Source organism: Camelus ferus, chromosome 29 (assembly GCF_009834535.1).
Source record: "Camelus ferus isolate YT-003-E chromosome 29, BCGSAC_Cfer_1.0, whole genome shotgun sequence".
Lineage (NCBI taxonomy): Eukaryota > Metazoa > Chordata > Mammalia > Artiodactyla > Camelidae > Camelus > Camelus ferus.
This window is the reverse complement of record NC_045724.1, coordinates 7,738,381-7,810,469: the sequence shown is the minus strand read 5'-3', so window position 1 is coordinate 7,810,469 and position 72,089 is coordinate 7,738,381. Positions and strand designations below refer to the sequence as shown.

Genomic DNA, 72,089 nt, shown 5'->3' with positions numbered 1-72,089 from the left:
ATCCCAAATTCCTAATTTATCCCTCCACCCCTCTCCCCTTTAGTAACCTTTGGTTTGCTTTCTATGTCTGTGAGTCTACTTCTGTTTTGTAAGTAAGTTCATTTGTCTTTTAGATTCATTTTTTTCAGATTCCACATATAAAGGATATTGTATGATACTTGTCTTTCTCCGTCTGACTTACTTCACTTAGTCTGATAACCTCTAGGTCCATCCATGTTGCTGCAAATGGCATCATTTCATTCTTTTCTATGGCTGAGTAGTATATATACATACATATGCCACAGATTCTTTATCCAGTCATCTGTCAATGGGCATTTAGGTTGCTTCCATGTCTTGGCCATTGTAATTAATGCTGCTCTGAACATTGGAGTGCATGTATTTTTTCAAATTAGAGTCTTCTCCAGATCAATGCCCAGGAGTGGGATTGCTGGATTATATGGCAACTCTATTTTCAGTTTTTTAAGGAACCCCCATACTGTTCTCCATAGTGGCTGCACCAGTTTACATTCCCACCAACAGTGTAGGAGGGCCCCCTTTTCTCCACAGCCTCTCCAGCATCTGTTATTTGTAGTCAAATGCCTACTCTTGAACCTTATGTCACCAGACTATCCAGCCTCTTGTCTTCATTGTTGGGGTTCACCAGCAACCCCCAGGTCACATTCTCATATTTGTCTGATGTTTAGTTCTTGGATCACTGTCACTCTCTTCAACTCTGTTTCTGTATTAATAATAATAATACCCGCATGGATGAAGCTTCCACATTCTGCTCTGAGTTCCTTGACGTCCCTTTCTCTGGTGATCTTGCTTCTCTGCTTCTCCTCAGTCACTCAGTCTCCTGGTTGTTCCCTAGACCTTATTGTTATCAGTAATAATAATCTTTCCACTATTTCCATTCCATCATCCCACTCTTTGATCACTATCTCCGTCTTTCCAGCCGAATCCCTTTGGTACCTTGACTCCTAGTCTTCAATCACATGGAGACCCCAGTTTGTTGATAGAACTTTACACATTCCTCGCCCACCTCAGTCATTCCTCCCCTCCTTACCAGCTTATTTTCCAGGGGCAATTATTGCAGTTTCTCCCTTATACATCTCTGCAACTCCCTCCCTTAGTGCCTCATTCTCAGTTGGCCAAACCCATTACCCTACTCTCCATCTAGTCCATGTCTGTACCCATGCAGATGAATACAGCTGTAAAAAATCTCACAGCTGTTCTCACTGGTCTTTCTTTAAATTCATGAACATGAGCTCCAAGGCAGCCCTTAATTTTTCCCAGAAATCATACTTCAGTTCTCTAGTTTTATTCTTATGCTCGCTTAAAACCTCCTCAAACTTCTAACACCTCCCCCTCTATCCTCACACTCAGCTTATGAGCCTCCTTCACTGAGCAAATAAAGTAATTAGAAGATAATTTCCAAGACTCCCACCAACCTATCCATCCACCTCCCACCCTTATGTTCTGCCTTCCTGTCTGTTACTACAGATGAGCGTTCCAAAGCCAGTCTTCCATTCGTGCACTGGATCCCACCTCCTCTCACCCACTCAGATAGATTGCTCCAGGAATTCTCTCCCATTTCATCATTTTTTCTTTCCACAGCATCAGCATAAAGACATGCTATTATTTCCCCCACTAAAAACAATTCTATTCCATTTTTCCCACCAACTACTGACCAATTGTGCTAAGTTCTTAAATTTTCAGGTCCTCCAGAAGCTGCAATAAAAACTAGAAAGGTCTTGCAGTGCAGTGAAATTCACTCTCAAGTAATTTATTTATTTAAAAAAAAAAAAAAACCTCCAGAATTTCAACTAGTCTCCACAAAGAGAAAAACATGTAAGGAAAATTACTGCAAAGTGGGTTTTACTCTATTTATGAGTTTACGGGAAAATCCTACCCTACGAATAAACCAAAAGATAATTTCCATGGCCACACACCCGGAACAGAGCTCCTGAACTTTTCATAGGGGTCCATTTCTAGGCGTGATATCCAAGTTTCAAGGGGTTTTTCTCTACTCATTTCGCAGTTGAAATCTTATGAAATGTAGGTTACATCTAAACAAATTAGCGGTCTAGGTCTTTCAATGGCGTATATAATGAAGACATAACAGAATGAGAAGTGCATCAAACAAAGAACAAAGAACAAAGGTAGGACTTGATTAATTCAACCGGCACAACACCTGGCCCATGATAAACATGGGAGGAAACTCTGCACAATCTGTAGAATTCACTGCAGCAGACTCAGCTCACTGTCCTCTGGTAACAAGCCCTACTGTTCACTGAGTCATTCAGCCAACATTCACTGCAGGTCCACCGTGGAGTTCACACAATCCGAGAAAACTGTCACATCCATTCTCCATCTTTTGCTCTTTCTTCTATTCACAGACATGTGCCCATTCCCTTCACTTATTTTCTACTTCCATCAACCACCCTCATGATTGTCCTTCTCCGCCGGCTCTCACTGATTCGTCCTTGCCTTCAGCACTTACCGAGCGACTACCGCACACCAGGCCCTTCATTTATAAATGAACAGACAACCAGGTCCTCACCTCCGAGGCCATCCAGAATGATCCTCCTAGAAGACAAAGGTAGTCACCTCCTGCTCTGACAATGGCGGCCCATTGCCCACTGGATGGCCTTGAACATGGTGCCCTCTGACATCACTGAATCGATCATCACAGCTCATACCCGCTATGCCCTTTGTCAGGTCCATGCTTTTGCGCACGCTGTTCTCTCTATGGGCTACCTGCCTCCTTCTGCAGCTCCCGCACCCGCTGGTTCCTTTAGGAACCTGTCTGGAATACGTCTCCATCCCTTCCCACTTGCCGCTGTTGGCCAGCTCTCCTCTCTGATGTTATGTCCAGTTCCTCTTACTCCCTGCGTTGGCTCCTCTCAACAATCATCACATTGCAGTTGAAATGAGTTCTTTGTGTTTTACCCACCTACCCCCAAAACATTACTGATGGATGATTAAGTGCCAAATACTTGGCCAGGTGCTAACTATTGAGCAAAATACATGAGATTCTTGCTTTCAGGGATCTGACGTGATTGTGCGGGGAGTGTGATGACACACAGGTATAAACGTACATATGCGCACATTCATCCAACTTGGGGAAATTACCATGACATGTTGAGAGTCATGCTCTGTTAGAATCCAGGGATAAATAAGAGGAAGTTGTCCAAAAATTCTTACCTGAGGTGGTAGCAAATGCCTGGCACAGAGTAGGTGCTCAATAAATGCTTCCTTACCTGTCAAGCTGAACAAGTAAGCTTGCACTGGAATTCTGAAAGTGTTCACGGGATTGATGATGGTGTCAATAACATGGTGGAGGAGGGAAGACAGTAGGGAAAGAAGTTGCGTGTGTGTGTGTGTGTGTGTGAGAGAGAGAGAGAGAGAGAGAGAGAGAGAGGTTCTCAGATACCCTCAAGCTAGGATGTGTCTTTTGTTTCCCTTTCTGGAGGAAAGGTGAGATCTTTTTGGACCACCAGGGGGCAATGTCTGACCAAATGTGACTGCAACTCTTCTGATCCAGGCAATCATTTCGTTCAGGGACTCTCTCTTGTCTGCCCCATTTGTGAAGAAATAGAGGAACCGGACATAAGCTATTCATTCCTTTCCTGTTATTAATAAAAGACATACTCCTTGAAGATGACAAATACTGTAATTGGATTAAAATGTATCAAGACGGAAGAAAAAAAGAGGCGTTTCATATTCATAATTCTCTGATTATCCTTGCCTGATGGACCAGATCTCTACTTCCTAATCATTTATAATTTTCATCACTCAGTGATGGGGCACAGCAGGTATTAATATCGAGTGAGAAGGAATCTTCCGGTTTCTACTCAGCGTTTATGCTGTTCAAGCACTTCCCACTGGTGCTTCCTTCATACTGAATAGTCTTGTTTAGCCTCATCATGACTCATTGAGTCAGATGAGAGGCAATTATCATTTTTGCTTGGCAGATAAGAAAACACAGAGGAGCGTGCTGCTGCTTGGGGCAGAATTGAAAACGGCCACCCAAGTTTGACAGGAGGCCCAGACATCACTCAATGCCCTGCGGGCTGGAATGAACAGGCCCTGGAGAGTGCCACTTCCTGGCAAAAGGCAGTGGCCAGGTGCTTTCAAGAGTGTGTGATCTGAGACACCTAGATATGTTATTCCTGCCCGAGCACATTGGAATGTGTAGAAAGAGCTTAGAGCCGTTGCCTGGCCCCATGAAGGTTGTTCCCAGAGGCGTCAGCAGTATCTTTACTAGGAATCGTTAATGGGACAGACCAGATACTGCTCCAGGAAATAAAAAGCCATACAAACTGGGAAAAAATAATCCATGCTTTCCTACCTGGTTGTTCAATTAATGGGCATTCATTAAACATGAATCACTGTGGGGAGAGCAATATATAAAATATTGTCCTTACCCGAAAGGAACTTTAATTACGAGCGCATGGCATGTATGCATAAAAACGTCTGTTAATAACAATATAAAACAGACTCTACTTCCGTGTGGCAGAGTTCAGCGGAGATTGTCAATAGATATTTGCTGATTGTCTATTAAGTCCCAAACATGAGTGAGATGCAAGAGTGTATATAAAAGGTGCTCACCTTTGTAGATTTTACACTCTAGTTGTAAAGAATATGATTTATTCTGTTTTGTAATTTATTCAGTGAAGATTAATGGACAACCTATGGCATGTGAAGCATCACACTAAACGAGGCAGATGTGACTAACCCACAATCCCACCTGCAGGGAGCTCAGACTGGTAAGGGAGGCAGTGTGAAAAAATGGTTTACTTTCAATGTGTGTATGTGTTTGTATAGTAATATACATATACTATATATATTACTGTGAGTACTTTGAGGATTGAACTATTTGTGGATAGATGTCTACAAATACCCATCTATAGGTATGTATCTGTAGATAGATAACTTAGATAAACATAATGCTTAAGATGATGATGGGAACTAGAAGAAACATCTCAAAAAAAGGGGACATTTGAGGAGAATCTTGAAGGTGTTTTCCAAGTAGACTCATGAGTGAGGTGTCTTCCAGATAAAAGGAACCGAGTGCACAAAGGCACAGAGGCAGGAAATGGTGTGGTGGCTCACTGATGGGCTAAAGTCAGAGTACAAGCTGAGCAAGGATGGGGGCAGAAACCAGATGCAAAAGGGAAGGAGATTTCACCTTTACACGACGGAAAACCTTGACAGCATCAAAAGAGGAGATGAGGGCAATTGCATTTGTGTATTAGAAAGATGATTTTAATTGGTTAGGAGCAGAACAAGATTGGAGGCAAGGAAATAATTAGAAGTCTATTTCAGTAGTTGAGACAAAAGCTAATAAGAAGAATGGAATAAAGAATTACGTAGGGTGTAGAACCAAGACAACATGGCAGCCAATTGATATTAAGGATAAAATATGAGAAGGGTCAGTGATGATGTATTTCTCTTGGGTGTTCTTAATCTCTATAAGGTCATGGTTGGGTATCCTCAACTCACACCCTTGGCTGGCATCAATAAGAGAGAAACTCTAAGATGATGAATGGGAGGAATGGAAGATAAAGAGCCCAGATCTAAATATGCTGAGTTCCAGGTTCATGTGAACCATCTAGTGAAGATAACCCATCACGAACTTATGGTTACCATGGGGTAAAGGAGGGTGGGAAGGGGTCAACTGGGAATTCAAAAATTGTACCTCTTGGAGAGTGATGGAAATGTTAGCTATCTTGATTGTGGTAGTGGTTTCTGTGGTTCCATTCATCTATCAAAATTCATCAAATTGCGCATTTGTAATATGTGTAGTTCACTGTACAGGAACCATATCATAATAAAGGTGTTAAAAAAAAATAGCTGAAAGCTAGGTGGTTGGATTAATTTAGATCTGGAATAATAGGTAGAGTTTGTGGAGGGGAGACAGGGAGTGGGGAAAGAGTTGGGAATGAAAGAATTTCCAAGCAAGAAAATATCCTTAATGAAATCACAGAGGTAGAAACAAGCACAGTGTATGAGATCGCCCTGAACAAAGCCAAGGGTAAGGAAAAAAGGTGACGTTCCACAGACAGAATGGACCCAACGTCATGGTGAAAGTGTGCTCCGAGGAAGAAATCCTGGTGATAAGACGAAACGTATGATTCAGAGACTAGAAAATCTGGATCAGAGTGGCAAATGGGAGGTTAGGACATTTTTCAGGGCATGAAGAATTTAAGACAATATCATTTCCTTTAACAAAGTAAAATGCAGAACCTCCAAAATTTAGTATCCCAAGTAGAGCTTCCTGGTGAAAAGAGGAAGTTGACGTAATATTTAGTATATGGTACTGTGTTAAGCAGATTACATGTATCAATATATTTAATCTTCCCAGCAGAAACCCTATTGAGTGGAAATCTTTATTATTGTCATTTCATGGATGAGGAACCTGAGACATGAAAGTGTTCAATAACTTGACAAAGGTCATATGGCTAGCAAGCGGTAGAGCAGGAATCTCCAGCCACATCTTCAGTCACTTCATTGCATTGCCTCCCAAGAACTGTAGCTGCACTGGCTGGGTACCTTCCTTTTGAGCCCATCCGCTCCCACCACTCTGCTCATTCAGGGGAGGTGAGCTCAGTCCCCTGTAGTGCTGACATAAGCCAATATCTGTAAAACTCTTTGCTAAATCATAAAGGAGAACAAAGTAGAAACACAGGAAGAGTGCTCAGAAAAGCACTTTCTGGTGCATTATCCCATTTGACCCTCATAAAAACCCTGTCCTGTCATCAATATTGCATTCCCATTTTACACATAAGGAAGCTGGATCTCAGATTTCCTGGGACCACACAGCTACCAAGAGGCCCCACTAGCTTGGCAATCAGATCTCGTGGATCAAATACCTATATTTTGTTCAGCAAAAGCCTCAACATGCAACGGTTCTTCTGGGACTTCAGGGGAAGTAGGTTGGCATAAGGAGAGCTTGTTCCCATTGCTGGATGGAGAATCAGTGAGCTGGAACCCACTCTGAATCAAAATCAGCCCTGCTGTACCCAAGCTGAAGGCAGGAGGCTGTAACCAAGAAAGCAGCCTACTTACAATAGCCAAGACATGGAAGCAACCTAAATGCCCATCAACAGATGACTGGAAAAGAAGTTGTGGTATATATAGACAATGGAATATTACTCAGCCATTAAAAAATAATTAAATAATGCCATTTGCAGCAACATAGATGGACCTAGAGATTATCATATGAAGGAAGTCAGACAGAGAAAGACAAATATCATATGATATCACCTATGTGTGGAATCTAAAAAAAAAGACAAATGAACTTATTTACAAAACAGAAACAGACTCACAGACATAGAAAGCCAATTTATGGTTACCAGGGAGGGAAATGGGTGGGGAGGGATAAAATGGGAGTTCGGGATTTGCAGATACAAACTGTTATATATAAAAGAGATAAACAAAGTCCTACTGTATAGCACAGGGAACTATGTTCAATATCTTGTAGTAACTATAATGAAAAAGAACATACATATGTGTGTGTGTATAACTGAATCACTATGCTGTACACCAGAGACTAATACATTGTAAATTGACTATACTTCAATTTAAAAAAAATGAAGTTGGTGGCCTGTTGGAGGCATTTATTCCTGTCTATCAAAAGCTCCCCACCACCTCAAGAAAGTAAATTCACTCCTGTCCCAGTTTCCCTCCCTGTAAATAGGATGCCCTACCTTCCTCCAAAGAGAAAGTGTGCTGAGATCAACTGGGCTTTGTCTACAAGAGGTTTGAACTTGCTGGTAGAAAATTCTACACATGGAAAGAGGGTATCACTCATGGGTAGAGTGCACGTTTAGCATGTATAAGGTCCTGGGTTCAATCCCCAGTACCTCCATTAAAGAATGAACAAATAAGAACCTATAATTACCTCCCTTCTCCACCCTCCCAAAAACAAAGAATTTTTTAAAGGGGGAAGAAAAGAAAATACGTGCTGCCTTCATCCCACTTCCTTAGAAGTGGTTCCTGGAGATCGTGTTCAGGAAGGGGGTTTGCAGCGCGGCCCCTCCACCCTCGCTCACCTAGTGGTGAGAATGATCCTGCTAAGAGGGGCCAAGGGGCTAAATATAAATTGAAACCACACCTGCTGAAAGCTGCCAGGCTGCCAGGAGCTGGGGGGAAAACCTGGTATTTTTAGTCGTCACCATTCGTGTGAAATAATGTGACAAACCTCAGGCAAGGCCAAAGGGGACCCACCCTGACCAAGGAAAACCACGGGTGTGCACACGTGTGTACAAAATACAGCCATGCAGACGGGAATCTGCAGATATCAGTTCCTTTTTGGAAAAAATAGTTTATCTTTCGATGCTCCAGGAAAACAAATTCTAACAGCCTCTTTGGGGATATTGATGAGCTAAGAACAAGTCAACAGCCACACACACATGGGCAGGTGGGAAGTCATGATGGGTTTGCAGGCGTTTTCTATTCAGCCGGCGAGATGGTCGGTTCCAGAAGCCAAAGAGCTGTCCTGTGATTGTCTACCCCGTGTCTGCTCTTCCCGCTGCCCTGCCGCGTCGTCACACACGTTGTCCACACAGGGCTCTGCACGCAGAGCTCACGCGATGCAGAAGCTCACATGCTAGCATTCGCAGCTGGGAGATTTCTGGAGCATTCTACAGGGAAAAGCCAATAACAACAGTCACTGAATTCTAAAACATGGGATATACATTCAAGATCTTGTACCAGCTCACGGTGAAAAAGAATATGAAAACGAATATATGTACATTCATGTATGACTGAAAAACTGTGCTGCACACCAGAAATAGACACAACATCGTAAACCGACTATAACTCAATAAAAATTAAAATTAAAATTAAAATTAAAATTAAAAAAAATAAAACATGGGATGATAACTAAAATAATGCCCAAGCTGGCTGGGCACATTTAGATGGTTACAGCCCAAGCTGTAACTATCTTAGTGTCCCTTTATCCCTTTTCTAAAATTATAGCAGAATAAACAGATGACCTACCACTCTATGCGTGTATGTGTGTGTGTGTGCGTGTGTGTGTGTGTGTATTCTGCAAAGCCAGGAGTTGCATATACACCTAAAAATCAACTCTGTCACCACTTAGCACAAATCATGTACTATAGTTTAATTATTATGCTAAATAATGTCTACTGTGGGGGACCAAAAGCTTTGGTCTGTTTTTCTTTTTTAAAGACACAGTTTCTTCCTTCCAAAAAGTCACAGTAGACTGAGGGCGACTGCCAGTTCAGACTAATATCCTCCATCTCCACAGAGTTGAGTGAGCATCGCTCTGGGTGAGACACTAGGCTGGGTTCTCTGGGGCACGAGAGTGTCAGAGGCAAGGCCTCTGATGTCAGAGACAGGCTTAGAGTCCCCTGAGTGGCCGCATTGAGTTTTAAATGCCTGGAACACCACATCTTTCCAAGTTCTATTTCTTGCCTATTAAATGTGGAAGCCAAGGCAGTGGATGACAGAACTATGAAATGAATAAACGTAAAAGGCAATTTTTCCTAATGCCTGTACCCATAGTCCTTGATAGTCATCATAAAACAGCAGTGTGGTATAAACCAAGCACCCAGAGCATCATAAAATGTAATGGAGAATTTGTGCAGATCCTCTACTTTTCAATGAAGAAATAACTTTCCTTGGATTCTTCTCATTAGGAAATATTGGCAAGAGGGAAAAAAAAGGGAAGAGGGAAAAGGAGGAAGGATGATGAAAGAAAAAAGAAAAGAAACAAACAAAAAGAAGTCTTTCGGGTTTTTGAAAATTGCATCAATTCTTTAAAAAAAAATTCTATGGACTCTCAGCAGAAATGAATTCACTGGACTTTTTTGGAGAATCAGTGGTTTCGTTTCAAGAATCACAAGCTCCTTCCTCACCTTAGAAGAGCCCCCAGGTGCCAAACCATTATTTTTCTTCTCAGCCTTTCAGTGTTTGCCACAGAAGCTGCCTCCCACCCCAGCCGTTGCCTGTCAGTTACCTGTGTCATAGAATTAGTGTCAGGTTTCCACTTGGAAACCTGGCTAAATTTAGAGGCTGTAGGAGACATTAATCCAGTTTGAAACTTAACAACTAAAAATAGGATAAGAAACTAGATTCTTATCTGGGGAGGAAATCGGGAGACATCGGTGAAAGGGCACACGTTTTCAAGGGTACAGATTAGGTCTGAAGAGCTAATATCAAACATGGACTATAAGAAAGGAAGAAAGAAAGAGGAAGGAAGGGGGGGAAGGAGGGGGAGAGGGAGGGGGAAGGAGGGGGAGAGGGAGGGGGAAGGAGGGGGAGAGGGAGGGGGAAGGAGGGGGAGAGGGAGGGGGAAGGAGGTGGAGGGGGGAAGGAGGGAGAGAGGGGAGGAAGGAGAGGGGGGAAGAAAGGAAGAAAAAGAATCTAGATTCCTGGTTGAAGGGGGTTGTAGAGAATTCTCTAGCACCAGAGACAAAACAGAGGCTGGGAAACAGGGAACTTCCCTAGCACGTTGCATTTAGAATTTGAAGAATGAAGAAGCACTCCTGGGCCTAAAGAACAATCTGGAAATGAGCACAGCAAACTCTTCAGACAGCTTCTGTTAAAGTGCAACTGTCGCAGGGCCGGTCCTGGCTCAGGCAGCAGACGGGCATCCATCGGCACTTAGCTCTGCCCCCAGAAGCCCTGACACTTTGCACACCCCCGGGTGTAGACAAGCTCAGTTTTCCTAAAAGGAAAATCTCCAGGTCACGTTAAGCCTGCAGATGAAGGAGCAGCAGGAAGGAAGGAAAAGGCAGAAAGACTCAGGCATAGGACTGAGATCACTGGGGAAGATGCTGAAGACCTCGGGGAGATCGGATTTTATTCCCAGTGTTCAAGTCACTAGAGCGCTCCTGAAATATGCAAGAACCCCAGAGGGAAAATGCCAGGAATGGAAGCACCTTTATTGGCAAAATTGAATTTCTTAGCTATTCTGATTCTTCTTATAGAATTCTCTCCTTCAGAGCAGCAAGCTTTGCCAATCGGCACCTGAAGCACAGGAAGACATCAGAGCCTTGACAAACAGCCCAAGGTCACACTTAGTCTCTCCACTAGCAGTCAGAGAGTCAGTCCTAAAAGTCAATCAACAGGGTTTTTTTTTAATTTCTTTGAAGATATGATCTCAAATGCTTAGAGGTCCACATGGCAGAAGGGAAGAGATCCCAGTGTGTGCTTGGGGGCTGATAAGCATTTCCAAAATAATTTCAGTAGCCAGTTGTCTTCTTACTGGATTCTATATTTCATGTCACTTGGCAGGAGGCAGCTCTCTGCTGCCCCTTCCTTCCCCTTTCCATTACTCAGTTCCTGTTAGTATCGAATCTATCCCTTTAGTCATTTAGGAGTCTCATATGTTTGTTCAATCACTCTTTCATTTTACAGAAACTTGAGCTCAAATCGCTATGAAAGTGTGGAACGAATGCCACCTGATGTTAATTTCTCTGTAGCTTCATGAGAGAATATCGCAAGTCATAATCATGAGAGGGAACCACAGCCCTTCATTTGGTCAGTTAACTAGCAGATGCTGGGACACTGGAGAGAAAACGTTCAAGGAGGGGAGAAGCATTTACATTCTTAGCCCATGTTCTACCGCCTACGTGCTGCGTGACTTCCTCTGCTCCTAATCACGGGTGCTCATTCTTCTTCTATCACTGAAATCTCTCTTCAGAGTCCCCTCCACAATCTAGTATCTCTCGGACAGCAGTGAATTAGACATTATCTAAGGACATTCAGACATTGGCCCAGAACAACCCAGAGCTTCCCTGAGGAAGGGAACTGGGCTTCAAGCATCATCTTTGCCTTGCCTTTCATCACACTGGATGACACAAATTCTACAAGTCCTGACAAGAAGTCTTGTCCTCATCCTTGTAATCATCTTGGCCATTTTCCCAGACTGTTGGGCAAGAGTATTCTGTCACAGAGTTCAGCATGGTAGCTTTGTTTAAGATATGTTCTGAGTTCCTCATGAAGTTTCCAGGCAGAAGGATGATCAGGCATGTGAGGATGTAGGGTGACAGAAGAGCTGCTAGAAATGAGTGGATTTATAAGAGATCCTCTGTTACTTGCTTTCTTTCCTTTGCCACCATTACTAAGATAATGTTCCAGCCAGCTTTTCTTCTGTAACATTCTGTCTCTTTCCAGTAACTCATTGGCCACAAAAAATCATACAGATGGAAGAGATGTCAATAGTGCATCTGTCTAACATGCTCCCACTCCTGTGCTCAGCACTGTAATCTAATTCTTTTTAAGGAAGGAAGCATCAAAGAGAAAGAGAGAAAGAAGAAATGGAAACTTTTTAATAAAATGTCCAGAGTTGGAGATATTCAAATCTAAAGGTGTATAACCCCTAAGGGTTAGAAAGATCATGGGGTATCACCTCAAAGAAATCTCTCCTGTACCTGTGTCTCCTCTAGCATTTCCTGCCGGGGAGCTGGGGTGGGGGAATATTCTATGTGGGATTGCTACTGGAGGAAAACTCAACACCCACAGAGGCTGCCCATTCCATTCATGCTAACACAGTCCAGCATCTCAAAAGGGCACGACCCTGAGAACCAATCTGGACCAGCCCACTACCATTATAATGCCGTCTTCAGCATGCAGTCTGAGTTCCTGAAGCACATCTCTTCGCCATGTTCTAAGTCAAATACAAGTGACCCTGGTTTGGTCTTAAATAATTACAGTGTATTCCTGGGTGAACAACACTGATCTCTTCCTTGATCCTTCTCAATCAAGCTATGCATGATGCTCTCCTTGTATTTCTACTCGTAAATCAATCCCTAGTTCCTTGAAGTATTAGTAGCCACCTCATGGGCTTTGTATAAGAACTAAATTAAACATAAAGTCACTAAAGTAGTGCCCAACACATAAAAAGACCTTGATCAACGTTGGTTATTATGAACCATTCTTATTCACGTGCATTTCTCTTTTTATTCCACTCACATGAGCCTCTTCTGAAGATGGGGCATCTGAGTGCAAAATCTGGACCTGGCACTCTAGATGCCCTGGCGCCCAGATTCTGCGAGAAGGACTGGTCTTTTCTCCTCCATGAGGTTTCCCACACAAAAGAGTCCTGCTCTCCCCGACTGGAGGTCACATTGCACACATGGGGTTCACTAACATCCCATTATCACTGTAACTGCTTTGACATTCTTGTCCTCATCACTGCTCCTACAGCTTAATATATACTTTGAATTACTTTCCTTGAAAGTAAATGAAAACCATCTTCACATAGGTTTTTTTTTTTTAACTGGTTCAAGTCCCTCACTGGTATTTGCTACTCCTTCGGTTTAGCATGACCTCCAAGTTGTGAAGCACTGGTTATATTTCTTTTTTAGGTTAGAAACGTGCTAGTTGGGGTAAATACACATGAAGGCATAGGCAGAATTATTTCATTCAATCACATCAGTCAGTGGCGGTTAATTGATTGTGCACTGAGTTTGGAAAACATGGCTGACACTTAACAAATATTGATTAATTCCTGCCCTGGGCAAGTTACCGGCACAGGTTTTCTTATGTGGAAAAAAATGTAATTTTATAAGAAAAGGTGGTTTTTAATTGAAGATAATTCTGCATAATGTGTATAAGATGCATAATAACAGATATTTGCTATAAAGAAACCACCTGAGATATTTCTCCATCAATCACCAGCAACGGCAAATATCCTGACAGCCCTTGTCCTGAGCTCACAGCAAGTATCGGTAACTGATCACAGCTCAGCCAAGATGAAGCCTTGGAATCCTCCTCAACACATTATCCTTCTTAGGTAATCTGTATCAGCCTATCAGAACTCATTTAGTCATTCATTTATTCAACAAAGATTTATTGAGCACCTACTGGGTGCCAGGCATTGTAATTGGTACCAGGCTATAACAGCAAACAATTACAGGATATGGTCCCTGCCCTCCTGCAAGTGTAGTGTGATGAGGATGGCATTTAGTATGAAAGATATTTCCATCCTTGCCTTAGACCATCCGTATGCTATGCTTCTCCCTTAACAGACAGAAGATGAATGAGGGGAAATGGACTCAGCTACTCTTACTATCTGTTAATAAACTTAAACTTCTGGGAACACAGACTGGTGAAAGAAGAGTATTCTAGATTATACACTAGAAAGAGAGTGTATTCGTCAAGATCTCTTTGGCTACAATTTGACAGAAAATCCAATATAAATTCATTTTAAATGGCAAAGAAGGTCATTGCCTCACTGTGTCAGAGACCGAATTGTTCCCCAGTATCCCATAGCCATATAACCCCTGTGATTACTTGAGCATTTGGCCACCCAGAATAAAAACTAATTTCCCAGCCTCCCTCACACTAAATTTTAACCAGCAAGATATAAGCCAAAGTGTATTTGGCAACGTCTAACAATCTTCCCCAAGAGACAGTACATCTGGTATATATACTTTGCCTTCTTCCTCATGCCTTCCTCCTTCTACTCTTCTGGAAAATGGATGCCATTTTCTGAGACCCAGAGGATCAGGTCCATATCCTAGAAATAGTGAAGTGATTATCTGGAAGAATCCTGGGTTTCTGTGGACTTCATAGAATGTGATTCCCCACTCCAGCCCTGACCTGTGTTCTTACAGACTTTTCCATGAAAAAGAATTAGGCATCTAACCTGTTTAAGTCATTGTGACTTTAGGTCTGCATGACTCACAGCAAAACATGACCTTAATAGAAAACTCATATAGTGAGAAGTCTTACGGTAGGGTGGGTTTCAGGAATGGTGTGATCTAGCAGCTCTGGCTCCATTCCTCTGTGATACCCTTGGCCTCTGCTCTCCTCCATGATGGAGACTCATCTCTGACTGCTAATGATATATATGTCATGGTCCTGGACCTCACATCTGCACATGACAGGAATCTAAAGGGGGAGGGGAAAAGTAGTTTCCAGAAGTTTTCCCAAGAGAGAGAAAAAGAATGTACCAAGAAGTCCCCAACAAACCTCTCCTCTTGTACTGGGGCCTGAACTGAATCCTGAAACAGTCACTAACAAGTAGATAAATATTTCTATACTCTTAGACCAAATAGAGCCACCCCTAGAACAGGGGATGGGCTGAGATTTGTCTAGGCCAGGTACGTGAGCTGGTGGTAGAGAGCTGAACAAACTGAAAACTGTGTTAGGAAGAAAAGTAATGTTCTGGTTACTTACAAGCAGAGCAAACCACCCAAAACTTGTGGCCTACAAACAATCTTCATAACAATCTTATTTCACTTACAAGTCTGCCATTTGGGCAGTCCTCAGCAGGGACAATTCTTCTCTGTCCACATGGCATCTGCTGGGGAAGCGGGCTGCCTGAAGATGACTAGGAGCTCGTCAGCATCTCTGTCTGTCTTTATGGGGTCGCTGCATGGCCCCCCTGGCCCGGCAGCTTCCGAGTCACTGGATTTCTTACATCACAGCTCAGGGCTCTGAAGACACGTGTCCCAAGATAGTCAGGGAGGTGCTGTGTAGACTTTTCTAACTTTGCCTCACTTTGCTCACATCCTATTTGTACAGGAAGTCACAAGGGTCCTCCAGCCTCAAGGGGTTCCATGGCAAGATTCTGGAAGGGTATACGAGGCTGAAATGATTGCTGCAGCTTATTTGGGAAAGTGCAACCTACCATTAAGTGAATGAGCCACCGATGACACGGTGACACCGATGACATCCACCACCTGGCGACAAGACATATCTTTAGACGTCTACCTGCTTGCTGTGCGAGGCAGTCAGTGCTTTAAGACTTAGGCAAGCGCTGCGGCAGACGGCCGGGGTACGCCAAGAAGGCAGGACTGCTGGTGGCCCGTGAAGACGGCAAATGGTATGTAAACAGAGAAATGTGGACTTGGGGGTTCTGGTCATCGAACAGGTAAATAAATCCTGAGACACGCCAAGTGCACAGCTGAGAGAATTCCAGAATAAGGGACCAGGTAAGGACATCCAGAGGAACAGGAACCTGCGCAACCAGTCGTTAATGTCTTCCATTATTAAAGATTTATAATAATATTTCCCTGGAGCGCGCCTTTAAAAACTGTTGGAAAAATAATATAAATAAGTAAAGTGAATGACAGGCAGGCAGAGAGGCAGGCAGGCAGAGGCACAGTCAGATGAGTGAAAGAGAGAGAGGTGAAACGCACGCATGGCGGGGGCCCCTGTTGGGAGCTGCCAGCTGGCAGGCTTGACCCAAATGCCTGATGACATCCACTGCTGCGGCGTGATGCCATTCCTGCCGACTTCCTGAAAGTGAAAGGACTGATCTGAAACCACCAGGTGCCCTCAGCCTGTATCACAGGGAAAACCATCCTGTTTCTCAGCAAGCTAGGTGGGGAGGTTGAGGCCAGAGGTGCCCTGCCCCTGCCCAGGGGCTCTGGTCACGCCGAGACACTCAACGTCTCATCACACCTACAACCTGGTTTAGATTTAGACGCTGGCCTTGCAGAGCACGGTCTGTTTATAGCAGTGGGTCCCAGCCTCGGCTGCACACTTGGATCCACTAGAGGACTTTTATAAAATTACAGACACCAACGTCTCCCCCTCAGACTCCATTTAATTGAGCTTGGGTGTGGTCTGCACAAGGGGATTATTTTTATTCTCCCCGAAGTGATTCAAAATCATTTCTCTACAGCCCGAGCTTCCCAGCAGGACTCTTAGAGAACAAAGTCTTGAAGGCTTAGGACCTCAGCGCTCATCTTCATCAGTGGAGTCTCCACCTTGTCGTCGTGTTTAACTATTTGTCTGCAGGTTAATCAGCAAGAACTCTCTGCTGGGAGGGGAAAAGCTGGCCATTATATTTGTATTTTGCTAACCTACCAACTATGTAGAAGTGACTGATGAGTTTTTTAAATTTCCGATCCAGATGTGAGAGATTCTCAGGGGAAAACTCTTCTGTGGTCTGGCACTCCTAATAGGAAGAGACAACTTTGTTATTAGATGTTGAGGAATTTGAGCCTAAAAAAATCCAGTCTGGGAGTTTGTACATCAGATTTACTTTTCTCCAAATCGGTCCCTGCCTGTGACAAAACAGCAGAAATATTCTCACTTTTGACATAAGATTTCCAGTGAGTCCACAGTACATTTTCTGATTGTGCATTGAGGCACTGGCAGGAATTAAGCAATTTTAGAAACAGAAGCTCACGGGAATATTCCTCCCACGGCTTACACTCTAGTTCATCAGTACGATTACATCATGAGTTAAGAAATGCTTTCTGGGGACATGCCAGCCACCAGTCAATCGTGACTTTTCCACAGCTACTTCAGGGATGTCCAGATCAGCACTGAGGGACTCTGAGACAATGTTTCAGAGCTGTGGGTCACAGCTTCTACCTGGGTGATTTGGAGACTTGTAGAAACAGGGGGGTAAATCTCAGTTGAGGAATGAGGCAGGAATCAGGCAGGAATTCAGAAAACAGTGATCACCATGATCCTGGAGCTTGGCTGGACCTAGTTCCTAACTGGATGTTATCAATTCTTGACACACCCGGGCCAGGTATCTATCAGCTGGCACCAGACGTTTCCTACTGCAGGCTGACTGCTGGCAGTGCTGCAATCCTGCGGCAAAAAGTGTGTGGAGAACCAGACTCAAGCATCGCCCGGGGGCTGCCCATCTCTTGCAGGTCCTGACCCTGACCATTGGACCCCACAGTTCCGCCTTCCCCATCACAGGTAGGCGTCGGACTTCACAGATTCTTCCGCTTGAAAATGCCTTCCTCTTCCAGGGGCCATCCTGCCTCCTCCGTGACCTCGATGGGTGTTGAGGAGCTACCACTCCTCATGGCAAGAGCTATGCCTACCCTCTGCTCTCCCTACCTGTCTCGGGTTCATGCCTCTGCATGTGCCCCAAAGTAGATAATATTCTGTCCCTCGCCTGAGCTCCTGGTCTTGCATTTTGTCTTTGCTTTTGGTTTTGGTTTTTGCTGTATTGTCATGATTGCTTGCCCACTTCTCCTTCATTTCAAATCACTTTGTGCCTGGATCACAGGAGCTATGAAATCTTGGGGGATTTTCTTTCTCTGCAGTGTGCACGCCCCAGGCAGGAACGGCCCCCCAGCTCACATGTCCCCAGGAGGAAGCCATGAGCCCCAGTGCGACAGCCTGACTGTCAGATTCATTGGTGCAGAACAGGCACACAGTGAGCCGAAGGCACGTGGAGCCAGGCCAGGTAAGTAGATTTAAAAGGAAAAACTCCCGGTGTGGGGGAGAGGGATGGACTAACCCCTGACTCACACCCCCTCCTGGCTGCACATCCTGCACAGAATCACACAGCCCGCTTCATTATTCAAACCCACCGTGAGCACTCGACTGCGGTAACACCTGCGGGCCTCGCACCTGCCTCCGGGTCTGCAGCATTGCAGCAGGACAAGAGGTTGGAACGTAACGACCTCTTGCGGTGGTGAGATTATCAATAGGGTCTGGCAGAGTGGGTGATGTGTGCACAACTAGTTAGTGAGCCCCTGATTGTTGGTTTATATAAAATAAGATTAACGAAACAACCTATTCAAAAAGCCATACCCATGCCGGCTCTGTTATTAAGCCAGGTTAAAGTACAACACAACACAAAGCAAAAGGTGTGGTCCTAAGGTCAGGAATCAAATCGTGCCCTTAAAGTGTGAGTTCATCGGGGAACCCCTCCTCTCCTCCATGCTCTGCTCTGTAAAACGGAGGATGCGCACAACGCCCAGCTAGGAAGTCAGTGGTGACGTGGGTGTTGGGAGGTGGAGAAAACTGGGGCTTCAGAGTCAGGTGGCCTTGCATTTAAAAGCTGGGACTCCCACCGACTCCAGAATGGCAGTCTGTCTCCAACGGATACAACCTTCTTCCAAACCAGCCTTAGCCCATCTCCGATGCTCCACACAGGCATCTCTTAAAATATTCCCCAAAGCCCTGGCTACCCAGACACCTGGCAACAAAGAGGGAGAATGGTGAGCTGAGGAGCTTCCCTGGACGACACGGGCTCGAAGCTACACCTGTCAAAACACAACTTCAGAGCAAGGGCAAGTGTATCAGCCTCCAGCCAGAACCTAGTAGCACACACAGCACGTGGCTTCTTCTCCCTGAGTTCCAGGGAGTTGGGCTGAATGTGACTCTGATCCCCCTTCACTCCCCGAAGGCTCCACGTTTCCCAAGTGAGCCTCAGCCAGCTGAGGGTAGCTGGCATTCTAATCAGAGCCATGTGTATCTTTGCTTTAATGCTGGAAGTTCAAGAGTGATCGAGTCATTAAGGGTGGCAATTTGAGCTGCTGGCTATTGTTGGAGATACCAGCTCTGGAGGGACAGTCTGGTGATGCTCAGGGGGTAACTGGGCCTTCTGAATTAGTAATTAACAATTGTTAATGTCACAGTCCGGAACTTGGATTTAGCCATTGATAATGCATTGGAAGTCAGGGTCTCTGGATGGAGGTTCCCACTTAGCCATTTATTGATCTGTTGGGCAAATCATTGAAACTCTCTCAGCTCCAATCTCCTCATCTGTAAACTGTAGTTTTTTTGGCTTTTTAGGGTTTTTTAAAAATGATTTTCACCTGTTTCTTTTGGATTTTTTTTTGGAGGTGCGGCACAACAGGTAATTAGGGTTTTGTTCTGTTTTGTTTTGTTTTTTTAATGGATGTACCAGGGATTGAACCCAGGACCTCCTGCATGTTAAGCTCGTGCTCTACCACTGAGCTATACCCTTCCCCCATCCCCACCCCCCACCAAAGATGTAGATTTATCATTATTAAGTTTGCCAATCACACATAGTTAAAATGACAGCAATTGGAGCATTCTGGTTCCAATATTAAGATAATCTAGGGGCCAACATGCTGTAGAGCAGAGCATAGGAGCTTTTGAGTCACAAGACAAGGATAAGGCTCTTAACCATTCTGAGCATCTGTTTCCTCTTCCATAAAATGGGCAGGTCAAGGGGTGCTGAGTCAGGCAGTCCTGGGCTCATAGCTCAGTGACGTGGCCTTGGGCAAATCACTCCGCCTCATGGAATCTCAGTTTTCGTCACTGTTTAGTGGGACTAATATTACCTATTTTTGCATGTAATTGCAGTTTTTAAATAGAATAACAAATGCATGTAAAGAATCTTCCAGAGAGATGCCTAGCATATAAGAGGCACTTAATAAAAAGAATAAAATGGAAACTATTATGACAATTATATGTGCATATGCCTTATAATTGTGTGGACGGTTACACACACATTAGTTCTTATTAATTTCTTCCCCTTCCCCATAATGTCTAAGGATGCACAGTGTAGTCCCTAAATATTACCTTAGAAAAGTAAATAAATTCAGTTATGGTCAGAACACAATAATTCAAATAATCATATTTGGAAGGTCAAGAGCTTGGACTGGACTAGGAGTCAGGCTGCCTGAGCTAAGTCCCACCTGTGTGACCTCAGACAAGTCACTTCACCTCCCTGTGCTTCAGTTTTGTCATCTCTAAAACGGGATGATAACTGCAGCTATCTCACATGGTCGTTGCGAGAATTTAAAAACCTTAATAAATTAAAACATGAGAAGTCTTTAGAAAGTGCCTAACTCACAGTAACTGTTCAGTTGATGTTGAGTATTTTTTTGCTGTGTGCTGATGGCTATGCACATAATACTGTGTTAACTCATAGGTCCCTCTGCCATGTGTAATTCTTTCCCTGAACGACTTATAATCTAAGGAAAAAACAGACCCTATTCAACCATCCTCTGGGCTTCCCTAGTGGTGCATTGTGCAATTCTGAAAAAAGCTGTCTTTCTTGACAGCTTCTTGTTATTTGCTAGAAATTTTTCAAAATAAATAAGTAATAATTCTTCATGTGAGTGATGCCCCCCAGATTTGTGCAGTACACAACCTTAACAACTATATATGGGGACCCTGTATAGCTAGACATTAAAAATATGTGTGTTCGCACTCATGCATGGATGCCCAAGCACGCATTTTATTAGCAGCAGAATAAAGGGCCAAGTGAAAGAGGATGGGTGTGCATGAAGGAAGACTTTGTGGAGACAGTCACATTTAAACTGGGCCTTGAGAGATGAGTAGAAATTTGCCAGGTCGAATTGAGGGCTAGAAGCACAGAATGAAAAGGGAAATCTAAGCAGAGGAAATAAAATAAGAGAAGTTTGAAAACATAAGTACGTCTGTAGGCCAGAGAGAGGAGCCTGATGTGTGAACAGAAGAGGGTGGTAGGTTGGACCTGGTAAGGTGGGGGAGGGGTGGGAAAGTGCTAAGAAATTTGTGATTAGGGCATTATCGCTCAAAATGTAGATGCTGCTCCCAACAGACTCCTTGGATGTATGTGTTGAAATGCAGGTTCCTGGGCCTCACCCCAGAATCCCTGAAGCAAGCTGTCTGGAGGAATTCTGGGACTCTACATATTTAATATGCACCTCGAACAATCTTTATATTCAATAAAAGTTTGAGAACCACTGTTGCAGGGAGCCATCCCAAAGTTCTGAAATGGAGGACCACCCCGGAATAAGTTAATTCAGCCTGGCACTTCCCTCCCAGTGGATGGAAGGGAAATTTTACATGATAGGAGGTGACCCAGTGGGCTCAGGGGGTCCTCTTCTGTGTCATGGAAACAATGCATTGACCCTGGAAGCCCAAGAGTTAGAAGAAATTGGCCAACTCTGGGAGTTAGGAGAGTGAAAGGAAGCGGGAAACACCACCTGTTTATCAGCGTTTGTTTGTACACCCCACCAAAGAATATACATCACATTTAAAAAGAACAGCATAGATATAAAAAATCTCCAGGGAATATTGTTGATTGAAAAACGCAAGTGACTGAACAGAACTTATTGTCTGATATTCCTTTTTGTAAAGCAAATTCACATACATACACACAAAGCCATCTCCCTGTGCATATACATGTACATAAATGCATGGAGAATGTTCTTGGATGGTCCCTCAGTGCACTGATAATAACAGTGGCCTCTGGGAACAAGTGAGGTTAAGAAGAGTGGGCAAGGGAAACTCAGGGTCATCACACCACATCACTTTTATAAGGAGAATGTAGTCACGTATTCCCACGAAAAGTGATTTTGGGAAGAGATCACAGATTGAAATGTTTTGAAGACAAACTTGTCCCTCTTCCCAATTTTGTTCCCAAGGCGACACTGACCAAGCACCCCCATGTGTGTCTCCACCGAGCCAGACCAGAGATGGAGACCAGGCAGGACTAAGCCTGCCTCCCAGTAAACCAGGGTGGGCTGAAACAACTAACCTGAATAAACACAGGAAATAGAGGGCTCTTAAGAGGACCATCTCATTCTGCACAAGATTGTCTCTGTAACCAGTGTGAAATAGTCCTCATTTACTAAGGTTCAGTTGTTGCTGGGCAACCAGGCAGGAAGGATTTTCACTGCACCAAAACTTTATAGCTTTGAAAAAAAAAAAAAAGGAGTGTGTGACCACGCCACCAAGGTAATAAAGAATGAAAAGCCCAAGTGTGCATTTTTTCCCTCATATGTTTTATATTCTCTCTAGCATCATGGACCGGGAAGGATATCCTGCTAGGAATCATTCATGAAGTAGGTCTTCCGCTGGGATTTGCACCAAGGGCTGTAGCAGCATAAATAGCAAGGTAACACTTAATTTTCCGTGCACAGCCACCGTTAATTCATGCGCTACTCCTTACAAATGCCTGGAGTCAACCCAGGAAAACCTGTTGAAGTCACACTCAAGAAATTGCCTGGAAGCCAAACTTTATTGTTAAATCGAATTAAGTGTTTTGTGTGTCACTTTTTGAAAAGTAAACTGCATGACACATTTACCAGACCAAAAACTGCAGAAATACTTAAGGTTTTGCTCTTTGGTGACTGAGGCTAGTATTGTGTCTCGATGCTATAGCAGTAGGTTTTCCATTGAGGGCTTATAGAACATGACATTTAAGGTAGCTATGGGTTATTATAAAATGGATCCTCTGATGCTGTCCAGCCAGTTTTTCTGTTATCCCCAAGGCAGAGAGGTTACGTCCAATAAGTTCATAGCGGTGGCTCATTACTTTGTAGATCTATTCTCCCGAGTGACTGAGCATGTCACTCATTGCTCTTGGAATTGCCAGCATTGCTGTTCTCCTCTGCACGTTACTTACAATAGAACAGAACAAAATAATCCTTTAAACTAGAAGGTATCTTGTGTTTTCCATTTTAAGTGCCCTTAGTCCATAGTTAGTATGGGTTCTCTAAATAAATATTAAGCCACCCAGTACCTGTGAAATACAATATGATGCATAGAAATATGCAAACCATTAACCAGACAGTGCACTACTAATTTAAAAAGGAACAATGGAAATTGAATTACTCAGGGTTTGGGGTTCACATGTAGAAGAGTTGAGTTCTTTCAAAGCAAGATCCACTTGAGCTGAAGAGATTGTGGACTTACAGTCACTAAAAGTTTTGGACCTACAGTTGAATAATATATGAAAAAATTCTGGGTCAATTCAGCCACTGGATCAAGAGTCCATGGACATTGTGATCTTCCTTTCAAAAGGCAGTTCTTTAGTAAATTAGCTATAAGGACAGAGAATGTGGTCAGAGAGATGGGAGACAGCCATTTCTTCTACTCTTACTTTAAAGCTCTTTTCTCTAGGGAATATGTTGATAAACAACATTGATTAATTTGTATAGTAACTGTCATAGAGCATCCACTCTGTAAGTGCTGAAGACACAACTGTGTATTACATACAACTCCTACCTTCTAACGAGACAAAAAGAGATAAGTTAACAGTTGAGCGCTAAGGTCGGAGGAGGCACTGCTTACTACAGTAGGGTCCTCAGAGGAAAGAACCCTAAAATCCCATCTTTGAGGCTCTGGGAAGCATCTCAGAGGAAATGCCATCTAAGCAGATGACTGAAGAGCAATTGATCAGTGAGAAAGGATTTAGGCTGCAAGTAACAGCAAAATCTAACTTGGGGTTATTTTAGCATATAGCAGCAAGACTGGAGGTAAGCAGCACCTTAGAATTCTACCTCAATCCATGCTTTTCACCAAATAACCCCACCTGACCACAGCTTGATGTGCTGGGTCTGAGAAACAGTCTCCTATTAAGTGGCTGGTGCAGAACTCCATCTGAAGAGGCACATCTATGGGGTTAGAGCTGGCCAACCCAATGAGTCCCACTATATTGGGGGGTTTTAATATGGCCCATACAAAGGGAATTTGCAGACCATAGAATGGTAAAGTTCTAGGGGGAAAAGCAGAGATGTAAAGTTTTTGAATGGTCTAGAAGAACCCGTTCATGCATTCTTTTCTTAAATGGGTCATGATTCCATTGGATTTATTACACTTGGTGATGAACATGTTTTATTGTTGTGTCAATATTTCTAAAAACCTAGTAATAAATCCTTGACAACCATTTAAAATGAGGATGAAAAATATCAGCTGCCTTTTTTTTTTTTGAATGTCCAAAACTTCAGTTAAGGGATATGGAGGCAAAATCTTGAAGACTGGAACTCAAATGGAAAAACTATGACCCAAGAGACCTAAGAGGAATCTGCCGCGATGGATGATGCTGATAAACAGAAACTCCATCAACAGCACACTAACGATAAAAACCACAGCAACCTTTATTCAGTGCAAGGTCACATTTAGCGAAGTTTCAGGAGGTGAAGAGGGGCAGAAAGGCGTCCGAAATTCCAAAGCACAATAATTCAATTACTACAGGATTTCCAGTTATCCATCAGCTGGCTTGTTTCATCCCGTATTTCTCCATGAATGATTGTCCTCACTCAAAGTTTCCAAGGCTTTAGCTATCAGCTTACCACCTTAATAATAATCCCTGTGTGCTGTCACCAGGATAATTATTTACTTATTATTGCCTCCAAAATCAACTCATTTTTTTCTTATTTTTAGATTTATACTAAGAACTTATATCCTTAAAATAATGATGTGATGTGTTAATTATACTTTTTCTAATACATAATAAAACAACAGAACTTTAAAAATTAAAGGTCCCCTATTGTGCCAATTAAACACATTCTATGCACCTACCCGTGAAACTACCAAGAAATATTGTTCTGACTTAATTGCCAGTGAGCTAAACCTGTGATTTTCCAAAAACTGGTGGACATAACTGTCTTTACTCAGGAAGGAGTAGGGGGCTACTTCATCAACCTGAAGAATTTAAATCTGTCTCCAAGCTCAGAGAGTATGTTTGGTTAAAGGAAATGCCCCACCCCCAGCCCCAGTGACCAGGATGGTCACTTTTTCTCTCTCAACAAAGAGATAAAACTATAATGTACACTAGCTTTGAATAATGCATTCCATTTGCTACTTTGCCTGGGCAAACTATCTGTTATAAAACAGTTGGACCTCTTGTATAACTAACTTCAACTGAACTTCAGTGACACCAAAATAAGAATGGGAAAAGCTCCTAAACATGTCTTTAGCAATATTTAAGTTTGAGTCAATCAGTTAAAAAAGAAAAATAATTGGCCTATAGCCAAAAGTCCGGCAGTAGCTTTAGGCTTTTCCAACTCAAAAGTGGGGATGGGAGGGGAGAAAGGGCAGGCAGAGAGAGAAGAAAGACAGTAAAAAATGAGAAATGGGAGATATGCTAGATTTTCTGCCTATGAAAAATTATTAGCAGTTATTGAATTTAGATAATTATTTATTTACATAGATACTTCATTTCAATTTGCTATTGCAGCCTTTAAATAGCTTGCCCCCAAAAATTTTAGGCAGCTTATGATATATACGTTTATCATATATATGATAGAAATAAGTAAATACATCTTGAAAATGGGGAAATAAAAATAGAAAAAATAAAGACAAATTTTTAAAAACTTTTTATTGAAGTATATTTGATTTACAATGTTTCAGGTGTACAGCAAAGTGATTCAGTTATACATATGCATATGTATTTTTTCTTTTCATTCCTTTCCATTATATGTTACTACAAGAAATTGAATATAGTTCCCGGTGCTATACAGCAGGTCCTTGATTTTTATCTATTTTATATACAGTAATGTGTATTGTTAATCCCCAACTCGTAACTTATACCTCCCTTCCCCTTTCCCCTTTGGTAACCATAGTTGGTTTTCTATGTCCTGTGAGTCTGTTTTTGGTTTGTAAATAAGATTTGTATCATTTTTTTAAATTCCACATATAAGTGATATATGATATTTGTCTTTCTCTGACTTACTTCACTTAGTATGATAATCTCTAGGTTCATCCATGTTGCTGCAAATGGCAATATTTCATTTTTTTATGGCTAGTATTCCATATATGTGTATACCACAAAGAAAGACAAACTTCTGTATACTTAACACTTACCAGATTCTGTATACTCACTAGAAATAGGCTACGAATCTGTCTTCAGCAAGCAGGCAGCTAATTACAGCAGAAGAAACCTGATCCAGGAAGCTTTATCATCAATGCCATGGAGGACCCTGCAGTCAGAGACACTTATATTTAAATCCCAGTTCTAACCAGCTCCATATGTACATTTGAATCCTGGCTCTAACCAGCTCCGTGGCCTTGAGTGCAAGTCATTGAACCTTCTAAGCCTGTTTCCTCCTCCAAGAAATGGGAGTGATGCAGCTCAACTCTTAGAGATGTGAGCTGCACAAGTCACGTATCCAGCAGAACACCTGCATTCAGCAAATATCTAATACAAGTAATCAGTTAAACAGCTCATACAATCCGTAGAGTAAAAAATAAAACCAGTTGCCGGGGACCAGCTAGCAAATTGCTAACCCTGTAATACCAGCAGAATGTCAATGACACGTAAGTAAAGAGAGGATTGAAGATCCTCTCCAATTTCTTTAGCAACCCTTGAGTTCTGAGTCAGTCAATGGTAAAAAGTAAAATAACTTACACATGGCCAGAATTTTGGCCGTGGTTTCAGGCTTCAACATACGGCATTTGGGTTTGTTGCATGAGTGTGTTTGTATGTGTGTGCACGTGTTGTGTTATTGTTTTCATTTAGTAATCCCTTGATGAAAGGTAACCCATCCTTTCACAGATGTGCCCAGGTGGCTTCAGCACTGGCCTTCCTTTCTCAGTTTTCTTCAGAAATAAACCAGGCTTCCTGGCTCTGCTCTCTGCTCCCTGCCTCACTGGAGACCATGAGCTTTCTCTGGCTGAGAAGGCAGGAGCATCCATTGAATCAGATTAGCGTCATTTTAATGGCTCCACCAGTGACAAGTGCTAGAGTCACTAACTAGGTGGTGGACTTCCCGGCCTGATCTTCTGGGTGGGGGTGGGGGTGGTTCTTTACACATACCCCACCCTTTTCAGCTCATCACTCCTTTCAGCTCCAGGTCTTCAGGGATTCCCATCAGCAGGCTCCTGTGTCTCATTCTACCTCTGAAACCCCCAACGGCCAGCCGTGATGATTTTTCCACGCCTCACCCTGGGGTGTGTCAGCACAGAAAGTATTTGAAATCTTTTGGATTCATTAATATAACTGCAATGGGGATTTGCTAACTCTGCTCCCCAGTCCCCACTCCTCTGGCTGCCCCCACCCCACTGTCCCCAAAATTCACAACCCCAGTAGATCCCATAAATAAAGACGCGCCTAGCTGTCTCTGGTGGTCTGGAAACAATAAGGTCATTTTTAATTCCCATTCGTGCCTGGTTTTATCTTCACAGGAGCCACAGCCTTGCTACCTCCCACACTAGCCTCCCTCTGAGGCCATAAAAGATATGACTGGAGGCCAAAGTCACACTTTCCCACAGGGGCCAAAATGGCCAGATTTCTCAGAAAGCTGTATATTTTTATCCAGAACTGATTTGAAATGCTCCCAAAGAGAACTTTCTTAAAGTATGATCAGAGAAGTAGAAGTAAGAACAACTGAATGGCCTTTACTTGGTAACTTAGTACTTCTTGGGAAACAGATATGTGGTGGGAAAAAAAAAAATTCCTGGGCCTCAGAAGACAGCAGCTCAAAAGGAATACATTTTTATCATCAGAGACGTTAGAGAACAATGAGGGAAACCCTTTCAGCTGACAAAGACGCAGAGCGCATCAGTCAACCACAAGATTTGAAGGCCCGCCAAGCACTGCTCATGATTAGACAAGGGAAACAGAATCAGGCTTAAGAGCTTGAGTTTTGGAACCAAGTCGATTTGGGGATCATTTTCTGGGTTCTTACGGTGGGCTGTTCCCCTGGCTCTTCCACATACTAACTGCATGACTTGGGGTGAATAACTTAGTAACTTAAACCTCAGTCTCTTCCTCTGTAAAATGGGGCTAATTATATCCCATCTACAGGGTTGCGGTGAGTTTAAATGACAACTCAATATTGTACGTAGAATAGGGTAAGGTAAAAACATTTGTAAGTGCCTGTTACAGGATGGATGGTTGAAAAGGAAATGACCACTGCCCTCAAAAAGCACACAGTCTAGTGAAGAAGAAAGGTATGAACATCTGATTAAAATATAATGCAACATTTGCCGTAACTAAGGTTGGACAGACCAGTCAGGTAGCCGAGAAAAGAGGCATTGTCCATGGTGGAGTCAGGATGAAGATGCTGGCAGTCTGATCTCGGGACTTCTGCTCTCCACCATCATGTCCAACAGGGGAGATCCTTGAGCAGCGAAATTATCAGTCTACCTCCCAACCTCACGACAGAAGATTCCAAATACAGGTGGCCATTCTCTGTGACCCTTTTGGGCCTGCTGAAACCAGCCCCACCTGTACCCTTTTCAAAATCTGGAAGACTGTCAGAAAATAGATCCTTCCTCGAAGGCCTTTGGCCACTTTATTTATTTTCTTGAGGCCTTTTGAGTCCACCCCACATCACACAGTCATTCAGCTGCGCACAGCCTTCCATCAGAAGCCTCCCATAAGGATGGAAATGTCAAAATCAATTTCCTGGAGAAGAAACAAAAATGGCTTTTTTTTCCTAAAATGGTCTTGGTAGCAAAATTTATGAGAGTAGAAACATGTCCTGAGGGATCAGATGGAAGGCTCGTTGGAAGGGTCATTTTCATCCGGGCCAGAGAAAGCCCTGGAGAAGAAACTCCACTGGGTCCCAGGGGATAAACTATATGTTGGAATTCATCCTTGCTTCTAACAGCTACGCTTGTTTTTTTCTTTTGTTTTGTTTTGTTTTGTTTTGTTTTGCAAAGTGCTGATTATATCTCAAGGTGAGTGAGTCTGCAAAGTGTTTTACATAGGAAAACTGAGCAAGCTGGAGTCATGGCCAGAGGCTAGCGTGACACACTGCCTTCAGCTTGGTGAAGGGTGAGGGGTGTCCAGGTACCAAGGATATGTGGAGAGGCCCAGAGCCCTGTTGAGCTGTCTGGAGCTTCCCTCCACAAGGACTGCTAAAATCTTAAGGGAATGTACCTGGAAGCACAGCCATTGTACCTCCGATCAGAACCCCAGACTCACTACAGAATGGTCAAAAAGTAAACTCTGCCACAAAAGGAGACAAGATTCTGAAGAAAAAATTGGAAACCGCTCTCCCCCATGCTGTCCCGCCCCCACTAAATAAGTGCTGAATAGAAATTAAAGATTTCCTGCCTGAAGGCATGCCAAGTTTCTATCCTACCCCGGTCCCTCACCCCATCCAGTTTGTGTACAGAAAGTACAGACAGAAGTACAGACACCTCTCCCTGAGTCTCAGGATAAAGAGAGTGAACACACCAGAGAGACAGTTCAGGTGAACTAAAGCCTCCAAATCACATACTGCAAGACCCCCGGACACGGCAGAATCGAGAAGTTTCCTGGAGCAGGATCCTCTGAGGTCACTGCTCTGAGGTCCCAAGTGGAATGGCAGATTTAGAAACCAGGGCTCACAGTGGGAGACAGGCTCAGGCTGCAAAAGTCAGCTGCAAGATGTCCTGTCCAGCAGACAGGAGGCCAGGGGACAGACAGGCGGCCACCCAGCGGTCAGCAGAGGGACGCGCATCCTCAGGGAGCAGAATGGCGAGGGTGTCTGGAGGGGAGGGCCCGACGCTGCTGGAGGCAGGGCTGGGAGCTGCTTAATTGTTTCCTGCCTCCTGCCCAGACTGGTCTGGGCAGGAGGCAGGGTGAGCTGCAGGTGGGAGATCTGTGTGGCCAGCTGGGACCCGGCTGGAGGAGGCTGAGTCAGGGGAAATGCAATGCATTGGAGGTCGGGTGGGGGTGGGGAGGCACGCTGACAGGCATCCTTGAATGTTCTAGGGAAGGAGACAGGGTCACTCCATGTGGGGCAGGGACTTCCTTCCCTCTCTCTTTATTTTCCTTCCTCTCTCTTCCCTCCCAGGCAAGCAGCTAGCGTCAGGATGAGCTGTCTCAAGGAAGAAGGAATAAAAACAGCTTTTCAATGACTAGAGGTCATGTCCTGTTTGAAACAACAGCAAGAAAACAGACAGAGGGCTACCTCTCCCGCAGAGACCAAGCTGCTGAGATCTCCCACCAAAGGGATCGCGAGAGGACTTTGGTACTGGCTTCATAGCCTTGGGCTGGGGCAGGAACCCACAAAGCTCCCCCATCTTCACTCCTGTAAAGAAAACTGCCAACTATTTCCACGGCAGCTCTGAAAGCACATGATCCTTTCTCTGCGGATGTTTCTGCGAGGTCTTGCTCCCCTGAGAGTTGAGTCCAGAGGCCATCACCCAGGGGGCCGTACCTGGGGCTCTTTCATACGTGACCCATGTCCCTGCACACTTGGCCTGGGCGCAAAGAGGAGACCCCTGGTGCCAATCAAACAGCCAGGCAGCGAGCAACGCCATCACAGCTCCTCTTTTCCAACTCAGTTTGAGATTGACTAATAACCTAAGAAATAAGTCATCCCTTTTTAATTTTCAGAGGCAACAAAGCCGTCCTCGGGGTATAAATCTTCTGATACCCACCCTTCTTCAAGCCGGTGGCAAATGTTTGCTAAACACCCCTCAGTCTCCATAGGGAGGCGGGAAGCCATGACCACAGAGCACATGGCTATCAGTGCTTTGATGCAGCAGGAAGACACCTCCAAGGAACTTAAAAACAAAGAGGTAAGACAGACCTCAGAGAGACAAAAATGTGAAATCGGTATCTGGAAAAACAGACCCGGTCAACTTGAAGCATCAGAACAGCTTCCTGAATAAGTCAGGCATTCGCAGTGTTGGGTAGAGAACCTGCCCCAGGACCATGGCCAGGTCCGGCCAGCATATCAGGGGGCCAGGGACCTGTACTGTGCGCTGGCTCGTGTGGTCCAACAGCGAGCAGAGCCGCGGGGGAGAGAGATGCAGCAGGCTGACTGCAGCTCAGGGCATGAAACATGAAGTTCTTCAACTCAACGAGCAATCTCAGAGGAAAATCAGGATCCTCCCCTAGGCCCATGGAGGCTGCGTGCACCAGCTGAGGGTCCAGAGCACTGTCTTAGTCCCCTCAGCACTTCTGGTTCTTATAAAGGGACCTGAATGCTTAATTTACAAATAAACTTGGTTACTGTAAGCCTGCCCTTGAGAGATTGGGTGGGCTGGAAACGTCAGTGCCTATGGTAAATTCAATCAACTTTGCTGAGAGAACAAATGAATAAAATTAGGCTTCTGTGCCTGCAAGATTAAAGGTTTGACACCAAGCCCTGGGCAATCCCTGTAGGCAACACCTCCCTGAGAGCAGCTTGGGAGATACCCCGCCGGTCTTTCCTGGGCTCTGAACCACCCGCTGCCATTGCTCCTTGGTCAAACATGCATCAAACCTGTTTCTAACACAGACCAATAAAACCAGCTCTGTGACCAGGAGGAAAAGCATTCATATATCAGAGAATAAGATAAAGCAACGAGTAACTGCTAAATTGTGTGACTGATGGGCAGGAAAGTAGAAAGAGCTGAGGACGGTCTTAGGGAAGAGATGGGCTTGGGTTGGCTCTGGAGGTTTACACGCATGAGGAACTGGGCCATGGTGCCCCAAATAGATACACAAATGTGGGAGGCCTAGAAAGGAGGTGGGAACGCTTAGGGCAGAAATTTTAGGTTTTGAAGTGTTAGAAAGGATGTCGGAGACTAAGGGACTGACCAGATCTTGCAGTGTCTTCAATGCCAGGCTGCTGCAGGGTCGTGCAATGGAAGCAGCCCTAAGAAGAGTGAGCTGGTAATGGTTCACAGGCTGGGTCATGGAGGGACTAGAAGTGAGGGTGCAACCAATATATGAATGCAGGAATGTGCTGAAAAGGGCCACAGAGTCTGTATTTTGGGCTTTGCCCCTCCCTTCAACTCTCTAAATTTTGTTTTCCATGCTGTTATGTCAGCCCAGCCCACTTTATTTTACTGGCTTCTGTGGTAGGTATACCGTCTCACTTAACTCTCTCAACAAATGTGAGGTACGTACCCTTTTCCCCAATCTTGAGGTGAAGAACTAGGAGGCCATTTGCAAGTTGAGTAACTTGCCCAAGATCATGCAGCCAACTAGCAAACAGCTGGTCAGAGGCACAGCCCTGTATTCAAACTCAGGTCTGCCTGAGCCGAAGCCAACAATCCTGCATGTGCATGTGAACAGTTTCCCTGCTATTTAGAGAAATTAGAATATATGATTTTTGAGCATAGGCTTTAGAGTCAAGTTCTATGTTTGGTTCCTAGATTTTTTTTTTTTTTTGTACACTTTTATATCCACCTCCCATTTAGTCCATGGAGAATTTGCTCTCAACAAGCTTCATTAAGCATTAGGTAAGTGAAATTCTCAAATGTATTCGATTCTCAATAATATGAGAGGATAAGCATTGATTAACACAGTAAATCAAATAGGACTCATGGCTTGAACCAGATGACAGCTTATGATTTTCTGACAGTGAAGAAGTCCAGGAATAAGTAGTCTACAGTGGTGACAGTGGCACCACAGGATAATCAAAGACCCACATTCCTGTCTCCCTGCTCCAACATCCTTAACACAAGAGCTTCCATCTTCAAGATCACCTCAAAGCCCATTATGATGCTGAAGATCTAACCATCAAGTCCATGAACTAGGTAGGCACTGAGGAAGTGAGGATGGTCAAGGAAAAATGCCCTGCCTCCATCTGTCCCCATCACAAGATACACTTTCTAGAAGTCCCTCCCAACAAATTCCACTTGGAACGAATTGGCCATCCCAAGGCAGAAAGAGGGCTGGAAATACGTCTTGTTCTAGGCAGGAATGTGCTCAGCTAAACACCTGTCACTCAGGAAGAAGGCAGGAATAGACACTGAGTAGGCAATGAATAGTCTATGCCACTCAGATAACCTGAATCGGCAAGGAAGCCAAAAATTAATTTAAATTCAGACAGTCTGCTAAGATTACACTTGCTTGTGAATAATGGAAATCTGAGGCTCTGACAGCACTTTTCTGCAAGTCAGACAATGCAAAGATTTCAAAGCATGTTTGAGGGTCTTTAGGAACTGGTTTCTTTTTTTCTGAAAGAGGTTTGCTCCTGTTAAATAAGCTTGAGTTCCTGAGACTTACTGAGGTGGGAAGCTCCATAAAAAAACCAGCAGGACCCCCAAGCAGGGCCAGTACTGTCCTGCCAGCACCATCCAGTCCTCTGGCCTAGTGGCTCTGTCTCACTTTTTGCCTCTGAAAGGGCTTACTTTTAGGAAAGTGGAACTTACCCCTAAAATTCTATTGGTTCCCTAAGCTAACTCCTGATTGGTCCATTTGTAGTACTTCATTTGCATGAAGCTCACTCCTGATAGGTTATTTCTCTCACTCCCTGATTGGTCCATTTCTACAAAGCTTGTTCCTAATTAGTCAACTTTTGTTATACCTTATTTGCATATGATGTTGCAAAGTGTAAACTGGCAGCCTATAAAAGCCTGTGTAAACCTACAGCTGGGGTTCAAAGCTTGGAGTGTTAACTCCTCTTGGCCTGCTGGTGTAATAAACCTGAGTTCCCCAACTCTCCGAGTGCTGCTTTGTCTCTTGCATGGATCCAGGTTCCTGTAACAACTGAGCTGTAAAACTAATCTGTCACACGCTTTTCTGCAACAATATCGGAATTTTCTCTTATTACATTTCTAATACAAGCTTTTAAAATAATGAGAGTGATATAGGAAGGGTGAGAAATACACCTCTAGGGGTAGGGAAGTTTGATGTTGGGTCTAGGGAGTAGAAAGATGGCTCTTCTGCATCAGTGACCACCAACATGAGGCTCTTCCCTGAAAGCTCAGCTTATCCACAGCGGTAAGTCTTATCTCGAGAATTGCAGGGTGAAAACTGTAATATTTTTAAAGCCAACCCCAAAGAGCACTATCTTGGTTTCCTAGGACCCCTGGAAGTGGCATCTTATTGGTAAAGTAGATTCCTCTGCACCCTTTGTTTTCTTCCTAAGTGGACCAGGATGTTTTAGGATTAAGGTGTCCTTGGAAGCTTTCCAAGAGTTTTCAGAGTTTGGCCATCAAACCAGCCATCCTGAATCTGAGAACTCATGAGAAAAGGACCAGCTATCTCTGTAATTTCCCAGACTTGGCCAACTTAGAGTAAATACATGAAAACAGTCTCTCAACCGTGATTCCAAATCTTCTGATTGTGCCAGGAAGAAAAAAATCTTCCAAATTTCAAAGACCTACTATTTTTGACACTTTCAAAATAGCTGAAGACCGTTTTCAACCTACACTATACTTGGGAAAACCAACAGAAGATAGTGCTGAATTAGGTAAACGATTCCAGTTCACCTTTAAATAAAATAGTGACCTATTTTTGGAGCCCTGGGTTTTCAGTGTTTCACCATTCTGGAAGTAAACATCACCCTCACTCCTATTTCAATGAGCACAGCTGTCTGGGTGGGGATGTAAACATCCCCTGGCCGTGTCGTGAATCCAAACACAACAATGTCAGGCCGCTGTGTGAGAACCAGGAAGCCAAGCTGACTACAAACTGCACAAGAACTAGTCTCATTATCTGATCGAAATGAAGAAAGACCCACCAGATAGATAATAGGCTTCGGCCTCTTTTAGAAATTAGCCCTTTTGGCAATCGAGGCTTCTCCTAGAAGTACAAACATCCTGATGGAACTCTATAGTCACCTTATTTTTTATTTTATATATTTTATGATGTTTTGACTTCCTGGGGGGCGGAGCTGGCCAGGGAAAGACTGCCCGTTCCAGGGCTTGCTAACCCTAAGATAACTTGCCTGGTACTGGATGTAGAAACATGAATCCTGGTGCAGAAATGCAAGACCAGTTGAAGCAGAGTAAACCTGCCCCCTGGAAGAGGGTGGAAAGATTTTTAGCCCTCCTACTCTCAAACCTGCTATCATAAATGCAAGTTTGCCAATTAAAAGAAAATAGCACTACTCTGAAAAGTAAATACATAAAACGAATGAAACAACAATCAGGGACTACATTAAGGAAGTTGTCAATACAATAACACTCCCCTCCCAAAAAAAAAGAAAATGTACAGATGCAAATATATCAAAAAGTTAAGATAATTGGGATTATGTATTTTTTCCCCTCATACTGATTTGTCTTTTCTAGTTTTTCTGGGGCTGTTTCTGTAATAATAGGAAAGTAAATATCATTACTAACTTTTAAAGTTTTTAAAAATACAAGATAAAATAACATGAGGTATCATATTGCCCATTAGAATAGACCTTTCAACTACCCATTATATTTACAGCTAGCATTTATTAAGCACTTACTGTGCATTGAATAATACGCTGTGATTTATCATCACCTCAATTTGTCATCATGCTATTCCACGTACCTTTGAGAAACTGAGCTTCAGCAAAATTACATAACTTGCTTCAGGCCCCTCAGGTAGAAAATGACAGAGGCCAGGTCCACCCAGACCCCTCGGATTCATTCTGCAGCTTCAGCTCAGACCACCAGTCCTGCAGGGGGCGCTAGGAGACACTTGTGGTTGATGGATGTGTGGTTGATGGATGAACAAATGGTACACCCTTTCTAGAAAACAATTGTGCAATAAATGTGAAGGGCTTTTAAAATGTTCATATTCTTTGCAAGTAATGATTCTAGGAATATATGCTGAGAAAATAAGCTAAGATTCTCCAAAGTTTATGAACAGGATGTTCACAACTTCATTATATATTATAGTGAGAAAATACAATTATATGTCAAAAAAGAGAAATAGTTAGATAAATTATAGTGTTTCCATGTAGAATTATTTTCAAAAACTTCAATTACATGGCAAAATCTTAAATAAAAGAAGCATAATATGAAAGCTTATTTCACGTACTTGTTTTTTTAAATACATAAAAATCCATTTACATACACATGCATAGAAAAAAAACTAGGAGAAAAATCACACAGCTGGTATTTATTGTGATAAGATATTGATCTTTTTAAAAAATGTTGTGCTTTCCATTTTATTATGATGAATACATTATTTTAATATTCATAAAAACAAATGTTCTTATACAAGATTCATTCTTCAAAAGCCTGATTGATACTCAACTTTCTGGATTGCACCTTGTCTCAAAAGCACTTTCATTTAAAAGGAATGTTTTTCAGATTTTAGTTTAATTCCTAGAATATATAAATAAATTTTAAGCATTCTGTAAGAGCAAGATTAATGTCAATAATGTAATTTAATAAATTTGATTCCCATGGAGCCCCAAAATTAAAACGTGATCACTAACAGAAATAAAATTAAAAAGTGTTTTATTTGCAGTAAACATCTGTTTTTCTTGAATCCAAACTACTGGAAAACTAAGATAAACATAATTATTCCATGCTGTACAACTGAAGGGTAATTACTGTTCATAATAATGACTCAAAGGCATTGCAAGACCCTGAAACGTCTTCTGAGCCACCAAAGAAAGATTGCATTACATTGCACTGCGTGGCATTACACAGCTTCGTTAAGACTGTTCTACTGTTGTGAATTCTCTGAAAATTGGCTAACCTACACTTGGCAGGTACAGTAAGCTAAAATTGTCTATCAATCGGAATGCCCTACTCACCCATACTTTTGAATAAACTGAAGTGCACTATATATTCATCGGAATTTGTTCAGAAAAACAGGATGTATGAAATACCTCTGAGCTCTACTCAAGTCTACCCATAAGACATGGGGGCTGGGGGTTACAAAAGCAGACTATCTGGGACTGGTAAAAAGAGAGAAATCCCGCAGGTGGTTCAAGGGTAGCTGGGAAGGACCCGGTCTAAAGATAATGCAACATTGGGACTGTCAAGTTTCATTAGCAAAAGCATGTGAAGGGAAACTTCAGCACAACTGCTAAAATGAGGTTAGAAGCCAGAAGGATTTTGGCAAGCGCTGAGCTTGGAGCAAGTCCTGCTGTGGGAACTGCAGGATGCTCTCGGCAAAGGACAATGGCAGCAGGAATTCTTCTTCTTAGTGTTCCCTGGTGGAAACGCTGTGCACCGTCATGCTGAGAAACAGAAAACACGGCCGTGGGGGATTCAGGTCTGGGGTCAGCACTCTGAACAGGGAGCATCCATGTGGTCCTTCTGCAGAGCATCTTTGGGCTTCCTGAAATCACATGGCTGCTGCTTGGGACCCACCAGGCAGTAAAGAGCTATGCTGACCAAGACACAGAGAAGTTGCGGGCTGGTGAGCGGTGTTGGGCGGTGGTGGTGTTTACCTCTGCCAGGCTTCCAAGAGCCACAGAGAGAAAGCAGAACAGCCAGCATCATAGCTGCCTTGTGGACTTAGACCCACCCATGACCCGGGTTGAGCATTAGGCAATACATGTCCCCAAAAGTAATTACTATTTATTATTCACAGGAAATCCATGAAGCCGGTGACTTAATGTAATGTATCCATCTAGAACTGGCCTGTCCAATAGGGCAGCCAACTAGTCACATTTAGTCATTTGAATTAATTAAAATTAGGGGGGAGGGTATAGCTCAAGTGGTAGATTGCATGCTTAGCATGCACGAGGTCCTGGGTTCAATCCCCAGTACCCCCCCTCCAAAAAAATAAATAATTAATAAATGAAAATGATATACAATTAAAAATTCAGGTCCTCAGTTACTGTAGCCACGTTTGAAGTGCTCAATAGCCATATGTGACTAGTGGCTACTGTATGGGATAGTGCAAATAGAGAACATTTCCATCATCAGGGAATGGTCTATTGAACTTACAGGGAAGCCAACATTGATGCACCAGTGGAGCAGAATACAAGAGGCTTATGAATGTTTAAGACAAGATACAGGACAAGATACAGGAATTCAAGGAATGTTTGCACTTGCACCTGATTGCTTTGAGCGAAGCCCCCTGGGCCTCCAGGTTCTCCTCCTTTTGCTGCGAATGTTCGAGAAGCATGGCGGCCGGGGTCGGCACGCAGAACACTGCATCAGGCATCCCTTACGGACTGCTTATCAGTTTCATGGACTAAATGAGAGGCCAGATTTTGAGATAAAGATGATTCCCTTGGGCTCCTTCTGCTTCTAAGCAGCTCCTTCCCCACAGGAGCTACTCTCAGAAGCAGAAAAGTAAGTTTCAGTTTTTCTTCTTCCATCTCAGGTCTTCAAGACCCAGTTGTCATCCCTTCCCTTCCATCCCTTGGCTGAGCCAAACCAACTGGAGGAGAATCACAGGCAGGATTGCCCAGTTCCCCTCAGCCGGAAGATAGGTGAAAAAGGGGCAAATGTTTGTGACTCAAGGGTTCTTTCCAGAGTAATTTTAGCACTTATTAGCCATTGTGTGTGCTAGAAAACATGGGTGTCTCTAAGGACCTTTTGCTTCCTGTGGCTGTTTTAACCTCCACCCCACCTTGGTGAGGTCCATGCAGCTCAAGAAGAATGCTGTCTAGCTCAACAATTGACTATATCTTAAGCACAATAAGTTGATCTTTAGAAAAAAAAATGGGGCTGAAAGTCAACCTTGTAAAGTAATTCAGACATTTTGTAGTGTTGTTCTGATGCATACAATTCCCACACGAAGGGAAGTACCTTTAAAATAAGGACTATTCAATACTAGTACAGGATTTCCTCTTGTTGTTGATAATTTCCTCCTAACAGAAGACATGACAGAGTCCAAACCAAATTCAAAGGAGGTGTCCAGAGACAACGCGGCATCTACGTTCCACAGGGAACATTGTTCAATCTAATTGATGTTTTCCTTGCAAAGCAATCGAGTGAGTGGAACTATTTTTATCCAGAAGAGAATAGGTTTCCCCTTAAACTTATGATTCCCCCACCCCCAACTAGTTTTATACAGAGTCAAGATCACAGCGTGTACCTTTCCAAAGTCAACGTTTCCATGAAATAAGTTATAAACAATAGGCGAATTTAAACGCCAAACTGTGTTCTCACTCAGCAAGCAAAACTTTATCAGCCATAGAGTTTTGCAGTGTGGAAATTCTGGTTCAACCATTACATTTGTAATGGATTCTGTCTTCTCAGCAGGTGTGGTGCCCAGAAAAGGGCCCTCAACTTCCATGAAGTTAAATATCTTCCATGAAGTTAAATATCTTCCTCTTCACCAGAACAGTGACTCCTCTACAAATCCGTTTAACTTACCTGTACAGAATGATGCCTTTAGTTATGCATGGTCGAGTTCTGTAAGCAGACAGTAAACCTTGATTCTTGTGTATACAACGGCAGTAAATCAGTGAGCGCATTTTGGCAGAACATTTTTCCAATTTCCTCCCTTCAGTCATAGAGGCACAATTCAACCTTCCCAATTTGGCCAGACTTGCGAGAAATAAACTAAGGTTAGTCTTTGGTCCAATTATGTAAACATAGGTAATGAAGAAGGTGTTTCCTACACTGGGATATAAGTAGATAAAAGCTATGATTGTGCAAAATAAAACTGCCTAGAAGGGGGGAAAATGTAACAAAATAGAAATAGGAAACCTCTAAGAGCACACAGCCTTTTTAGAATTTTAGCATGAGATCTTCATAAAATGGAAGGACACCAGTCAGCATAGCCCAGAGCTTAGCTACAGTCATTCAAGAAATGAATACACAAAGAATGCACGTACAATCTAATTAATTATCACAATAATATTGTATGTTTCCCGGGTCACACCAGCAATCTGATGGTTGAAAGCAATTCACAGTAAGAGAAGCAAAAGCACTATTTCTTTGGTTTCCTTTGCTCCCACTACCATGTATGCGAAAGTTAAGGTGGGCTTTTGAGTCAGACAGATCAGGCTAGACTGCCTGCCCCAGGACACACTAGCTCTGTGCTAGTCCCAGGCAAGTTACTTACCACCTCTGGAGACTCAGTTTCCCCATCTGTAGAGTAGCTGTCATCATAGGACCCATCAGAGCACCTCCTTTACTGTGGTTTGAACATTAGAGGAGACAGAGTGTTGATACCTGGACCACGGTAATCATACGCTACTGTAAACTATTGCATTCTTACAAACATAGATTATCAACCTGTGCTGTCATCCTCATAGTCATTATTATGTTGTCACTGCTGCCTTGTGCTGACTGTGGTGGTTACTATCGATCCCAGCTCCCCGTGGCTAGCTTTTTTTTAGTGGCTCAAAGACAGCTCACGTGTTCTTCTAGCCTCGTGATAACATTTTTCTGTTGCCCTAATTTCACCAAGTGGCCACCAAACTTGTCCGCATCACTCCGAAGCTGCCAAGACCACAGAAGCATCATGTCTTCTCTGCACCCTTTCCAGATGCTCTGTGCTCAGAAGACTTCCTTCCCGGGGGAAGGAGCAGGGCTAGTTCTGTGCTCCATGGGGCTTTGACAGTGACCTCTGGAGAAAACACCCTTATCACAATCACAGCGGGCTGTGGTTCAGCCTGGGGGGTCTCAGTGCCATTACAGCCATTGTAGCGAAACGGCTTTTTAATTTTCTGGACCCTCTTTATTGGGACCTTGGGGACTGAGCTGTAAGAAAAATCTAGATGACAGACACCGTGTTGTATTCAAAGCAACCCCTGGTGTTCCAAGGCTGGTAGTTTTTCTTAGTTCCCTCTTCCCCTGAATTCTTCCCAGAAGTCACCTCAGTCCTTCCTGTAACTACCGTCCCCCAGATACGCGTAGACCTGACTGCATCCTTGGGCAGAGCCAGCCTGCGGACCCCAGTGGAGGCCAGTTCCCCTACCCAGCCCTGCAGCAGACGTGAACAGCAGTTCTTCAAGCCTTCAACTATTCGGCCAAAATCACATTAAATACTACATGGTAAAATACCAGAGAGCTAGCCCAGATCCCTGCACAGGCTGTGGAGGGCTTCAGCAAGTTGGGGGTCCTGTCCATCGACATTGCTACACTTTTCCAAGGGGACCTGGACCCAAACTCACCTGGGAGCCCCAGGTTAGAGCTCTTTAATCTTCTCACTCCCCAGACACACCTTCTGTCCTGTTCCATCTTTGTCAGCTGGGACTTCTGGCTTTGGCTACCGCCATGCGTGGGTCCTCATCCTTGCATCCTGGGAAATCAAGGGGTTTATTTTTTTAGTAAAAAAAAAAAAAGTGGGGAGAGCTTTTAGTGGAAACCTTAATAAAGCCTGCTCAGGGTGGATGCAAATTTTGTAAGGCCTGAAGCTTATAAATTTGGGGGCCACTGAAAGTGCACAAAATAATTTATTTTTACAAATGTTACCTGGCCAGGCAGACACATTGCCGTAGCCTTCCCAGGTTTCAGAAGGGGTGCAGGAGAGTGGAGGAGTGGGGCATCTGAGGTCCCACCATCCACCTCTGATTTTTTCTGCTGTCCTTACTGCCAAGCGCCTGTGTGTGTTACATGCTGGCGGCAACCCCTGTGTAAACAGAAACACTGTGTCTTTGTCCTTCAGTGGACTGGTCTCGAGCAAAAAGCCCTGTGAGGAGCCGTTAAAATGTGCCCTGGCACATTTCATTAACTCTGATGGTGATACAGGAGGCTGACCACAAACACACCCAAAGGTAACATTATTGTGCTGTTTTAACTTGATTTGGCCCACTCTTCCTCATTGTCTGGTAGTCCCCGGCTTTTCCTTTTGTTTGTTAGTTTTGTATTTAGTTTCTTTTCTGTTACATATGCTGAGAAGCAATCTTTTTTTTTTTTTTATCTCATCGCACTGAGCATCCCTGGAGGTCCCCTCCCCCTCCCCTGCCCCAGAGGGGAGGAGTGGAGTATTGTTTTGTTTTGTTTTGTTTCTAAACTCTACAAATAATAGAAGAAATGATATTGTTTGTTTTGGGTGCACCTGCTTCCCCAAAGCAGGGTGAGGTGTTTTTTTTTTTGTTTTTTTTTTTCCTCTCCACCCCCACTCTCCTTTTATCTTGGCTGTGCGTCCTTTGTTGTTTGGTGGGAATTTAAGTGGCTCCTGCTTTCTTAGGGAACTTCCTATCCCAGGGAATTCAGAGAGAATCCCCAGGGGCCCCTCACCTCCCCACCCCCATGCCACATAAACCATATAAACATGCACCCAAACGCACAAGATGTTTTTAAAGGAGCAAGAGAAACGCAATCCTGAGAAGTTTTTCCTGTGTTATGTGCTGCATGTGTGCATATGTGAATGTGATTTTACACACATATGTGCACGTTACAGAAAAAGAACATGGAAATCTGTATCGTTGTCTCCATGCATCCTTTTAGTCTTGACTACCACAGAAGTTAAATACAGCCATTTCTTCTCTTGCCTCCTTTGCTTTTTCTCCAAGTTGCAAGATAGCCCCAAGTGATCAGCAACTTGACACCTCTCCTCTTTGTCCCATGTCCTTCTTTCCCCAGGACCAGTCTTAGCCCCCTGGTTGAGGGTCCCTGGACAGCATCTACCACCAAGCTCACAGTGCAAGGAGAAAGATCTTGTTCCATTTTGTGAGTTTCTGGGTAAGGTGAATCATACTCTGCTTTGTCTTTGTGGCCCCAGCTTCTGGCAAAGAGTCACACACAGGACAAGCTCAATAAATCTTCGTAGGCTGAATGTTGAGTGATGTGCCTCTGGGTAAGCCACTTCACAGCACTGGCTTTGATTTTCTATAAGTAAGACAGTCAATTTCTTGAAGTTTTTTTTAATATTATTATGATTCTCTTTGTCTAACATGGATTTGGAGTTATCTCTTTGTATTTGTTAGGGTTAGATGTATGTCACAGAAAAAAAATTAAGTAGTAGCTTAGATAAGAAGAAATTCTCCTCTCATGTAAAAGAAGTCCAAAGGTGAGCTGTTCAGGGCTCCAAAATGTCATCGGAGACCCAGGATGCCACCTTTCTGCCTTGCTCTCCTCAGTCCAAGAGAGATGCAATAGTCAGCAATCACCACGTCCTCCGAGATAAGCAGGAGGAGAAAGAGAGGGGAAGACAAGAGGTTGCCCTTTGTAGCTGAGCTCCAGTGAAGCGCAGTTCTAGAAATCCCATTCGCCAGGTTTGCTTATATCTCATTGGTCAGAATTTAGTCGCGTGGCCGACCCTACCTGCAAGGATGTATAGACAATTTGTTTTAGCTGGATATTGCCCCAAATAAACACCAGAGCTGCATTACTAAGGAAGAAAGAGAGAATGGGTATTGGTGTCAAATAGCAGTCTCGCTACATGTACTCAACATCACTTGGCCTGACTTCATTCTCCAGTAGCAGTTCCACTTTTTAACTCTCTGCTCCTTTTTTGAGATCCCAGAGGTTTCCCAAATCCCAATGACATTTTCACTAGTCCTCAAAAAAAAAAAAAAAAAAAATGAAAGAGAGAGAGAACTATATTTTTCAAATGCTAAATGTATAATTAAATTTCTTTGGCTTAAAGGGCTGCCCTTTATTTTGTGATTATTTTCAATGTTTTCTCTCACATGAAAATTTGCTCTTTTCATGAAATTCTGTTCATGGAAGATGAGAGTATTTTTTTTTATTCATGCCCTTACTTTGAAAAATAAAAATTTTGAACTCTATGTCCATCACCTGTTTTTTGGTTTGTTGGTTTGTACCTGGTTTGTTTGCAAACTGGTCCCATAAATTCAGAAGTCCAGGAGCAGAGCTTTAGATCATTTCCTTAGTTCTCTCCCCAGACTCCCTCCTCCGAGGACCAAGAGTTGAGGACAGTTCACTAGAAAAAACTGTAGGCAGGAATTCATATAATAATAGAGAATCAATAATAATAGAGAAATAGAGAAAGAGGTTTGGTTCATTCAGGAGGAACACAAACCTTCTCAGCCCTTGATACCAAAGGAACCTCATGAGAGTGACATCCTCATGTACAGAAATGGGGGTCTGGTTCCTAAGCTCTGCCTGCTGGAGTTCAAATACTGCACCCAGAACTTACCAGCTGAGTGATACTAAACAAGTTACTTAAAATCTCTCTATGGTTAATTTTTTTAATTTATAAAATGAGGGTAATAATGGAATCTCTCTTAAATGATTTTTATGCGGATTAAATTAGAAAATACTTGGAACAAGCTTAGCACGGTGCCTGATGCAGAGGCTATGGTCGATAAATGTTACTTATTATCATAGGATTTGATTCAGTGAATAACTAAAAAGCCAAGCTTATCAATGGCTCAAACACAGAAGTGTTTGCTTTTCTCTCAGGCAGTAACAGTCCTGAGGCAGTCAGTCCCGAACCTGGCCGGAGCAGCCGTTCCTTGAATGTCAGAGACCAGATCCTTCTCTCTCTTTGGCTCCATTGCCCTTAGCTCATCACCTCAAGGTCCAGGATGGTTCTGGAGCTCTGGCCAACACATCCACCCTCAAGAGGAAGAAGAGGCAAGAGGCATAGAAGATTGCACCTCTACCTTTACTTTCAAAAATCCTGCACAATGCTCTGACTGCAGCGCACTGAGCAGAGTGTAGCCCCACGATGACACGTAGCTCAAATGGGGGCTTAAGACTGGCCACGTTGTCATCCTGCGTGAAGACTGGGATTCTGTTAATAAAACAGGAGAGAACGAATGGCGTAGTAGACAAGCAGCAGTCTTTGCCGTGGACACAATTGTTGTCAGTGTTGTCATTATTACAGAAGACACGATCCTGGGATGGGGAGTGGGTGGGAGCCGGAGACGCTGAGAGTCACAACCGTCATAGGTGATGAGATGACAGGAGCAAGAAGAGTCCTGAAGGAGTGATGGGAACAGACACCCCCGAATCCTGTAGGACTACTTACATCCGTGGACCTCCAGGTTTCCAAAAACCTGTCCCTGCACCCCTGCCCACATCTAATTCAGTAGATTGGGATCAGTCCTAGTAATCTCTATTTTTTAACAAGAACCACAGGTGACTGATGCGGCAGGAATGTGTACCAGTCTTGTTCACGTGCGAGTTAATTCTCTGCTGGAAGGACTTGGAGGATTTCTGCTTCAATAGAGGTACAATGTCATGGCTGACCCTGGGCAGTGGGAAGTGGAGGGGAGTGATTGTAGAAGTCTCTAACATTTTACCCCCTCAACATTCACTGAGACATCTAATGTTTTAATCGAATTAGAAAGAATATACATGTGCATTATGGTATTTAATGTCAAAATAACTTGATCTAATTAAATTGCTCAGCATGTCTGAAATAAAACAGCAATACATAAATCTTTGTATTAATAGAAAGATATGTTTCCTTCACAGTTATTGACTGCGTTGTGTCTAGAAACCACGTGGTTGGAAGATGGTTAGAGGGACAGTTTCTCAGCTCCAGGTCAGCAGCCAGCGTTCAGTGCCTCTGGAAGGGAGCCAAGCTCCACATCGACAGAAAAATGCAAGTTAGTTTAAGCCACGGGAAATATCAGTGAAAATCAGTGTTGACATTGAGGACCAGCATTTACTTCCCACCTATGCCCTTTGATCACTGGACCAAGTCTGCCGCTCTTTTTTTCCTTTAATTGAGGTATAGTTGATTTACAATGTTGTGTTAATTTCTGGTGTGCAGCCTAGTGGTTCAGTCATACATATATATATATACACATATTGTTTTTCATATTCCTTTTCCTTATAGATTATTACAAGATACTGAATATAGTTTCCTGTGCTATACAGTAGGACGTTGTTGTTTATCTATTTTATATATAGTGATGTGTATCTGCTAATCGCAAACTCCTTATTTATCCCTCTCCTCACTTTCCCTTTGGTGACTGTAAGTTTATTTTCTATGTCTGAGTCTCTTTTTGTTTTGTAAATAAGTTCATTTGTCTCATTTTTTTAATCCCACATACAAATGATATCATGTGACATTTGTCTCTGACTTACTTCACTGAGTATGATCATCTCTAGGTCCATCCATGTTGCTGCAAATGGCATTGTTTCGTTCTTTTTTATGGCTGAGTAGTATTCCATTGTATATATACACTACAACTTCTTTATCTAATCATCCTTCGATGGACATTTAATTTGCTTCCTTGTCTTGGCTATTGCAAATAGTACTTCAATGAATATTGGGGTGCATGCATCTTTTTGAATTAGAATTTTCTCTGGATATATGCCCAAGAGTGGATCACATAGTAAGTCTATTTTTAGTTTTTTAGGGAATCTCCATACTGTTCTCTATAATGGCTGCACCAAATTACATTCCCACCAGCAGTGTAGGAGAGTTCCCTTTCCTCTACACCCTCTGTAGCATTTGCTATTTGTAGACTTTTGAATGATGGCCTTTCTGACTGGTGTGAGGTGATACCTCATGGTAGTTTTGATTTATATTTCTCTGATTAATCAGCAATATTGAGCATCTTTTTCATGTGCCAAGCCTGCCACTCTTATACAGGCTCCCTAGGTAAGGGGGTAACAGCCCAAGGGCTGCCACCTGCTTGGCTGTCCCCTAATCAGCTTCACAAGCAACCTCCGTTTCAGCGTCTGGCCTCTCCCTCTTCCCTGAATGCTTTGCCCCAAGCTCCACATCACTTTCCTCTCGTTTCCCTAAAGCAACAATGAACAACCATGGCTGTATATTTTTTGAATCACCTGGAGGATTTTTTAAATACTAATGCCACCTCTAGAGCTTCTGATGTAACCAGTCTGGGTGTGGATCGGCCATCAGGCGTTTCTCAGTCTCCCCAGGGATGCTCACAAAATTAAGATCCACTGTCCTAGAGCATTGGTAACTGGAAATGACTCTGTAATCAGACTTTTTACTGACATTTCCGGGGTTAGGAAGGCCTAATTATGGCAGAAGATGAAAAACAACTTCAAAATCAGTTTTATGTAATTGTGTGCTAAAAGAAATCCTTTGGTCTATCCTCTCCCTTTGGGAATTCTTCTTGGCTGGAGAGAGATTAATACCAGCTACAATTTAAGTTCATCTCAGCAGGTCCCTCTCTCCTCCTCGAGTCTTTTTTCCTCCCACTCAAGAACCCTGCCTCCAATTCTGGCATCTCTGTGTACAAATCTCTGCTGCAGTATAAGTGGTGCCCCCAGAACCACAGGCATGAGTTACTGTGAAAAGACGGAGCAAGATATCTTCTCATATAAGTCAAAGGGAGGGGCAGGCACCCGTGTTCTCTCTCTGGCTCTATCGCTTTCCCTCTGATGCCAGAGGCCTCTGCGGATGTGATGCTTTCCAAATAGATGACATGTGTGGTATTTGGAGAGGGGGCAATGTTCAGCTTCACCCTGACCCCCTCCCTTTCCAAGAACCACAACCTGTGCAGAAGGAGGCAGCTCTGTCTGCCTTCATCCCTGACAGTGGCCCAAGCCCCGAACCCACTTTCAGTGACTCCTGTAACCTCCTTTAGCCACGGCAATCCCTCCTGAGACCTTGGAACTCTCCGACATCCGCAGGGAGGGGAGAGAGAAGCCCCACCAGGCCAGCTCCCCACAGTGACGATCATTTTCTTTCCCGTGCTCTCCCCATCTTCTTACGTAAGTTGGGATGGGGTCAGCTAGGGGGCTATTGTTGAACATGGCAGGGATAGTTTGTCCTCTTATTAAAAACCCTAAAGGAGGTATTGGATCCCAAGTGGGTTTTGGTTCTTTAGAAGGTGAGGTCCTGACTGCTTCTGTGCCCCCAACAGAAAAGGCTGCCCCCAAAATCCTGCTACACTCCATGGCTGTTTGATAATCAGAAACAAGGTCAAGAATGAAAGTCCCCACCCCTTCACAGCCTACACTGTCTCTGTCCTGTGTGTGGATGTGGCTCTCCACCTGACAACTGCTTGTCTCCACTTCCGTAAGACTCACTCATTACATACTCAAAACATGAGTATAAATATTTTACTTATTAGCCCTCCAGAACTCCAACTTATTTCAAGCTCTGATATCTCAGTTTCATTCACCTGGTCACATTTGGTCTAAACATTTCATCTGTGTGGCTCTTCTGTGAAACCTGGGTGGATGTAGTCTGTTCCCACAATAGAATTTCTTTTTTCTCCATTTCTGTAAATGCAGATGTGGTGTTTCCCCATCGCCATCTTAAAAGGTTGACTACCTTTGGTTACCAAAGGGGAAAGGGCAGGAGGTAAATTAGGGGTTTGGAATTTGCAGATACTAACTATTACATACAAAAGAGATAAACAATGAGGTCCTACTGTATAGCACAGGGGACTATATTCAATATCTTGTAATAACCTATAATAGAAAAAATACAAAAAAGAATATATACATATATATACACATATGTATAACTGAATTACTATACTGTACACCAGAAACAATAAACTGTAAACCAATGATATTTCAATTTAAAAAAATGCTGATACCCCTTAACTGGAGAGAAGGTGGAGGTGAAGATGAATTAAGAACTGAATGCCTTTTGGGGAAAGAGTAGGGTATTAAAAAAAAATTAGTGTTTATTGAGTGCTTACTAGGTGCAGGCATTGTTTTAAGTACTTTATGTATATATTAAATACAACATGTAAAACTCACAAGAAACCTGTAAGTTACAATTACATTCCCATTTTACAGATGAGGAAACTGAATCACAGAGCATTTAAACAAGAGTGAGAACTGGGATCTGGAGACCAGGCATCTGGCTTCAAGCCAGCTCTTGACCCCACATGGAGTCATCAGGGGATAAAGAGTGACAGGAGTCGGGAAAGGGAACAGCTGCCTTTGCCAAGGTGACCGAGGAAGGCCCCTCTGAGCCGTGACGTGGGGCTGTGACCCCAAACGGAAGAGCCGTCCGCTAAGCATTCCAGGGAGAAGGGGCACAGGGACTGAGGCACCAGGGAGGAGACAGAGCTGGTTTGCTCCAGGTTCAGGTGGTGGCTGGAGTTTCCTGAGCAAGGCAGAGAGTGACATGGGAACAAACCGGAGAGGTGGGCTGGCCAGATAAGAGTAGGGTCTTTTGTGGGGGATATCAAACAGGTGACCAGTGTCCATCCATCCCCACTAAACACACACCAAAATGGAAATAGACTTGGAGAATGTTTGAGTTCGACTTTTTTTAAGCAGAATTTTAGAATAGTGAAAATATTGAAGTGAAACATGAAATTACCTTCTCTGGTAGTTTTTAAAATAAAAGATTCATGGTGGGGAATGGAGGGGGATAGAGACATAACTGTTTGGATCTGTTTGGTTCCACTTCTGAGTGGTAACAAGGGGGGACTGGATTCACTCATTCATTCAACTAAGATGTTTACTGAGTGCCTCCTATACGTCAGGCGCCGAGGAAGTGACTGTCCGTAGAAGTGAACACACCAGGCACAACAGACAGTTAACGAGTGATCGGTGAAATATACAGACATTCCATCAGATGATGCTAAGTACTATGGAGAAAAACAAAAGAGGAAGGGACGGTAGGGAGCGGCAGGAGGGGAGATGAGGGGGTGAAGGTGGGGGACTATTTTAAATAGGGTCCTAAGGGGAGACCACATGGGGAAGGTGGGCTTAGAGCAGAGCCCCTAGTGATGACAGATTACAGGCAGATGACCAGAGTCGGGGGAAGAACATTCCAGGCAGAGGGAAAAGCCAGGGCAAGGGCCTGGAGGTGAGTACATACTTGCACATTCCAGCAACAGCAGAGTGTGGTGTGGCTGGAGCAGAGTGATGGAGGGGCCGGTGGTAGGAAATGAGGTCAAAGAGGATGATGAAGGGCTCAGATATGGCCTTCTTTCATTTTCTGATTCAGTCCCACATGTATAAAGCACTCCTACACACCAGAAACAAAGCCATGCCCCAGGGGAGATATTAACAACAACAATAAAACATAAATAAATAAAAGTAGCTGCAGAAATTTTTTAGTAATCAACTCTCTCGGGGGTGACAGCCAGTCTCTCTCTGCCTAATAGGTTGTTTTCGAGTCTCTTCTGCTAAATCAAGCCAGAGACCACCTAGCAACGGCCCATGAATGATTACGAGTTTTCAAATTCAGGCGCTGTCTTTTAACTTGAGTTAAAAGTCCAAATGCAACAAGAAGCACTTCACAAAAAATAGAAACATAATAGTGAATACAATGGGAAATTTACAAGATAATGCTAAAAGAAGCATGATATCACAGCCTTGTGGCACAAAATCCGGACACCTGCCCCTGTTCCTACACCTGTCTCTCCACAGTTGTTTACCTGGGGCTTCTCTGGGACTTGGGGGCCTGGGGGAAAGTTCTGACGCAAATGCAGGTCAATACCTGCAGACAGCTCAGAAAGAAAGGCTGGGTTTCTAGGTCCCTTGGCTTCTTTCTCGCCTCCCCCGCCCCGGAGCAGAGCACTAAAACATCTGAGTGAAAAGCCCTGCAGCTCATCCAGATCAAGGCAGGCATTACATTTCAAGTTGAGGTTCAAAACAGCTTGCTCTTTGCTGGCATTTCTTTCTTCCTGAAATCAGATGGCGCCTCCAAGGACCTCAGTGTGCTGAGTCACCAGCAAGCTACACACTTGTTCTTTCATCGAAGGCCACCGGGCCGAGACCCCGTCTTCCTCCTTGGTAAAGTGACCAAGTTGACAGCACCTTTAGAAAGGTTCCTGTGAAGGGTCCAGACTTAAAACCAAAAGAATGATTTCAGTACTACTCAGCCATAAAAAAGAATGAGATAATGCCATTTGCAGCAACATGGATGGACCTAGAGATTATTTTACTAAGTGAAGTAAGTCAGACAGAGAAAGACAAATACCACATGGTATCATTTATATGTGGAATCTAAAAAAAATGAGACAAATAAACTTATTTGCAAAACAGACACAAACATAGAAAATAAACCATGGTTACCAAAGGGGAAAGGGGGTTTGGGGGAGGGATAAATTAGGAGTTTAGAATTAACAGATACACATTACTATATATAAAATAGATAAACAACAAAGACCTACTGTATAGCACAGAGAACTAGATTAATTTCTTGTAATAACATGCTGGAAAAGAATCTGAAAAATATACATATATATGTACGTATAGATAGATGGATGACTGAATCGCTTTGTTGTACACCAGAAACTAACATTGTAAATCAATTACACTGCAATAAAAAAAATTTTTAAAGGGGCTCTCAGAATAAAAAGAAGAATGATTTCAGTTTCTCTCTCCAGGAGGAAATACAACCCAGAAATAATTTTTAAAAACCTCTGCCCGTTATCTTTACATAATATCACCTACAGCTCCCTAATTACTGCATTGTTTATTTTATGTTAGGCATGTGTTTATCCATTGAGCATATTCATAAGCCATGCATGACGAACAGACTAGAAAACTTTAGCCCTCAGAGAAGCTTTCAGATTGGAGTCCCTGTAGCTTTGAGTTGGCTGCTGCCCACTGGCCCAGTCTTGCTGGCAGCAGGTTTCGGTGAATTAGCTACCAATCTCTATAAACTGGGCAATTTCACATAATAATCTAAAATTGGAGACGCTTCTGAAAACTTGAAAGATCTAGTAATGCTAGACCCAAATTCCTGTGTAGAAGCGATGTGACCCTGCAGAGTGAAGGTGCTAGGAACGTGTCCCCTGGGTCAGCACCCACTGGCCGATACCCCTGCATCCTTCCCCACAAGTGCCTGACCCTGTGAGTGTGCACCCGGGACCCCCATCTAGTCTAACCACTTTATCCGACAGGTGAGGAAAGCAGGGTCCAGAGAATTTTAAATGACTTACCGAAGGTCACTCAATGAGATAAAAGCAGAGCAGGAACCAGAATTCTGGTCCCCTTCCCAAGACAACCCCCCCCCCCCTCTTCCCTGGAGCTCCGGTTGTGAAAGAAATTGGGCCACATTTGAAGCAGTCTCTCAGATGATATTAGCTCTGAAGTTATTTTAATTATAAAACATCACTGCAAACTAATGAAGGCATCAAAGCTGTGACACTGGTATAGACCAGAAGGGCTGGGGAAAAGCCTAACTTAGAGATAGAAATTTCTGAGGAATTTTAAATATAAGTCATCTATGTTTAAAATACCATGATTTTTGTGAGTAACAGAGTGGGACAAAAGAAAGCTGAATTCATATCTTAATTGAACTATAGTGAATACATTAGGAATGATACATCTTGGATTTTTTTCTTTCTAAATCTAAAAAAGATTTAGAGTTAGAGGTTCTTTTTTAATGCAAGAATTCTGCACACCTATATTTCATGTCATTAATTCATGGTAAATATATATAATGAAGATAAAAGATACTTATTGAGGCCTTTCAAGATTCTTTGTGACAAGTGATATTATTTTTTATAAGGTAAATTGACAGGCCATATAAAAATTGTGTGTGTAGAAGTATCATAAATATATATAAATATATATATATATATAGAGAGAGAGAGAGCATAAAATTATGCTGGCACTAATGTCCTTGATGTTAATTTTTGTCATACTACATCAGTTCAGAATAAAAATAAGAGTTTTCCTACATTCATTTTTCTACATACCTCTGGCTCATCACCGTAACTCCATCCTGTTTCCCAGACTCCACCTCTACCATTTCCAGAAATCTGTCAACTTAAAAGATTTTAAAAAGAAACCAAAATATTTCTTTGAATACCTATGTAATCTCGAAGAGTACCCCCACTCCCATCCCCCCACCAAAAAGAGAAAAACTAACCAGGTGGTGACATAGGGATCACTGATAAGACAAGAGGAATGTGCCACACGTTTACGGTTCCACCATGCTTCCAGCAGAGTCGGCAAAATGAGAGGCTTTACTTCTTTTTTTTTTTTTTTTACCACATTAGCAGCCATCTCAACCTGTGTGCCATGGAGCACCTAAGATGGTCTGAGCACGATGCTGTTCAGGAATGCTGTAGTGCCATTTGAAATCACGGTTGCTAAAATGAAACTGACACTTGGCAGAAATCATCATGACACTTTCCATCTCCGCATTATGACAGGCGGAAAGAGCCTCTGCATGGCGCAGGCAGCGCTAAGAATGCAACCGTGCATCACGGAGGGACCAAGCCCCGAGGCCACACAGAGGAGGGTTGAGTGGGAGCTAGCATTTGAAACCCACAATCAGAAAAACGCCACACTCGCCATCCATTCCATTCACAGGGACCCAGAAGTTGCTGCTCAAGTTCAAAGGCCAAACTTCTCTTTGCCTCCTTATCCTCATTTCTTAATCAGAGGAGGGAGCAGGAGCTCGGTGGTTAGGCAAAGAGAAGGAAGGCTCTGTTTCATCCGCCAGAGTGGGTTTTCTCCTTGTCCTCCCTTCTGCCCTCAGGATCAAGGCGAACTCCTTCCTCCGAGCTAGGAAACGGCACTCCTTAATTGGCAGGAGGATGACTTTTAAGGCAATGGGAAGGCACTCCTCTCCCCCAGGGCGCAGATGACTGCCTCTGTTCTGGCAGCATTTTGTTCTAACCTAAAGCATGTGTTGGTTTCTGCACTACACAGTGCAGGAGCCAAATGCAACGACAGGGTTAAGCAAATTCCTTGGAAACAAGGCCAGGAAAGACTCCTGGAGCGGTGCAGGTGCAGAATTACAGCCTGCCACTGCTCACCAGGCCTCAGGTGCTCGGACTCAGAGAGAGCAGTTTGGCTTTTCTTATTTTGCCATTAAAAAAAAGAAAGAAAGAAAGAAAAGAATTTAAATATTCTGTTCTCCCAGCGTAGAATTAAGCATGTAGTAAATGCTCTCAGTAAAAATTTGTCAAATGGTCAACACAATTTTATAAGATTTCATCAGAGTTCTCTCCCACCTGCCAACTTCCAATCTGCACTGAGGTTTTGAGTCCATACATGGCCAGTTGAGGGCCAGGTCACCTGACATAACAGCTGGAGGGCGAAGTCCCCTTGTGGGAGTCACACCAAAGCTCTGCACCATAGTGAAGTCACCTTATTCAATAGCACAAATTCATGCAGCTTAGAATTCCAAGAATAATGAAATTATTAGACATAAGAAAACTGATAACCAGGCAAAATGAAAAGAAAAGAAAATTTATCTTGTCTTAGCCAACAGAGAGAAAGACCAAAGTATGTAAGGCATATACAGCAGAAGAGTTTGTTCTTTTTTATTTAGTCACAACACATCAGTACAACAGAGGTCAAACCCAGTTCAGAGGAGGTCATTTAAACTACACCTGCTATAGGAATAAACCTGTAAAATGATGCTTTTATAGCCCAAATCAAATTAAACAAACCAAGTAGAAGGCAGCAAAGCCCTTTTAAGTATCTCGACAACCACATTTCCATGCATCAAAAAGGAAAACACAACAGAAAAATTTTCAGTTAAAAGAAAATAAGGTAGCTCCGGGAAGAATTAGGTTACGCATTTAACAGGTTCCACTGGACTATTCATTGACCACTTGCACACCATGATCACTTATCCATGTTAACATCTGTGCATTTGAGATCTGTGAGCTTAAAAATGCATTGCATTGCTTGAGGCTGGTAAATGCAGGCATAGTCTATGCAATTATCTTCCATCCCCTCCCTGCCAGCTCCAATGCGGACCTCTCCTAACTAAGCCAGAACTACAAGTCCTGGTAGATAGCGGTCAGGCATTCGGATTCTGGGCCCCTGATGGCTGTACATTCAACTTACTGCCGTAGGAGGCAGAGAATTACCGAGTCTTCTTTCTTGGATAAAGCTGATCATCTGATTTGTCAACGCTTTATTCAGAAATATAAAATTCCATATAGTTCCCCCCCAAAAAGAATATTATTTATACAACACCTTAAATTGCCAAAAAAATTAACAAATAGCGTCATGTTAGCGTTGAGTGTAGAATGGTTTGGAAAATTAATTCTAAAAAGACACTGTCACTATACAAGGAGAAGAACAGACTGAAACTACTAAATATTAAACCTCCCAAAACTTTGAGGCCAAAATGGAATCATTTCTTAGACAGGTTTACAAAGTAAATTAGGCACAGTACAAACCTATCACCAAGTGCTGGTTTATACTCACTATTGCAATTTAATGTCTGGAACAAAATTTAACAACTAGTTTTTAAAAGCTGCTAATACATGACATGATAAAAAAAATTAAAAAAAAAAAGTAAACCAACAAACCTTTTGTCTTTCAACAAAATTTATCTGAAAGTGTACCTTTTTTTCTTTTTACCTTACTGATGACTTTAAGGTGATGTTGGCAACAGCCCAGCTCAGCTGGGATTTTAAGTCTTCCCCCGCCCTCATTCTATAGCATCAGTTCTTTAAAAAGCTCCAATCTCCGTCCCCCAAGGTCTATAGGGTTTGCCAAGGTTTGCTGCCTGCGTGGGTGCCGAAGGGCTCAGTGCATTGGGAGAGAGTAAGTGGAAGGAGCCAAAAGAGAAGGGAAAGGCCGACAGGGAGGCCACGGAGGAGAGCAGGGGCGGCGAGAGTTTGGAGGCGGAGGAGACCACGGGGAGCACCGGTCCAAGGCCGCCGCTAGGGGGCGCGCGCAAAGCGGGCGCCTCCGGATGTGCCGTGGCCAACCTGCCCTGGTGGTGGGGTTCCGTGGGCGAGGCCGTGGTGCCAGTGTTCCCGTGGCTGTTCTGGGGCAGCAACAGGGGGTGCGCGACGTGCGGGTGATGTCCGAAGGCGCTGCCCCAGGGAATGTGTCCAAGGCCTGCGTGGGCACCGCTCGCCGCTTCCCGCTGGGAGGCGTAGTTGTTCAGATGCGAGACCAGTCGAACCCGAAGCGGGTCAGAGGCATCTAGTCCTTCGATGATGCTCAGGTAACGGGCGACTTCTGCCAGGCATTCCCGAAACCCCAAACTCCGATAGTCCATAGCGAGGGCGTGCGCGTCAAAATAGCCTGAGGAAAAGAACAAAAGAAAAACCTTAGAGCGTCGCTCATTTCCCTAATTATTTCAATCCCAAAGGCAGCCCTTCCTGGAAAATACCTACATCCTTTAAAAAACGGCATTCACGGGCTCTTCTGAAAGTCCAAATACTTGGGAGTCAACCAAAATCTTTGCATTGATCAACATGAGGAGTATATGTTTGCTAATCCAAGTTCAAAGCCCAATTAGAAATTGCCAAGCAGAAACTGGAATTATACCCTACCGGCAGATGAAACTATGTTCATTCCTTTAATGTATTCCCTCAACAACAACAAAAAATACATCAAGGAGAGAAAAACCACAGAGTAGTGAAATTCATTAGACACACAGATGTAAGTTATCATCACGGGGCTTTTAGGCACTTGATGCAGAGAGAAGCATTTTCTGGCTGGAGACAGGCACACAGAGCTCCGTCTCCCACCTTCTGTTGAGTTTTCTCTAGTTAACCGCAAGAGATTTCTTTCCTCAAGAGTCATGTGGCAGTTCACTCTTTTAAAATCTTGTATATGAAATTAAGCTTATATACTTTAAAAAAAAAAAAAGCTTTTCCTCAGAATGGCAATAAACAAATGTGAGAGCTACCTGATTTGAATCACAATTTTATGGGCACATCACACATAATAGGTATTTTCCAAAAGAAGGTGCATTAGCTTCATTTGCAGAGGGTTGGGGTGATGAGTTCGCTGGAGGAAATGTGCACGTGAAAATGCACTGACAGGCAGTCCCACACACCACGCACGTTCTCTCCCCACCCCCAAAGCACACAGCAAATATAAGGCAGCGAATGCACCAGTCCTGGCTGTCCGCAGCTGTTCATTCTACCCCCAACACTCAGGGCCCCCGCCAGACTGGAGATGTACCTTTCCCCCCCGCGGTGTGCAGCATTTTCAGGTGATCCACTGTCATCTGCAGGATCTCGGCTTTTTCTAGCTTGGCAGATCCCTACAGAAGAGAAGAGGGGGAAAATTTTTTTTTTTTTAATTTTGGCACCAAGTGCCTTTGGGGAACAACTTAAAATTTAGATGCACATATATGCTTTGTAAATCATAAAAGTACAGACTAAAGCAAAATAAGTTGTCTTCGCAAAATATGTTCGAATCTGGATGAATTCATCTCCCTCCGCACAAACAACGCGGTTATTTTCCAAGACACGGGTGAGGTTCAGATTCATGAGGGGAAGGATTCTGAAGGCGTGCATAGCTACACTGAGGGCTCTATCTACTTTCTCCATTACCTGCTTCTCAAAAGCACTGGGTACCAGCCTTCTCAGCTCAGACAAACTGTTATTGATCCGGTCTCGTCGGCGCTTCTCAATGATCTGTAGAAGGCAGGCAAAACAAAGGAGGACATTTCCATTATGACTGTAAATTCCAAGGTGAAGAGAGGTGGTTCTTTCCGTTAATTAATTAAACAAAACAATCCCCGCCCCCTCCCCCCCCCCAAAAAAGGAGCACTGTAAAGCGACTCACTCCTCTCCGTCTTTTCCTGGCCAAGATCTGTGAAGATGTAGTTGGGGACATGGAACCTAGAGCCGAACTCAAGTTCCTGAACGAGAGGAGGGGGGAAAAAAATCGCCGTTAAGCGAGAAGAGCTGATCTGAGAGGTCGCGCCTACGTCCCCCCAGTACTCAGACAGCTTTGGCAACTTTGGCTTGAAAGCGCCTCGGGGTCCCTCACCCGGGGCGGACGCCTGCGGGAGATGCGCAGAGGTCAGTGCAGGGCGCCGGCGTGCCCCGGGCCCTCGAGCGCTGTCACCGCGGCCAGCCGGCGCTCGCCTCCCGCTCCTGCTCCGCTCTGACGCCCTCAACTCACCCATTCTCATCCGCACTCTCCTTTTCCACCTCGATGGTCTCGTCCAGCTCGCTATCCGAGGAGCTGTACTCGGGGTGGGCTCGCTTCATGCTGGCTGCGCAGGGGCTCCGGGGGAGGGCCGGCGCGGCGGGCAGGGAGGAGTTAACAGCAGCTGCGCCTTTCCGCGCTCGGCTGCTCGCGTTCCGCACACACTGGTCCCACTCACGCTCTGCCTCCGGTTAAAACTCAACCATCCCTTTCCCACGCTGCGCCCCTTCCCAGGGCCCTGGGGAGGGCGGGGGAGAGGAGGGGGCGGGCGAGGGGGGTGGAGGGGCGGGGTGGTGGCTCCAGGGCAACCGCCTTCCATCGCCCAATCCAGGCTTCTCGTTCCGCTGATTGGCAGCGACTCAGAGGAGGGGCGGGGGCGAGGCTGAGGGCGAGGGCGCGCCCCGCCCCCGCCCTCCGCGCCCTCCCCAGACCGGCGGCGGTGCGTCGGCTCCGCGGGGGCTCCGCCGGGCCTCCGCTGGGGGGAAGGAGGAGGCGCGGGCGGCGGTGGGCCGGCGGCGGGCAGGCGGGGGAGGCCATGCTGGGACACCAGCCTGCCGACGGCCGCGGCCCCGCCCCACTCCGCGCACCCCGATTGGCCTGGCCACAAGCCAAGGCCGCGCCTGCAGCGCCGCCGGTGAGCCGCACGCGCCGCGGGCCGTGGGAAAGTGCCGGCGCCGCGGCCGCCAGCCAATCCGGGCGGCCGGCGGCGGCGGCGACGGCGGCCGCTCTGGCGGCGGCGGCGGCGGCGGCGGCGGCGGCGGCGCTGGGCGTCCGCATGAATGGAGAAGAATGGGCAGGCGGGGGAGCCGGGCCGCGCGAGGGCGCGCCGGAGGGGGCTGGGCGGCCGCGGGCCGGGCCCCCCGTGTGAACCTGTAATCCGAGCTTGGGCGCCGGGCGGCCCCGGAAGCCGCCGCCCTGCGCCGCGGTAAATCTCGGCTGCGGGGCCGCCCGTGCCCGGCGCGGGAGGCGTGCGCCGCCGGCGGAGACGGGCCTGATGCACCTGGCCGGGCGGCGCGCCGGGCGCTCCGCGGACGGGCAGGGCGCCATCCACAGTGGCCACCAGCCCGGGAGCCGGCGCTTGCAGGGAAGGCATGACTTCAGGGAATGTTCTTTTTCGGTTTCTGGAGCTGTGTCTCCACCAGCAGCCGGTCGCGCTTCCGCAGGGGCTTCCCAGCCTCCAGGATGGAATGAATTCCCCTGTGCATCTAATTTCCGGGGAAGTGGAGCGCTTGTTTTCTCGGCTGTCTAGAGAGAGAAAAGGCCTTTGGGGATATTCATTATATTTTTTTGTTTGTTTTTTTCAGGCCTTGGCGGCCAGATCCTCTCAGCGGGCGACAGGGTGGCGGGGCTGAGCTTTGGCGTCTGAGGCCGCCCTCCCTGCGGGGACTCACGTCTCTGGCCCATAGACACTGGCGCGCACCCCACACACTCTGGCCTCGGTGGTGGCGTGGCGTGTACTGGGTGCTGCGTGAAGTTCCACGAGTCCTCAAGAAGAGAGATGTTTTTAAAATATATATTGTATATCTCGGACTGATTCCTGATTTGTAGAAGCAGCCGAATGGTTGCTTTGAATTTAGAAATCCAGACTTCCTTAGCCCTGACAAAGGAGCAGAGCAATTCCTACTCCTCTGAATCCACGCTAGTGGCTGCTGAGCTTGGAATCCTGTCAGTGAGGGAACGCTTGATAAATACTGTTGAGGATGACAGAAGTATTCTCACCTTTGCGAATTGCTGGCCCATTTCTGTTCCCCCTTAATTGTTGATCTCAGTGCCCTCTTAACACACTTTGGACACCACGCACTCTCAGTGGCCTGAACCTGATAACGTTTACGTTCATTTCTCAGCCTGTCCCCCCCCCCCCAACACACACACACGTTACGCCCCTTCCTGGCTCTAGCTGACCCTCTTGCTCCACTTCGCCTTCACCTCTGACCCCTCAGTCCTTCCTAATGGTCTCCTCTGCTTCCCTGTCTAGGCTGCGTCTCTCCATCAGCCAACGTGGATTTGTTGTTGCTGGTGCACCAGGAGGCCACTTGTCAGTTGTCCACCCAAGGATAATCCCAGTATCTTCTTTTTCTGCTCCTACTCGCAGGTCACAGAGCTCCCTGGGGTTTGCTGTAGTCGCAAAGCCAGACGTTCAGCCTCCGCAGTCTTCAGTCAAGCACATCATTGCCACTTGCCACTTCCCTTGTAGAACCTGGTGGTCCAGGCATAGGAAGCCATCCACCCTCTCCCCTCTGCTTTCCAGACTTCTCTGACTTTCAGGTTCTTCCCCCAGCGTGTTGGGCCACTCTGTCCCAGAAGTCAGTGTGTGCACTGCCCTCTGTGGTTCTGTAAATTTTCCCAGCCTCTGGAAGCTACCATGAGTCAGCCTTTCCTGCTTTGGCCCATTTCCGCTGCCTTGGAGAAGTGTGGGCAGGCTGCAGCTAGGTGGGAGAGAGAGGAAGACAACATGGGGTTGAGGATTCCTCACCCACATTGGTACCTAAACAAAATATTCCTCCCATACTCAATATTACTTTCTGTCAAAAAGGGGGTCTACATTGAAATTGTCCATTCCTGTGCTGTTTAACTTGGGCTCTCATTCATTCATCCATCCAGCAAATACTTACTGGGTGCCTCCCGTGTGCCTGGCACTGTGCTGGGACCTGAGAATGTGACAGGGAGCCAAAAGTTACATGGTTTCTGCGTCCAGGAATTCACATTCTAGGGGGAGATAATACACAAGTGAAATAGTTATAGATATGTCGATGCTTGGAAATACAAGGGGGTGAGAATACTTTCTGAGGTCTGAGTAGGCCTTTTCTGAGTTTGAGAAGGGACTTTGATGGAGGTGAGGTCAACTTGGTGATTCAGTTAGAGCCAAGAAAGAAGGGATGAAGGCCCCTCCTTTGGATGGTGGCATCAGAGGAGAGAGTTGGACTGAAAGCAGGAGGCCCAATGTTGTACCACCTGCTACATGGAGAGGATTTATCCCTGGAAGCTTTGAGCAAAGAACTGTTTTAAACTTATTAGCAACCTGCTGTGCACAAGGCAAACATGCAGAAGTGACCCCCCTCTCCAGCCTGAGAGGAGCTGCCCGGGCCTAGCCCTTCCAGAAGGGGCCTTTTTCCAGTGGAATGGGGGAGGGTGGGGGAGGGCAGTGTTGTTCTTTTATCGTTCTTGAGGTAGCAGCCTTTTCCAGTTTGCATGCAGGCCCATTTCCTCACCTGGTCTGTGGGGTCCGGGTTTAGTTATTTATATCCAGCTGGTTGCTTTTCTCTGTGTTCTCTTGCAGAAAAGATGCTCCATGTGCCCCCAAAGAGAGAAATAGCCCAGATTTGGGGAATTCACTCCCAGGGCCAGGCCTGGGCCAGGCTTCTAAAGGGCTGAACTGGTCAGACCTCTAGAGGGAAAGAGCTCGTCCTCAAAGTGCAGCTGCAGCATTTCTGTATGAAAGAGGCTTAAGGGTGAGCAGCTGGCCAGAAAAGACAGTAGGGGATGGCCCAGGAAGAAGCCCTGGGTCTTCAGTTGTCTGTTCATCAAGGCTCTGGCCACGGTGAAGGTCCCGACTTTGGTGTCCTCAGTGAAGCCTTCTCGCTGTCAGTTTGCTAGTGAGTGTAGGTGATTGTGAATAAACAGGCATTGGCAACGGTGTGCCAGAGAGCCAGAGATTACACCCGCAGCCCGGGGAAAAGAGAGAGACAGCCTTAGTCTGGGCTTGTAGGCAAGTTGCTTTATCTATTCTGTGGCAAAATGCCTTTGTTAAAACAGCTTTTAGGTGAAGCCAGCTGGTGTTTGAAACATCCTGGTCTTTCTTGTTTATGGATTCACTTGACACCCTGTATAAAGCCCCTACTAGGTGCTGGGCACGGAGCCGGGCCTGGAGCACTGAGCTGGGAAGCCACAGTCCCTATCCAGCTGCTCACAGGGGTGCGTGGTAAAGACATGTTCAGATCAACATCTTAGCTGCATGACAATGGGCAAAGTTATTTAACCTCTTTAAGCCTCTGTTCTCCTATCTGTAAAATGGGAATATTAACAATTTTATTTTCCATTGTCACAGATTAAATAAGATCAATTCTGTAAAGCATTTTACAGTGATTTACCATGAGGAAGCACTTAAACAGCAGCTCATACTATAAACTATTAATATATTTGATTTAAACTGAACACTAGGTTACCCCTCAGTTTTCTTCTGATACTCAGTTAGTTACACATCTAATGAGAAAAAAATAAGTATCTAGTAATTGGATATATTCAACACAGTCTCTCTAGAAAGCTTTTTAAAATGGTGGGAAAGAACCATGCTTCTTGTGAAGAGTATGAGGTTATTTTGAGTAGACCTAAAAAATTAGCACCTGCTATTGATTACTAGTGAAAGTTGTGCATTCTGAGTCTCTTTTTAAGGAACGTGCCTTAAACACGCCGTGCTATGAGCACGTGAACAAGTAAGTTGCGTCCCTACTGGCTTCAGACATGGCTCCTTGATGAGAACCCACCAAATCAGAAACCACAAGATACAGTCACCCAAAGCTGGCAGACCCAAATTTTGACTAAGTGCCGCTTTTCCTCTGCTCCTCTTGCTTGCTGCCTTCTCCTGCTGCTGTGTCTCAAATGCCACATTGCCTTGGGGCACGTGATGCCACGCAAAAGTGCATTTCCACTGCCCACTCTCCTACCTGAGGTCAGATGGGAGACCCTTTGCGTTGGCCCTGAAGGGGTTGTTGAATTGGAATCCCATCAGGCAGCAAAGTTCTACAGCAAGAGGTGGAGAGAGTTCCAAGTTGCCTGCTTGAGTCTGAGTCCCCCTTTCCTAGCCATGTGACCTTGAGTCCATGACTGTACGTCTCTCCTCCAAGCTTTGGTTTTCTCATCTGTAAATTAAGAATTATCTTGGTACTAGTTTTGGTTTTTTAGAAGGTAAAATGAGACAAAGCGTTTTGTAAACTACTATACAAATGTCACACCTCCTGCTTACGAGTTACAATGGTGATAACGTGGGCTCCTTCATCCTGAATTGGGCTGAGCATCTTAAGAGGATGCTTCTGTAGGTTTTCTTGCTCCTGCAAGAAACACAGATATGGCAGTATTGCCTAAGCATCCAGGCAAACCAGGAAAATTCCTTCAGGATGGGTCACTCTGTCTTTAAAAAAAAAAGAAAAAGGATATTTAAAATGCCAAGTGCATTTCACAGAACATTAATCTTTCAAGATTCTCTGCAAAATAATCTGTTTTCAAAGACATTTGGGAAACTACTGGAGATCTCAGGGCGCCTGAGAGTGTAAATGGCTCTGAGAAATCCTTAGTAAAGACGCCTCATTGTCACGTGTCCAACTCTGCACTTCCAGAACTCGTCAACCTTAGAACCCTTTTGTCTCACAACATCTGCCAGTATTCCACTGAAATAGCATCCTCAGGAACCAACCTTGGGAAATTCTGTTCTAGCCTGAGGATGGATGCATTTTGCTTGTGATGAACGACTGATGACCCACATAAAATGAAGCATAAGTGAAAAGCAACTTAATAGAAAGTATTATTGAGTTCTGGATATAACTTTGGCTTTAAAAATTCTTTCCTGACTATTCGGAGAGAACAATTCCTTGAAAAAAAAAATGTAAAGACTTCTTCACTGCACTTTTATGGCACTTACCATGTACCAGGCACAGTTTTAAGAACTAAGCTTATAATTGCATCCTCAGAATAACCCAGGAAGGAGCAATTAGTATTTTTCCCAGTTTTACAAGAAGCCTGGGCAGAGAGAAGTAGATTTGCTCAAAGTCGTATCTGAATCCCTGCTGTTGGTTTGATTCCATGGCATCCTCTTTCCCTTAAAGGCTAGTTTACAGCATATTCTTTCCTCAATTCAAATGATGCAAACAGTAATTGGCAACATATTCCCTCAATTAAAATATTTCAGATATTTATTTGCAGTGTCTTTTCAAAATTTAAATAATTCAGTGAAACTTTTTATTTCACACTTTCAAGACAGCTCTGGATATAAGTGAGATCAGTCTTAGGGTGTCAGAAAAGCAAGTCTGTGACTCATTTCTTGAAACCTGTACCCAGCTGCATTCAGTGGAAGTGGAGGACTATTTTCCTGGGTTGCCTGGATGCTCAGGCAGCACTGCCATATCTGTGTCGTCTGGTGTCATTAGATCCTGTGTCCAAGTGTTTCATCATTTAGGACTTGTGTGTTCATAGATATGTATCATAAATATATCTGAAATGATTGAAAATTATTAAAATTCAAAGTATAGTGCGAGGTTCCAGGTGAGCCCCAAACTGGAATTCACATACTCTCATGTCTTTGAAACTGATGGGCCACTAACCCCCTAAGTTGTCCTTTTGGGGCTTAGGTTGAAAGGAATGGTATTGTTTTGTTGTGTTACCTTCTGATTGAGGGGCCCAGGGCAGAGATGAGGAAAAGAAGAAAAAGAGAGAGGACAGATTTTGAGACTCAGTAAAGAGAAGGATTAGGACCAGAAGCTGAGAGAGCTGTTTGTATGATAAATTATCCTGGTGGAGAAAACAGTGCTGATTGGCACCCAGCTGACAACACATTGCAAACTTGGATCAGGGTCATTGTACAACCCTTGTGCCACTCCTGTACATATTTATCACCAAATGGGGCTCTAGGGTGTGGGGTAATGGACCAGTGGAAGACTAGGGACTGGGCAAAGAAGCAGTCTTAAGGAGGGCCTGGCAGGGGTGAACTCGGTCCTGAACATTAATGAGGCACTGTCTGGGCCAGGCTGAAAACTTAGAAAGGGGACAAAGTCCCAATAGGCAGAAAGTGATAAGAGTCATTGTAATCTGGGCATTAATGTGACCTTGTTTGTACTCAAAGGCTAATGGGGCCAGACAACATCCCAATTATAAGAAGATAAAAGAAGTGAAAGGTATTTGGGTATCATTCTTGCTTTGGACTGAATTGTGCCCCCCCTCCACCGTCAAATCCATATGCTAAAGTCCTAGCCTCCCCATCTCATGGTATGAAGATGGGGCCTTTAGGAAGTAACTAAGGTTAGATGAGGTCATGACGGTGGGCCCTCATGATGGGATTAGTGCCCTTATAAGAAGAGACATCAGAGGGCTGCTCGCTCGCTCGCGCTCTCTCTCTTTCTCTCTGTGTGTGTGTGTGTGTGTGTGTCCTCACGTAGAGGGGAATTGCTGCTGAGAATTACTGCTAATAATTGAGGTAGAGAGAAAAGGAGTAGTGTATCTTGAAAGAGAAATATCATGAACAATTCTTTAGATTTTATCAATGTGAACTTAGATCCCCTTAAAACACATACATGCACACACATGCTCGCGTGTGCGCACACACACACACACACAAGATCTTGCTTTACTACTGTTGAGCAGCATTAAAGATTTTCTATACAAGGCACCATATTATAGACTATAAATATTCTTCCTTCTTGAATTGAACCCTCTTAGGTCCACAACACGAAACTGTGTGGACACACAAAAACCTTAGAGAAGACTGAATGAGAGCCCATCCCGGTGTCATCTTTGTCTGCATTTTCTCTCTGGTTCTCCCTTGTAACCAGATGGACAGGGAAGGAGCCCACAAGTCCATCCATATTGTTCCCTGGGAAGAATTCTCACAGTGCTTTCCCCTTGAGTTTATTCATGGAATCTGGTCTCTTGGACCCACCTTTTAAGTACAAGCCAGAGGGTAAGAATATGCTGATGGATGGTGAGTGAAGAAGAAATCAAGCAGGATGAGACACTTCAGTGCCCGTGGGTCAAGGGCACCTCGCTGCCTTTTTTGCCTCTACCTGTATTTGTGGCATTTGTGGAGTTAGGAGAGAAGACAGGAGAGGATGTGGTGATCTCTGCCAGAGTGGGGAGGAGAGGACCTCTAGTAGAAGGAAACAAGCAGGAGAGGGATGGGCCAGTGCAAAATCATTGCCATGCCCATGAGGACAAAGAAAGTGAAACAGGATAAGGTGATCTAGTTAGGTTCAGAAACAGAAAGGGGAGGTTTTGAATCCTCCTCGCACATAGTTGAGGTGATACAAAAGGAATACACATGTAGTAGAAAGAAGTTCTGGAGTTGGGTATCTTCTGGGAATGAACATGCATTAAGGCTATGGTTTCAGGGAGGGGGGGGGGGAAGGGAAAGAAATTCTGAAAGAACACTGAGAAGTACTTGGCAGGTCATTGGATGGAGATTGCACTGCCCTGCTCAGTAGAGTCAAGAATCATTCCCAGATTTCTTGCTCTAAAGTGGTGGTTCTTGGCTTTTAGCATGCATGAGAGTTACCTGGAGGGCACAGTGGTACTGCTGCTGCTGATGCAAGGACCACACTGTAAGAACCATTGTTCTGAAAGACCGTTTGTCTTTGCTGATAGAGAAACTTCGCTCTAATAGAGGGCAGTATAGGAGAAAACCAGTTGCTTGGCTTCAAGTCTATCAAAAACTCATCATGAGATACTGAGTACGTACCTTTGAAGTGAGCTAGGCTCCTTCGAATGATAAGAACTTTGTACTTTTCTAATTAATTCAGGATATATGTTAAATTCCTAAATTGAGTGACTTGAATGTTGGGATGGTTTTGTGGATTGAGGTAATGGTTTGATGTTTAAGAAAGTCATTGAAAAACTATGGATTTTCCAAGTGAGTTTCCCATGGGAAGGGCTCCATAGAGAAGAAAGGAAGCCATTGTTTCCCTGTCAGATGAAACGTTTGGGCCTCTGAAGCCCAAATAAATGAGCAAATAAAGATAAAAGCATAAAGAAAATCATCCTTCAAACCTACAGAGGCAAAATAATTAAAACCTAGATGAACATTACAGTGGTAATAGTAGAACTTAATACCTATTAATTATATGAAGAGAAATTGTGTTCCTCCAGGGTCCACTGGTTTTGTAGTGAACTGTGATCCACCCTAAATATGTGTATTTCAGACCCAGAACTGTGCTGTTTAGATGAGTAGTTCTCAAACTTTAGGGAGCATCAGAATCACATAGAGGGCTTCAGAAAACACAGATTCTTGGGCCCCACCTATAGAGTATCTGATTCTATAGATCTCAAGTAGACTCAACAGTCTGCATTGCAAACAAATTCCCAGGTGACACTGACACTGCTTGTTTGGGACCATATTTTAAGAATTGCTGGTTCAGATCTGTCATTTACAACTTGGCCACATGATAGAATCATCTGGGAAGCTTGTCTTTTTTACATCCCAATTCTTATACCACACCTCCAGCAATTAAAATCGGAATCTCTGGGGCTGGAACCCAGGCATCAGCAATTGTCTGGCATTCTCAGGTGATTCTGAAGTGGAGGCTTCCTACTTAGAGCGGTAGCGCTCAGTCTTTAGCACACATTAAAATAACCTGGAGGATTTGTGAAGCCACACAGATGGCTGGCCCCACTTCTCGAGTTTCTAATTCACTAAATCTGGGTTCAGGCCAAAACTATGCATTTCAATGAACTTCCCACCTGATGATGCTGTTGGTCCTGGAATGACACTTTGAGAACCAGGGGTTAGACCAACTTCAACCCTGGCTGCACTTGAAATCTATCTGGGGGGATCTGGTGAAAAACACTGAAGTTAGTCTCCCCCTATTCCTCCCCCCAAAAAACCAACAAAAATTGGGCATTGGGATTTAACTCATCTGGGATGACATCTGGCATAAATATGCTTTTCAAGTTCCCCAGGTGATTCTAATACGCCAAGACTGAGAATCACAGTTAAACCAAGCAAAGGCAGGGATGCAGTGAATGCCTCACCTGCAGTGTTTGCGGCTTGTCTGGCTAAACAATGACCTCTTTCAACTATATTCCAAAGATATTCCTGCTTTAATCATTATATGGAATCTTTGCTTCAGAAAAATGCTGCATTGAAATACGTGGAAGATTATGACAATCATTTCTGAATTTGAGAAATAACTAGGTTAAGCCAGGAGGGGATTCTCCCCGCCCTTTTCATTGCTATAAATACAACTTACTGTCTGCATTTTTTTAATGTCACATGGTAACCCACCCCTTTGTTGATCTGCAGCTAGTCATGTAAACAGAAACATTATAACTGTTATTATAAAAGCAGTTTCCTATAAATGAGAATTTATGCTTATATCTAAACAAACTTGAACCCTGATCAAACACCCTGGCTCCAGGAAAATAACTTTGGGTTTGGACAACACAAACCAGAGTAACATTCTACTGCCAGTTAACGTTTTTGAATATAGAGGGTCATTTTTAATCACATAGCATGAGAATAACTTGTCTGGTACAGACAGAAGCTGAGATTTGGGGGTGGGGTGGGGATTTGGTTGGGGAAGTAGCAGATAGAAATCAGCTCTTAACTAGAGCATCCTTGGCCAGTTCTATGCTATCAGTCAGATAAACATTTGTAAATAATTACTTTCGACTTCAGTTTTCACTGGAACCAGTGATACTATTGTGTTTTAGCAGCTGATTTAGTAAGTTACCATTCATGACCCTTCAAGAATGCAAGTCCAGATCTTACACCCAGAAAGGCTTTAGCAATTTAGCACGGGAAAAGCTGAGGAACCACTTCACATTCACTAGAGTGGCTATAACAAAAAAGACAAACAATAGCAAATACTGGTGAGGATCTGCACAGACTGAAACCATCATGCATTGCTGGTTGGGAACTGACCGCCCCTTTGGAAGCAGTTTGTCCATTTCTTTAAAAGTTAAACAGAACTTGACCGCACAACAGAGCAGTTCTGCTCCTAGGTATTGACAACCCAAGACAAATGAAAACACATTCACGCAAAAGCTTGTGTGTGAATGTTTATTCAGAATGGCCAAAAGATGGAAACAATTCAAATGTCCATCAACCAATGAATGGATAAACAAAATGTGTTTATAGTCCATGCATTGGACTATTATTCAGCAATAAAAAGGAAGTACTGATATGTGCTGCAACCTGGATGAAACTTGAGAACGTGCTGAGGAAAAGGAAGCCGTCACCAGAGATGACATGGTACATGACCCCATTTCGGTGAAATGTCTAGAATGGGCAAATCTATAGGCAAGGAAGTACATTAGAGCTGGGGAGGGGAGAGGGAGGGAGGGATACAAGAGAGATGAAAGCTAATGAGAGGGTGTTGTTTTGTTTTTTGGTTTTGTTTTGGATTTTTGTTTATTTGAGAGGATGAAAATGTTCTAAAATTGACTCTAGTGATGGTTGCATTTATCTGTGACTATACTAAAAACCACTGAATGGTCCACTCTAAGTGGGTGGATAGTCTGCTATGTGAATTATGTCTCAATAAAGCTGTTATGCGTGGAAGCACACTGGGAAACGTCAGAAGCCTATTTCCATCAGCCTAGCTGAAATAACCTTGGACAAGACCTCTGGGGGCACACGCACGGAGCTGCTTGCCGCTAGTTAAGGTGAGCGCCGGCTCTGGGTGCTCTCGGGTGTCGCTGCTCTTAGACCCCAGCCGCAGCCCCTCGCAGCATCATGCGGAAAGGGCGGGGACCACTCGGCCCACGTAAAATCAGACCCAAGCGCGTCCCCCGCGGCGTCCCGGCCCCTCGCTGCAGATGTGCGGCGGGGTGCCTGGTCTGCGGGGCGGGGCCGCGCGCTCCTAAGCTGGCGGGTCCCTAAGCTGTCGCAAGGAGGCTATCTGGTGACCGTCTTTCTTCCCTCTCTCTTTCCAACGAAGGGTAACTGGCCTCCCGCGTGGTCTGGCAGGAGCTGAGGTTCCCTGAACACGTTTCCCGTTATTGTGCGCGGACGCTCAGAGGGCGCAGAGGAGCGGCCAGGCCCACCGGAGGGACGCGGGACAGGGAGTCCCCGGGCGGGCGCCCTGGCCCCGGCTGGCTCCCTCCCTGGGCGGCGGGGGGGAGGGGAGCTGTAATTGTGGCGCAGCCCTGGTTCCCACGCTCCTATTGTTGGCAAATTTGTTTCCAATTCCCATCACGTGTGCTAATTAGTTAGCGCTGCTGGCTGGCTGGGAGGCGTGTGCCTGGCCTAAAAGCAGCAAGATCACTTCCTGTAGGGAGCCGGGCAGGCTGAATACTACGAGGGGCTGCTTTCTCTCCCCTTCTCCTCTGCGCCTCCTTCTCGGCCTCCCTGCAGGGTGGGAGTGGGAAGGGAAGGGGAAGAAGTGCTGATTGCGGAGTAAATGTCACTGAATTGCAATCGCAACCAAAAAGCGTGTGTGTGTGTGTTTGTGTGTGTGTGTGTGTGTGTGTGTGTGTGTTTGCGGGGCGGGGCGGGGACTGTTGAGAGGAGAGAAAGGGCGGGAACATTGGAAGAAGCAGGATTAAAGGAGAAAGTCTCCTTAAACTTCTAACCTGATTAAGAAATGCTCTACAAAATTCCTTTCGCAATTTTGTTCAGTGAGTCTTTCCCAGACTGGGACAATAGAGGAAAGGTGTTTTAGTGTGTTTATTTTATTATTAAAAACAACCTATTTCGACGCGCGGAGTAAAACAAGCTCTTGCATCACTGTACAATGGGGGGGGGGGGGGGGACCGGAGGAGTGAAACACAATGAGTTGTGACTTTTGAGTCAGCGGCTTGTCCTTGGACTCAAGCGTCTGAGTTTCATGCACTTTGGTGCTAAGCTTTTAGAAGGGGTGCAGGAAGGTGTTAGAGACCACTAACAAAGGACAGTAGTAAGCGTGACAAAATACATGGGCCTAATTTTTTTAATGTGCTTTCTAATATGAAATAGATAAACAAGTTTCTGTTCTATAGCACAGGGAACACTGTATTCAATATCTTGTAGTAATGAATATAATTCATTCATATAATGACAAAGAATATGAAAACAAACATGTCTGTATATGTATGACTGAACTATTATGCTGTACACCAGAAATTAAATTGATACAACATTGTAAACTGACTATAGTTCAATTAAACAAACAAACACATAATTTTTAAAATGTGTGCTGTCTGTGTTTCTTGGCTTTTTGTGGGTTATAAGATTCAGTAACCCTTCCATTCTCACAATGGAAGTCCCCACTTTGAAGATACCATGTTATCCATACTTCTCTTGAAGAAGAGGAAAGCTGACTTTTGTAAGGACTCATTGTATAACTTTATATGCCGTAATCACAGGGAGAAATTTCTGCCCTTGCCTTGGAAAGTGGCAGAGCAGTGGAGAAATAAGATCAAGGGTAACTGCATTCAATGTGCAACCGGTAAGGATGCTTCGAGCATCTCCTATGTGCCAGGCACTTGGCTAGAGCTGGAGATGGAGAGATGAAACACCCAGAACCTGTCTTTAAGTTGCTTACAAATCTAGTTGAGGAGACAGATAAGGATGGAAACCAATAATTAAGGCTGACTCAGAAGTGGAGGTCTGTATTGGGGACCCTGAGGGCCAGAGGAGGGGCGCCAGATCCAGGCAGGGGAATTTGGGAGGGCTCTTAGAGAAGGGGTGATTCATATGACACTTCAATGACAAATAACAAATGGCCGAGAGAGGAAAGGAGAACAGGGCATTCTGAAGAGGTAATGGCGGGTGGGGGAGGGGCAGAGAGTGGGGAGAAGGCCTCTGGCTCTTGATGGAGTGTGAGGTGCTCTGCAAACTGATGTGCGCAGCTGCAGCTTGGGGCTGGGGGTGGGGATAGGATCATGAAAAGCCTTGTTGAGGCCTTCGGACTTAAATCTTCTGCAATTAGGCTAAATAAAGTAAAAGAATAAGATAATCAGATCTGTCCTTTAGAAGGATAACTCGGGCAGTAGTTTGGAGGATGGATTGAAGGGACTCATAATGCTAGAGGCACGGAGAGGAGATTGGGGACTGACCCAGTACGAGACTGAAATTAGGAGCCAGGTGGAGACAATGGTCCAGGTTGGAGAGATATTTAGAAGGAGGAACTGACAGAACATGGGAACCAAACTTACTTTGGCAATAAGCAACTCTGAGGAGTCTGGGACCACTCCAGGCTTCCATCTTATACAACCAGGATGGATGATTGTGGGAGCCACCGGGGTAGAAAACTTGGAGGACAAAGGACAGGTTTGAAATGGAGTAAGATGATAAGTTCAGTCTGGGCCATATTGTGTTGTAAGTGACCGTGTGGCATCCAAGTAGTAGTATCCAAGAGGCAGATGAATAGATAAATGAATATATAGTCACATATGGATATATTATGATATGGAGCTTAAATGGGATAGGGTGGGCCTGGGTGGGAGAGGTAGCAATAAGGGACAGGAAGGCAGTGTGTTTGCCTCTTACAGAGGTCACCCTTGAGTAACTGACTGCCCCCTGCAAGTAATTTCAAGTAGATACGCTACAGCAAAAGGGACTCAGGAGGACTGTAGGAGTCCACTTAGATGAGATATCTAAAGTAGTCAGATGCAGAGAAGCAAAAAGCAGATAATGGTTGCCAGACTTTGCAGGAAGGGAGGAAAGGGGAGTTATGTTTTAGTGGGTACAGAGTTTCAGATTTGCAAGATGAAAAACTGCTGGAGATCTGTTTCACACCAATAGAGCTGTACATTTAAAAATGGTTAAAATGGGTTTTTTTTCATCACAATAATTTAAAAAGAGGGTGGGGACTCAGGAGGGAAGGAGATAAGAATGCTGTCAGCTTCCCCTGAACAGC

At 44.4% G+C, this 72,089-nt stretch overlaps 1 protein-coding gene across 2 annotated transcripts; it reads right to left on the bottom strand.

The window, feature by feature from the left end:
* Positions 1–53,933: 53,933 nt before the first annotated feature.
* On the bottom strand, positions 53,934–58,178 carry HEY1 (hes related family bHLH transcription factor with YRPW motif 1). Of its 2 annotated transcripts, XM_032469959.1 has the most exons (5): positions 57,526–58,178; positions 57,184–57,259; positions 56,949–57,032; positions 56,575–56,656; positions 53,934–55,686 (listed from the first exon to the last, which is right to left on the bottom strand). In XM_032469959.1, the coding sequence occupies exons 1-5, from the start codon at positions 57,612–57,614 to the stop codon at positions 55,103–55,105; spliced, it is 915 nt and encodes a 304-aa protein (XP_032325850.1). In that variant the 5' UTR covers positions 57,615–58,178; the 3' UTR covers positions 53,934–55,102. The 2 variants fall into 2 exon arrangements, with proteins under 2 accessions (XP_032325850.1, XP_006195438.1); XM_006195376.3 differs by lacking the exons at positions 56,575–56,656; positions 56,949–57,032; positions 57,184–57,259; positions 57,526–58,178 and adding an exon at positions 56,136–56,543.
* Positions 58,179–72,089: the final 13,911 nt, after the last annotated feature.

Coding starts and splice junctions, on each gene's coding strand:
- HEY1 (XM_032469959.1), bottom strand. CDS start 57,614: ATGAAGCGAGCCCACCCCGAGTACAGCTCCTCGGATAGCGAGCTGGAC. Junction 57,260..57,525: donor GAGAGTGCGGATGAGAATGG/GTGAGTTGAGGG, acceptor CCTCTCGTTCAG/GAACTTGAGTTCGGCTCTAG. Junction 56,657..56,948: donor CCAGTGCTTTTGAGAAGCAG/GTAATGGAGAAA, acceptor TCTCTTCTGTAG/GGATCTGCCAAGCTAGAAAA.